The sequence below is a fragment of the Pseudophryne corroboree genome, chromosome 5 (assembly GCF_028390025.1).
Source record: "Pseudophryne corroboree isolate aPseCor3 chromosome 5, aPseCor3.hap2, whole genome shotgun sequence".
Classification (NCBI taxonomy): Eukaryota; Metazoa; Chordata; class Amphibia; order Anura; family Myobatrachidae; genus Pseudophryne; species Pseudophryne corroboree.
The window spans coordinates 171,508,881-171,580,969 of NC_086448.1; the positions used below are offsets into that span (position 1 = coordinate 171,508,881).

General features: G+C 44.7%; 2 pseudogenes; both read left to right on the forward strand.

Moving 5' to 3' along the window:
* Nucleotides 1-21,670: 21,670 nt before the first annotated feature.
* Nucleotides 21,671-21,789, forward strand: LOC134931479 (5S ribosomal RNA; annotated as a pseudogene).
* A 43,312-nt stretch (nt 21,790-65,101) lies between these two features.
* On the forward strand, nt 65,102-65,220 carry LOC134930629 (5S ribosomal RNA; annotated as a pseudogene).
* The last annotated feature ends 6,869 nt before the right edge of the window (nt 65,221-72,089 follow it).

A 72,089-nucleotide genomic window follows, 5' to 3' on the forward strand; every position in this document is an offset into this window, starting at 1 on the left:
AGTGCTGATAAAGGTGGAGCGGTAGTCCTACAGGACAGGACCGCATATTTAGAAGAAGCCTTTAATATTCTTAATGATACTACAATGTACAAAAAGTTAACATTTAATCCTACGTCTGTTTTTCAAGACGAATTACAGGCCTTACTTTACAATGCAAAACAAAAAGATGTTATCTGTGATAAAGAATCTGAATACCTGTTTATTAAGCACCCGACAACAGCCATTTTTTATCATCTCCCGAAAGTCCACAAAGATAGAAACCGACCTCCTGGGAGACCTATAATCTCAGGGGTTGATTCTTTAACGGCCAATCTTTCGCATTTTGTTGACTTAAAGCTACAACCTTATGTAAAAAGTAAATCCTCTTATCTAAGAGATTCCACTAGTTTATTACAAGACCTCAAAGAATACACTTGGTCACCAGGTGACAAATGGCTGACCATTGACGTACAGGCGCTGTATTCTTCAATCCCGCATGAAGTTGGCTTATCAGCAGTTCAAAAATTTCTTAATTGTGACAGTACCAAATCATGTGAAGAAATTTCCTTCATTTTAGATAGCATCAAATACATCTTACAGCACAATTTTTTCCTGTTTGAAGAGGTGTTTTACCTCCAACAACAAGGAACGGCAATGGGGACAAAATTTGCCCCATCATATGCCAACCTACTGATGGGGGAGTGGGAGGAGTCATTTGTTTACAGCTCTAAGTTCCATGCAAAACATATAAGATTCTATCGTTATATAGATGACCTCATTTTTGTATGGAATGGTGAGCTGGAGGATGTAGAACTCTTTTTAGAGGATATCCATAAGAACACCTTCAATTTAAAATTTGCTTATAAATTTCATGAGACCACAATTGACAACCTTGATTTGAAGTTAGAAAGTACCCAGTCAGCTAAAATCAAAACTTCCACCTTTTTTAAGGAAGTAGATACAAACAGCTTCATACCTTCCAAAAGTTGTCATCATCCAACTTGGTTAAACAGTGTCCCCTATGCACAGTTTCTGCATTTATGCAGAAACTGTAGCAACACTGATGATTTTCTTTCACAAGCAGTAATTTTAAAGGAGCGATTTATATCCAGAGGATATAGTACACCCAAGATTGATGCTGCAATTATGAAAGCCTCAGTTTAGGATAGAGAAGATCTTCTGATTCCAAATTCCAGACCTAAAAAGGAGTTTGGAAGTAGACCTTTCATTATACAGTTCAATAGGGAAAATGTGAAAATAAAAAGAATTAGTGAACGACATTGGAACATTTTACTCAAGGACCCAGTGTTAGGCCCTAGTTTACCTAAAAAAAACCCCCAGATAATCTTCAAAAAAGCTAGTAACCTTAAGCCGAGGGATGTAATCCTACGTTTTCACTACTTTGCTGTCAAAGACCAAGTTTACGCCAAAGCCCGGAGGTCTCCGATCATCTCTTTCGAAGGCTCAGATCTTTTAATCTTTCAGGACTTGTCGCCGGTTACGTTGAATAGAAGAAGAGAACTGAAGGATATAACCAAAACCCTGAGAGACAACAATGTCAGATATAGGTGGGGATTTCCCTTTGCCCTCCAAGTCAGGGCGGACGGCAAAATCCTATCTGCTAGATCCCCAGATGAAGCCCTTCAACTACTTCGCCATTTGAACATCTCCGGCCCTCCGACCACCACGCAGCGTCCTCCCCCAGTCAACACCTCCCCTTCCCTCACAGCCCCATCCTCGAATTGGATCACCGTTGGATCTGCTTCCCATACCTCTCCGGATACATGATTCTACATCTGTGGCGATCCCTGTACTAACTTCATATCCGCACAAGATCTCTCTGACATACGTCAAGATTCCCATACTATGCGGAACTCTCTGTTTAGCTAATGCTTACCGTTTACTGCCTTATTAAATCTGGGGTGGGTGGGCCTTTTCGGGCCTCCGGGGCCGGGGTTCTCCGTGGCTGGCCGCGTGGGCTCCGGCCCCGTGCGGCCCGATCGGGTCGCGCCTTTCTCCTCGTGTTTCTAACAAGTTATAGTGTTACTACTGCGGCTGGGTAGTCACCGCACCATGTTCCCCCTCAGTTCCTATAGATTTGTTCTCCTCCCTCCCCCCCTCTTCCCTCCCCCTATAGCTCCTTTTGCTTACTAACTACAATATGTACACTTGTTTCATTTTGTCCACACACGGGCCCCGGTCTCCTCTCCGAGCAGCTGGGTTCACCCATCCCCCACTCGACCTTCACGGTCGACGTCAGACGAACTGGACCCGCGGGTCTATTTCTTCCTTGGGTCCGACCAGTGAGAATGGATATTCTCTGTTTCCTATTTACTGGTACTGATATATGCCTGTTCTTCATCTATTCTCCTACCCTTTCTCCTCTTCTTTCTCTGGTCTTCTTTCCTTCTTTTTTCCCCTTCTCTTCTAGGGTCCCGCTGGTGCGCTTCCACATGAACAGTACTCCGCTTCTATACCATGGTTCTTAGAATAGTCTCCCTGAACACGAAAGGTTTGAACAGCCCACGCAAACGCTCTCTCTTATTTCAGTCCCTTAAACAACTTAGAGGCGATATCGTATTTCTACAAGAGACCCACTTCTCTGGTAAGTCACATCCTGAACTTAGGTCTAAAACCTTCCCACACACTTTCCATGCTTGCGATCCCACACACAAGAAGAAGGGGGTCTCTATACTCTTTGCTAACCACCTGGACTTCATCCCCTCCGATATACTGAGGGATCCTGAGGGTAGATACCTTCTGTTAGTGGGGTTGTTAAATGGGGCCCCCTATACATTCCTGAATATATATGCTCCTAATCAGCTACAGGCCCCTTTCTTCCGCTCCCTAAATAGCCTATTAGCCCTGCACAGACGCGGTAATGTGGTTTTGGGGGGGGGGGTTTAACGTGACCCTGGATAGTGCTCTAGACAGATCCAAACCTCTGCCCAGATCTATGCGCACCTCTCATGCGCGTAACGCATCTGCTTTGAATCTTCTGCTATCACGACACCTTCTCTTCGATGCATGGAGAGTGAAAGAGCCGAATGCTAAGGACTACACTTACTATTCCCCTATATATGATGTTTACACAAGATTGGATATGATCTTTTTGAGTGCAAAGCCTGCCCAATGTATCCTTGACACCTCCATTCACCCTAGCACATGTTCAGACCATGGCCCGGTCACGGTGGACGTCCCGGGTCCGCATCCTCCCGCTCGCCACCCTGTGTGGAGGTTGAATGACAGACTCCTTCTTAATCCCCAAACGAAAGCTCACATAGCCGCCGAAATATCCCATTATTTTGACACATTATGTTACTGTGGGACGCCCATAAGGCGGTAATACGCGGATGCCTGATTAGTGCCTCCTCTCATAATAAGAGGGCCAGAGCTAAACGTATCCGGGAGCTCTCGGACTTGGTCACCTCCCTTTCGCTGAAACATAAAGAGTCAGGGTCCGAAGTAGATCTCTCTTCCTTGTCCTCAGTCAGAGGAGAATTAAACATGCTCTTGACGGCTAGGGTAGAAACTAGCTTGAAATGGCTCAACCAGTCCTTTTACGAAAAAGGGGATAAGGCTGATCGACTACTAGCCTCTAGGCTTCGGACTAGATTGGCAAGAAATAACGTTTTATCTATCCAGTCTTCCCCTGGTAAGAAAACAGGTGACCCCAAGCGTATCACTGAGACTTTCTCCCGCTTCTACGAGAAGTTGTATAATGCTCATAGGCCCACTCAATCGAGTCCGGACTTTCATGCAGTCATTCACACCTTTTTGTCCCACTGCCATTTGCCCTGTTTGAGCCCATCGGTCTCTGCAGAACTGAATGCAAAGATCTCCGACGAAGAAGTTGCCACCGTCGTTAAAACCTTAAAACTTAACAAGGCTCCTGGCCCAGACGGCTTTTCGGCCGCCTATTACAAGACTTTTCTCCCCCAGCTTACGCCCCACCTTTCAGCCCTCTTCAATGCTGTTTTACAGGGAGCCTCTTTCTCCAAGTCTGCTCTGGAGGCTAGGATCATAGTCATCCCCAAGGATGGCAAGGATACATCCAATTGTGCTAACTATAGACCTATCTCACTACTTAATTCTGATATTAAGATCTACTCGAAAATCCTGGCCCTCCGACTGAACAGCGTCTTGCCCCACCTTATCCATAATGACCAGGTAGGTTTTATCCCCGGCCGCCAAGCCCGAGACAACACGAGGCGGGTTGTTAGCCTGGCTCACTATGTCAACCTTACACGTACCCCTGCTCTTTTGCTTTCTCTGGACGCGGAGAAAGCGTTTGACAGGATAGGCTGGCCCTTTATGTTTGAAACTCTTGCTCACTTTGGTTTTCGGGGGGAATTTCTCACGGGGATTCAGGCCTTGTACTCGAACCCCTCCGCCAGGGTCTCCGTGAACGGAGTGCAGTCAGACCCTCTGGATATCTCCAACGGCACCAGACAGGGCTGCCCACTCTCGCCCCTGATCTTTGCATTGGTAATTGAACCACTAGCAGCCCGTATCCGAGCCTCGACCTACATCGGAGGGCTGGAGGTGGGGGGCTCTGTTTACAAGATTTCCCTATTCGCAGATGATGTCCTCCTCTCGCTTTCCTCACCACACACCTCTCTGCCGAACCTTTTTAACCTCCTGTCTGAATACGGACACATCTCGGGTTACAAAGTTAATTGGTCTAAAACGGAAGCTCTCCCCTTCCACATTCCCCCTCCTCAGCTGTCCTGCATGCAAACCAATTTTAAATTCTCCTGGCGCGCTTCTAAAATCCGATACTTGGGGATCTTTATTACGCGCCGCTACGGGGACCTCTATAAGGAAAACTTCCCACCGTTGCTTAAAAACCTTAAGGCCGATCTTCATAAATGGCAGTCTTTAATTATTTCCTGGCTGGGTCGTATAGTAGCTCTGAAAATGAACATTATCCCTCGCCTACTTTATCTGTTTCAGACGCTACCAGTGAAAGTTCCGGACTCCGTCTTGGTGCAGATCCACTCTTGGTTGCTCCGCTTTGTGTGGAGAGATAGGGTCCCTAGGATAGGTTTCTCTACTTTACGCAGGCCAGTAGAGGATGGGGGCAGAGGTTCCCAGATATCCGCCTTTACTATTTGGCCACTCATCTTAGCCAGGCGGTGGCATGGTTCGCCCCTACGCAGTACATTCGTTGGCTCCAGTTGGAAACGGCGCTTGGCCACACTCCATCTTTGTCGTCCTTACTCTTATCCCCCTCTAGAGCTAGATCTCCTCATTTGCAACGGCACCCTGTGCTGGAATTCACTTGCCAGCTCTGGGACTACTGCACTCGTCATTTTCACCTGCTGTCATCCCCCTCTGCACTTACCCCCTTGTGGGATAACCCCTCTTTCGCCCCGGGTCATTCTCTGACCCGCTCTCGCCCATGGTTGGAAAGGAATATCCGCTTTGTTCTGGACGTGCTGTCCGAGGGAGCCTGTGCACCTTTACCGGAGATCATGTCAAAATATAACTTCCCGGAAGCGAATCCTTTTACCTATTTCCAATTAAGACATTTTGTCTCTTCTTTATCGAACTCGTCCCCGTTCCAACCTTTATCCACCCTGGAGTCCTATTGCTATCACAAACCGCTTGTCCGAGGAATCATCTCCCTACTGTACTCCCTTCTTCAGACATGGGGCCAGTCGACGACCCCGGCCTTTGTACTCCAGTGGGAGCGGGACCTGGGACCGCTGCCTGCTGACTATGACTGGTCGGATGTTTTCACTGCGGCCGCAAAATCCTCCATTTCAACCCTAGTAAAGGAAAACGCCTACAAAATATTATATAGGTGGTATTTTGTCCCCTCTAGACTCCACAAAATGTTTCCCTCCTCTTCGCCCATGTGCTGAAGAGGATGCGGCGGTCTTGGTTCTTTCCTCCACATCTGGTGGACGTGCCCTAAGATAATGCTATTTTGGGACTCAGTCGCACGCCTGATGAGTGCAGTGCTCCAGACCCAGATATACAAAGACCCTTGGTCTTTTCTACTAGGCCTCCCCATTGTTAATGTACCTCCAAACACAGGTAAATTACTGACACAGATCTTAAATGCGGCCAGGTGCTCAATTGCCCTCCAATGGAAACAGAGAGAGCCCCCCCTATTAAACAGGTCATCGATAAGGTATGGTACTTCGCAAGCATGGAAAAAATCACTGCATATCTTCATAATAGATCTTTTCAATTTCTTCAGATTTGGGAACTATGGTTCGACTCTCAGGCTCCTGCAAGTAGAATACGCTCCCCTGGGGGCTCGGTGGCTCTCCTACTATGACCTCTGTAGTCTCCTGACCTGTCGAGTAGATTTGGGATTGCCCCTAGTGTTCCCTCTTCGTGTTCCTCAAGGGTTACCTTACATTTTACACTAGCGCTCTAAACGAGGATGGTGGTGTTTGGAGGCGCATTGGCGGTTCCCCCTAACTCTGTCTTTCCTCCCCCTACTCTATACCTCCCCCCGTCTTACCCTTCTCTTCCTCTCTCTCTTCTTGCTTTGTCTTTAATCTTCTTCTCTCTACTGTTATAGTCACGAGTTTAATTTTTGGTTCCCATCCGATTGTACTACTTAGGTTTCTCCAGATGTATATTTTACCGCTGTTTCCTGTGGTTATATTTCTGCTCTTAATATTCTATTGTTTAATGTAAAGGCCCACCCCACGTGTGGTGGGGGGTCGTTGTAACCCTTTATAACCTGAAAAATTAAATAAACAATTTAAAAAAAAAAAAAAGCTAGTAACCTTAAAAGTATACTAGCCCCCAGCAAATTGAAGCAAAACTTGAAAATAAGTATAAGTATACCACCAAGGTGGAGACCTTTTTGCATCCTCGAACGGGTTGCCGCCCATGTAATAAATGCATTTGCTGTAAGCATTTAGAAAAAATTCCCTTTGTGTGTACTTTAGACAATGGTTATACTTATCGACTAAAGGATAATGTAAACTGCAATTTGAATTTTGTAGTTTACAGAATTACCTGTGGGTGTAAAACTCTCATATATTGGGAAAACAAAAAGGATCATTAAGTTGCGTATACAGAAACATCTACGAAATATTAAAAATAAGATCAAGACTCACAGTTTACCGAGACACTTTGTGGAGTGCCATAATTCAGAAATAAAATATCTTACACATTAAACCCAACTATAGGGGAGGGGACAGAGAATTAGCACTTTCGAGTAGAGAATCCTTTTGGATTTTTACCTTAGATACCTTGTCACCTAGAGGTTTGAATGAGAATATCGATATTGTTTCCTTTCTCTAACATTACAAAAATATAATAAACTTAATTTTCATTCTAACAATCTAAATTGTATTTCTGTTTATGTCAATGTGTATTCGCTCTTATTGCTTCTTCTTGTGAAACTATAGGTGAGATTGAATATTCCTGTAAAGGTCCCTATAAAGGTTCACCTTCTTCTTACAATCATTTTCAGTTTAGTGGATTAAGTTAATATTAGGGGTAGGTACTCTTAGGATGCATTGTTCATTCTGACAACTGGGGTACAAATACCCTATTGTTGTTTGGTACACATACTATGAGTCCTGGAGGTCTCCCCACATGTGTACACTATTAGTGAGATTGGGCACATTCTTATCACATAAACTTAGAGTGGACGCGTAAGCTCTATTGATAGCGCACATTCATATGATTAATATATATATATATATATATATATATATTCAAACACTTCACAGTAGTAAAAAGACTATGGTGAGATAAAGGCTTTGTTAATAAACCTTATTCATAGTTGTTTATTAACACCATATGATGTTTTAGTGCGTGTGCTTTATTAAAATTAGCACATATGCGCATTAAAATAATAAAATAGTATATTGTTTAAAATTAATCACACTATTAATGACAACACTTATTTTTATTTATTTATTTTTTTGTTTTAGATAAAAATCCCCGCACTGATATGCATTAGTTACTTAGCAACATAATATAGTCAGTTGCTTAGCAACTTAATATACTTACTCCCCTAGGGGAGCATGAGCGCCAACACGTACACGTTATAATTAACATTTTTTCAGAGATGGACTCTCCTCCACCCAATTGTTTGTTTATGTGCTGGTCCTAATAGGTGCCTAGCAACATAATATATTCATTTCTCCAACAATGTGCGATTGGATGAAGTGAAGAGGTGTGTGCATTCACTGCGCGCCCCTTAAGCCACACGTCCCGGAAGTCACACATGCGCTCCATTGAGGGAAGTGCGCACGCGCACATCATAACTGGAAACAAAGGGGGAATTACCCCTGTATGACGCGAGCGTTCCACTCATGGCAGCTGGAACGCAAACAGGAAGCACGGTTCCGTGCTTCAGGCGATCGAAGCAGCAATCGTCAAAAGCAGTTTCACTAAGCCAGCCACGTTAACACCTATACTAGGAGACAGTGTTAAGTTACCATTAGTTTTTTTTTTATTAAGATAACTACAATTATAGGCACATATTAAGGGAAGGGCATTATGGGTAATTAATTATACAATTATCTAATGTACACATCTCTCACTCACAAGCCTCACTGCTATGAGTCAATACGTAGTCCCCCTTGGTTAAGCACTGAACGGAGTTTAATATATACATTTACTTTTTTATAAAATGGAACATATTCACGCTAATGAGAACAGGAAGTGATGTAACGTCCTGGGATGAATATAAGGGGCAACCTGGGATCCCAGGCATTATCTCGCTTTCTGGATGCTGCAAACATACACCCAGTTGGTGTGCTGAACCAATACTATATCCAAGTAAGTTTTTTAATTGCATTAGGTCTAGTTCAATCTCACTTATGGTTACTTTTGTTATTATGTTTTTTTAGTCATATGGATAACTACTGATAAATAACTTAATCAGTTTTGTATTTATTTTTTAATACTAATTGAACGTGTAGCTCTATGAGCTGTGAATGAGCTATATATCGCCAGAAGGAACACTGTTACTATTTATTTTTGTTGTAATTAATATTATTATTATTATTATTATTATTATTATTATTATTATGTAGCTCCATGAGCTGTGAATGAATTATGATGGAATTATGAAATCACAGAAGGCATGTTGTCTGTATTTTTATATTATGTTTTGATATTTATTGTCAATAAGATGTAATTGATAAGTGTAATTTTTATTATTTAAGGTGTTAATCACTTGCTTGTTACTATATACCACTGGTCCTGTATGCAAATCAGTTGATCAAGCCGTGGTATGTACACATCTTGTTGTTGGATATGTATCAACTTTATAATATATTGATAAACCTTATGCAATTATCCCTTTGTTACAGTCAGGAAGAGGTTTCAGACTCTATTTTACGGTTTTAAATCTTTGATCCTGGTCGCTGTCAGCCACTATGGATCTTCTATTTCTTTAAACAGTATGGTTAAATCCAATTCCTCTTGTTTCTTCACATACATACGCTCTACAATTAAGAGGCATTTTTTCCTATTATAGGTGGCGAACTGTCATATTATTTCTCAGGGCTTCAGCCAGCCAATATCCATATTGTCTCAATGTGAATTACATCCATTTTTCGGGTTAGTATTAGTCATTCCCTAAGTTATAATTTTTTCATATTTTTCACCCAGACACATTTTACCTCTGAAGAAGTCCGAGTGGACGAAACGCGTTGGGTTTATTAATTATTGTACACTATCCCTTTGCTCCGATTATTCCTCTGAGAGCTCACACCGTTAAGGTGAGGATTATCTTTTAACAACTAAAGCATTTCGGTGTGTGTCCAAATAATTGTCATTTTATTATGTTTTATAGTATGTAAATTTTATGACTATGGATTAAAGATTATTTTATATAAAGAATTCCTGTGAATCTTTGTCGGGTGATTTCTTTGGTGAGAGGGTTTCTCTATAGGCCCTAATCAGGAATTCCCTAAGGGGAAAAAACTCAAGAGAAGTCCCGCCCTTGAATCTGGAATTGATCAATTTTCAACCAGTTGTAATATTAGCGCACTCTGTATTTACTTGTCGTGTATATATATATATATATATATATATATATATATATATATATATATATATATTTATTTCAAAAAAAGAGCTGGCTCCTTTTTTTGAAATATTAACATAATTATGTGCCAAGCACTCATTGAATCTGGAATACAAAATGTGTGCAGCAATTTCTTAGGCTATATATATATATATATATATATATATATATATATCCTATATAATAGCCTTGTGACTCTGTGCCTGGCCCTCTAGTCACAGATCTGGCCAATTATATAGGAGAGGGATAAGAAACACCCAGGCCAGGATTCACTGTCTCTGGTGTCCCAGAATGGCTGCAGCCACGGGACACTGAGGCACAGCGCTCTCCCTGTCCAGCGGCCTGCCCCGGGGCATAGCTCTCCAGGCGCAGCCCCACTCTGCACCATGCTGCAAGGGGGACTGCTCAGCTGTGTGACCCGGGGATCAGGGCCAGCGCCGGCGGTGGAGCATAGCATGCTACAGCAAGATGGGGGAAGTGACAGGCTCGGGGGATGCCGGGCCACTGTTTCTCCTGATGGCGATGCCGGGGAGCAGAGGAGGCGGCAGCGGCGCTGAACGTGCTGCTGCTGTGGGAGATATACTGCAGCTGTGTGACCCGGGGATCAGGGTTGGCGGTGGCAGTGGAGCAGAGCACGCTGTGGCAGGGTGGGGAAGTCATGGGCTCGGGGGATGCCGTGCCAGTTTCCCCTGACAGAGACGCCGGGGATCGGAGGAGGCAGCTGTGGCAGCGCTGAACATGCTGCTGCTGCTGTTGGAGAATTACTTCAGCTGTGTGGGGAAGTGCCAGGACATGGGAATCCCCTACAACTGTCCCTCCACCACCCGCGCCACCTCCTGACCCCCTCCCCCATCTGTCACACCACCGCACGTGACCCTCTCCCACCCGCACAACCCATTCTTCTCACCCCATGGCACCTCCCAACCCCCTAAGCCACCTGCAGCACCCCCCCTCCGCCACCCATGGTATCCACGCACCCCCACACCTGCCCCTCCACCACCCGCAGCACCTACGGCCCACCTCCCCCATCCACCGCACCCCCGCAACCAGCCCCTTCTCCACCCGCAATGCCTTCGGAACCCATCCACCATCCCCAACAGCCCTGCACCTGCCCCTCCCCCACCCTCTACACCCCCTCCCCTCCACTATTTGCACCACCTCCGGAACCCCTCCCCGATTCGTGCCCCCCCAGCACCTCCCGACCACCTCACCCATCCGCGCACCCCCTCCCCCATATCAACCCCCCTCCACCCCGTAGCATCTACAGACACCCTCCCCCACACCGCAGCAACCCCTGCACCCGTACCTTCCCCACCCACCCCTCCCCCCTTTCCCTACTGCCCTCGGACCCCATCCCCCACCCGAGGCAACCCCCGCAACTGCCCCTCCACCACCCGTGGCACCTCCTCACCCCCTCCCCCATCCCACACACCACTGCACCTGACCCACTCCCACCCACTGCACCCATGCTTATCCCCCACACACGCCACCTCCCAACCCCTACCCCACCTGCAGCACCCTCCCTCCCCCACCCGTGGCATGCACGCACCCCTGCACCTGCCCCTCCACCACCCGCAGCACCTCTGGGCCCCCTCCCCCATCCACCGCACCCCCGCAACCAGCTCCTTCTCCAACCACAGCACCTTCAAAACTCCTCCCCCTTCCCCAGCAGCCCTGCACCTGCCCCTCCCCCACCCACCACACCTCCTCCCCTCCACTGTTTGCACCGCCTCCAGATCCCCTCCCCCACTTTCTGCCCCCCAGCACCCTCCGACCCCCTCACCCATCCGCGCCCCCCCATATCAAACCCCCTCCACCCGTAGCATCTACAGACACCCTTCCTCACACCGCAGCAACCCCCGCACCCGTCCCTTCCCCACCCATGACACCCACCCCTCCCCCACCCTCGGCAACCCCACAACTACCCCTCTCCTACCACCCTCGGACCCCGTCCCTCACCCGCGGCAATCCCCGCAACCACCCCTCCACCACCCACGGCACCTCCGGACCCCATCTGCAACACCATTGCACCTGCCCCTCTCCCACCCGCGACACCCATTCTCCTCCCCCACATACGGTACCTCCCAACCCCCTTCCCTACCCGCTCTGCCACCACTCCCCCACCCATGGCATCCACGCACTCCACCCCTCCACCACCCACAGCACCTCCGGGCCCCCTCACCCATCCACCCAGCCCCCACAACCAGGCCCTTCCCTACCCGCAGTGCCATCAGAACCCCTATCCCCATCCCCAACATCCACGCTCCTGTCACTCCCACACCCACACCACCTCCGGACCCCATCCACTGCCCCCACGCCCCCTCCCACGGCCACAGCATCTCCTGACCCCCTCACCCATCCACGCCCCCCTCATCCACCCCCTCCACTGTTGCATCTACAGACACCCTCCCCATCCGCAGCAACCCCCGCAACTCCCCCATCTGCACCCCTCCCCATCTGCCCCCCCTCCACCCGCAGCATCTACACACACCCTCCCCCATCCAGGAGCCCCTGCACCCACTCCTCCCCCACCCGTGGCACCCCCACACTACCTCAGGAAACCACACCTGCCCTTCCCCCACCCATGCCACCCCGCCCTTCCCCTACCCATAGCAGCCCTGGACCCCACTCCCCTGCCCATCCACACCCGCAGCACGTCCCATCCCCCTCCCCCATCTGCCCCTCCATCTGCAGCATCTACAGCCACCCTCCCCCATCCACGATCCCCCCACCCACACCTGCTACATTCTCTACATCGTGCCCTGCAGCCACTATTCACGCCATCACAAGAGGCAACGCCCCCTTCACCATCGGCTGCCCTTACATTATGCAATATTTTACCACTACCAACAGTAGGAATGCAGGTAATACTCCATATAATACATATATTCAACCACACAAAGGCGTGAAGGGGTTAAGGGGGCATAGCCCCCTACGACGGTGTGAAAAGTGCCTGTAGGGCGCGATGAAGCACCTAGTATGTATATATATATACACATATATGAGAAAGACCACCACACTTTTCTTTGCATCAGTTTTAATTTGTAATAAGTATTGAACAATTTTCTATATTTCTTCCATCACAGGTTATAAGGAGATGGGCTAATAGAAATAATAGAGATAGGACACAATACACAAGGCTATTTACTGTTTGTCTTAAAATAAAAGTAGTTATACTTCCAGTGTAAACATGGCATATTTCTAGTTTGTTTTGGTGTTTTTTTAATACAAGATTAGGAAATATACTGTTTATTGAAATGATTTCACCAGTTGAGCCTTGCAAGAGTACTGAGTGTTGCATGTGCTCTAATTATAAAAAAAAAAAAAAAAAGCAGCAGTACTCCACCATCTAAATCTTCCTATTTGATGGAACAAGTTAATGACAGATACTGAAGTCCACTTCTAAAGTCTGAACACATGACAAGTCAAAATCACTTTAAAGTGTGTACCTGGAGACATACTGTACAGTTCTACTGACGGCAATTGAAATTCATTAATGCAGCAGTAAAGGCAATAGAAATCATGAAAAAGACTCTACAACTAAATCTAACAGTAAATTAAAACACTGTAAGAAAATATCTAAAGCCAATAATAAAAAAGGTCTACTGTTTGGGCAAGGCTTAAAAATATATATAATCTAAAAATAAATAATAAAAACATTACACAAAAAATCTAATATATTTAATACACAGTAGATCTATACTTTTACATAAAATAATATAGGTATCTAATCTTGGAATTGAACTGTAGATTCCCAGCTTGTAGATAATAGCCTTTCAACTGAGACAGAATACTGGCATAATTTAGATTAAGGGCTAGATTTACTTACCATCAGTTTGTCGAAGCCGTCGGTGATTGAATGGGGATCGACCTCACGCTGATTGCCTAATACAAGCAGGGAGTGGAGATTTCTGCATGCAAGAGATATTTACTACTGGCTCATTAAGATCAGATATCAATAACATGTAAGTACAGAACTAAAGGGGATCGGAGGAACAAGGAGAATCTTTTTCTGTTTTAGACAGTTTCTTAAGGACTAGTGATTGTAAATTTATCTGCACTAAGAGAGTAAAATGTCACAATGTACAGCTCATGGCAACTCTCCTTGGGATTATGTGGAGGCCCATTTGGTATTAATTCTCAGTGTTCTCTGTTATTTGACATGCCTATTTTGGAGGTGACAGGTCTATAATGAGAGCTAGAAAATGATGATGCTGATGCATGAGAAGTCACAGAAGATGTATGACCTTGGTGAAACGTACTTTGCACTTTGCATTTTAGCACAGCCAGTAACAGGACCAGTACCAGTAACTATCATCTGTACATTTTCTTACCACTGCAGGTGGTGTAAGCCAGCCTTTTTCCTCTTTCTTATCACAATTAATGTTTCGAACCCTTAACATTTGAAAGAGATGTTTATTTGGAATAGGTCATCAAGCATTTTTTGGGGGCCCTATCTGGGACATTCTTCTTACATGATCTTTACTAGTGGGGGTGTAGTATGATATGTCAACATTCAAAATGTTGACATTTGAATGTCAACATGCATTGCCCTTGTTCACATTCATCATGTAGACAACTCCCTCCAGTGCCTAACCTTAACCCCCTCCTAGCCAAACCCTAACCTCCCCCTAGTACCTAAACCTAACTCACATGCTCTGCAACAGTCAGACAATTACTGTAATGCATGAACTATTTGCTCCTGCATAGGAAGTCTTGTCATTTTAACTCTATAAGCTATAGTAGTTGTTGTTGAAAGCTCAAACCACTGCAGCTACAGAAAGCCGATCTATATATTTCAGTATGTGACTGAATTAATATAATATTTTCTACTTATCATATTTTTATAAGCAGGTAACAAATAACATTATAGTAGATAGATGAAAAGAAGGAGCACTAAAGAACCCCCCACCCCACCCACCCCCACTCCTCTTGCATTTAAAAGAGAGGAATGCCATATTTCATGTACGGATGTGCCTCTTTTTGTTTTTTTTATAAATATATATATTTTTTTCTTTTTTAATCTGGAAGGAGAGGGAGCTAATTTAGAGCTACAGTCTGCTTCCAACCAAACATGGCACTCTTGTTTGAAAGAGCATAAGAGGGAAGTATCAACTCTAAAACTAGTGTGTAATGAGAATATGGTAGCCAAACAAAGCCTACAGTACCATTCTATAAACTAGACACCCTACCGCATTGATATGTGGAGTGACATAAGGTAGAGGTCGCACATGTGACATCAGCACACTTCTGTTACTATAGAGATCCTACAGCACCAGCAGTAGGAATGAGGAGACATTGCAAAGTGCTCTCCTCAACCATTAAGGGGATCATTCAGACCCGGTCGCTGCTGTGCGTTTTTGCACAGCAGCGATCGGGTCTGACCTCCACATGCGCCGGCGCGAGACCCTGCCAGCGACAGGGAGCGCCGGACTGCGACGAGATGGACAATGAAAGCTATCGCAAGAAGATTGACAGGAGGAGGCCGTTTGTTGGAGTCAACTGACCGTTTCAAGGAAGTGTCCGTGAAAATGCAGGCGTGTCCAGGCGTTTGAAAGGAGGGTTCCTGGCGTCAGTGCTGGGCCGGATCATCGCAGTGGAAGAGTAAGTCCTGAGCTGTGCAGAGACTGCACAAACAAAGGTTTGTGCAGCTCTCTGCACAAGCTATCGCACCCCTGCACAGTGACTAAATCCCTCCCCCTGTAGGCGGCAACTAGCTGATCGCAGGGATGCAAAAAATGCACCCTAGTGATCAGGTCTAAATTAGGCTCTAAATGAGGGGCAACTGTTTTTTTTTTTTTTTTTTTTACACAGTATGGGGGATATATGGGCTTTAGATCCCCCACACCTGTAGAAAATGGCATATTTGTGTGTGTTTTTTTTGCTTATTATCTGGTGATTGCCAGACTATTACTTATAAGGGGACATATTAGTTAGATTTGGGTGTGGTGTGTTCAATCTGCAATCTAAATTGCAGTGTAAAAATAAAGCAGCCATTATTTACCCTGCACAGAAACAAAATAACCCACCCAAATCTAACTCTCTCTGCACATGTTATATCTGCCTCCCCTGCAGTGCACATGGTTTTGCCCAACTGCTAACAAAGTTCCTGCTGCGATCAACTCAGAATTACCCCCATTGTTTGGTGATCACAGCTGATAACAGCTACTAAGAGGGACACATAATTTGAAAGAGGTCTCAATGTCCACAGTCACTGCGTCTACAGTAACATGACAATGTTGACACTGGGATCCTAACATAGCTCTAGTGCTACTTAGAGCATTTTTACCATGCAAGAATTATTGGCCTGATACAGGTTTGTAAGAAAAGCAAAAAAGATAGCAACTGGGCAAAACCATGTTGCACTGCAGGTGGGGCAGATGTGTGTAGAGATTTAGATTTGGGTAGGCTATAATTTTTCTGTGCAGGGTAAATATTGGCTGCTTTTACATGTAGCCCATACATGTTAGACAGCTTTATTTTTACACTGCCACTTAGATTTCAGTTTGAACACACCCCAGCCAAATCTTAATCTCTTGGCACAATGTACATCTGCCCCACCTGCAGTGCAGCATAGTTTTGCCCAGCTGCTTTCTTTTTTGCTTTACTTACAAATATGAATCAGGCCCAATGTACAGTGAAAATAGCATTAGAATTAGAATTGTGTTGGGATCCCAGCACTCACATTGTCATTTGGACATAGTCACTATGGTCATGGCGACTGTTGACATAAAAATTACCCATCCCAGGTTCAGTATGGGGAAGAAAAATGCCATAGTAGTGAAGTGTTTTGAGCATTGTCAAAAACAACATCCCATAATTTTACTACAGTTATACTCTAAGAAATAATAAAATCCAAGACTGATATCAATAAAATAAATAAAAATATTGAATATAGAAGTGTCCAACACCTCTAAACATTACAAGGAGTACTGTGCTTGTACTGTAATATACTATTTTAAAACATTTTATATTTAAAACGTATCCTTGAACTGGGAGAAGACTATAGTTACTCAGTTTAATTTTTTCATTGGTTTCTGTTGAGTCATTTTGGGAAATACAAGTATTGTATCGTGCAAGTGTTACATCCTTCACACTGATTATATAAGTATGCAATGGATACAGAAATACTGTATAACCAAAATGCATAAGCCTAACATAATTATCCTGGAAAATATAGATTGCACACACAAACGAATGATGCAATTTAGAGCATACAGAAAAAGAAAAGAGAAAAAAGCCCTAGTGGAGATTCGTGCTTTGATATCTACTTTAATCGTGGTCTTATCCAGAGGAAATTCAGCTAGTGACAATGATGGTAAGGGTGGTATGGGAACTCGACTCCCCAGGCTATGCGGCGTCTAGCTGCAGCTCGTATCAGGAGAGCAAGGACCCGTTTGCTGCTACCATCAGCGCACCGCTATATGGTGCAATATAGTGCATTGATTTTGCTGGTTTCTCCAGAGAAAGCGCGATCAAATCGATTACCGGCTCATATACACTCAGTTCAATTGACATGGGGGGTCATTCCGAGTTGTTCGCTCATTATTTTTTTCTCGCAACGGAGCGATTAGTCGCTAATGCGCATGCGCAATGTCCGCAGTGCGACTGCACAAAGTAAATTTGCTATGCAGTTAGGTATTTTACTCACGGCATTACAAGGTTTTTTCTTCGTTCTGGTGATCGTAATGTGATTGACAGGAAGTGGGTGTTTCTGGGCGGAAACTGGCCGTTTTATGAGTGTGTGCGAAAAAACGCTACCGTTTCTGGGAAAAACGCGGGAGTGGCTGGAGAAACAGAGGAGTGTCTGGGCGAACGCTGGGTGTGTTTGTGACGTCAAACCTGGAACGAAACTGACTGAACTGATCGCAGATGCCGAGTAAGTCTGGAGCTACTCAGAAACTGCTAAGAAGTGTCTATTCGCAATTCTGCTAATCTTTCGTTCGCAATTTTGATAAGCTAAGATTCACTCCCAGTAGGCGGCGGCTTAGCGTTTGCAAAGCTGCTAAAAGCAGCTTGCGAGCGAACAACTCGGAATGACCCCCATGTTTCCCCCGCCTGCGACCAGTATCAGCGGTTTCCTCAGAATGAAATGAGTGATAGTAACGCAGGTGGATCCGTTTAAACTTATTGTGCTCCATTGCGCATGCGCACTTCATGTGCGTTCCATAACTCACTTTTACCATAAAAGACCATTTAATAGTGAGGGATTACATTGTAACAAATTAATATAACATTAAATCTAAGTGGCATAGTACACAACAATGTTGCAATATTATAGCAGTGCTATACAGTAGCTCAGCACTCATTCATGTTTTACAGAGAAAAAATGGCTATCTAACCATGATCAGAAAATATATTTAGTGTATCAGAAAAAATACAGCAAGTACATATATAGTCTATATCTCCAGAGCAGCATCATGGAGATATTGTAATAACAATATAGTACCCAATAATAGAAATTCTCTGGCTATCAAGAAAAACATATGCATAGCATGCACAAAAGTGTTCCCCGAGTTACCCCAGGAAAAAATACTTTCAAGAAAAGTTATTCATTCACTGCATACAATAATGCATACAATAATGAAACACAAGAGACTGCAAATTCAGGTAGAGTGTCTCAGTGCAGATAGAGCCCACCAGTGAATTACTACCCATAACACAACATAACATATATACATTTTCTAAATGTTATTAAGCTCAATTTTGCCATTCAGCCCATAAGGAACCGGAGATTCCAACCTATAAATCCAATAGGCCTCTCTCTTGCATAATTTATTAAATCTCCCCCACCCCCTTTTTGGTAGATTTTACATGTTCCATGGCTCTTACTGTGACTTTGCAAGAATGATCAGATGTTATACACTGGGCCACCACATGACTTGAAAGAGGATGTGCCTTAATTCTTTTGTTTATATTCCGCCAGTGTTCCATATAGCGGCTGTGGAGTGAACAGGTTGTCCTCCCAATGTATTGTTTTCCACATCCACATTGAATCATATAAATGATGAATGTGAACTTACAATTCATGAAATCTTTAATTTTAAACACTTCTCTATTAGTATTAGATGTAAATTCAACAGTTTTTTTAGGAGCGTGCATACAGGTGGCACATGTATATTTGCCGCACCTAACGGTCTCTTGGGAACCCAGGTTTTGTCAATTACTTTTTCTTGTTGGTAATGACTTTTAACCAACATAGATTGTAAATTATTGGATTTCCTGAAGATGACCGTAGTTCCTATATCTACATTTTCCCTTAAAACACCATCCAATTTCAGTAGTGATGAATTCTTCTTAATGATAGATTTAATTTTATATGCACAATTATTATATTGCGTAGTGAAGAATGCTGACCTATCTTTTTTGCCTGTCGTATTGTTAGTTACTTCAACAGTTTGTAAAGGGGTTCTTCTATCTATATGATTCACTTCCTCCAAAACATATCCTGATAAGAAAGGTATTTCAACAGATGATAATTGCAATCATAAAGTAAATAGGAAATACAAGTAGAGGGCATTTTGTCCCTCTTGGAATGGGTCATGTTGAGAGGTATGAGTTGTGTGATAAAATGAACTGGAATACACTAATGTAGCTACAATATTTTGCTGATACTACCACTACTCTGTGATCATTGTCTGGTTTGTACTTTATAGCTGCTCTTTTGATTTTACTTTTGTGCTGTTCTAATAGTATGTCTTTTTTTTCACTAAAGCATCAAGACAACAACATCAGAATTAACATCAAAATGACAAAAAGCAATTGCCACATCAAGAAATATCAGAAAAAATGCGAAGTACACGTTAGTATGTAACAGAATGCTTTACTGCCAGAGCATTTTGTTTATTGTTGTGTATTTTTGATTGTATAGGTGTTGTGGGTCCCAGTGTCTGACGTCATCTGTGGGCGTCTGATTAAGTTTCCTGGATACCGCTGGTTGCACATGGGGAGTGAGTTGATATAAGGTCAGAAGTTTGTATTATATTTTATACCCTGATGACAATGGAATAATTCAGCAAAACATTGGAATATTGCTCTGCCTATGTATTTACTTTATTACTGCCACCGGTGTATATAGGTGTGTGTGTGTGTGTGTGTGTGTGTGTGTGTGTGTGTGTGTGTGTGTGTGTGAATAAATATATATACTGTCAGAGGCGGATTGGCCCTAGGGTTTACAGGGAAGATTCCTGGTGGGTCGACGCACCCGTGGGGCCTGTTTTGTTTGAGGACATGTGGTAATTTTTATAGACATAATGAATAAGATGCAAAATAATTTGCATATATGAAAATGACTTTGCCACTTAGCCTGTGATTGCAGATAATCTAGTGTATGCTCTGTCTGCCTGCTTGGCTGACATATAAGATTGAGTGAATAGTGATTGGGATACGGTTGGTGTAATAAGCAAGAAAATATATCTTTCTAAAGGAGGAGCCACAAGAGAGCAGAAGTCACCAGCAGGAAGGAGGCCGAAATCAGGGGCTGCCAGTCGGTAGAGGACGTCCCTCAAGCCATTTGGTCAGCGGAGCAATGGTACCCAGCACAGCAGATGGAAGCACTCTGGAAAGGAGCTAAGAATCTAAGATGGCCATGGCTCGCAGGAGAATCATGCAGTGAGGTGGCACCACAGGCCATCAAGAGCAACTCTGGTACAGGAAATGGCACGAGCCACGACAATTGAGGGATATTTTGCTGCTGATTCCACACAGGTTATGTAATTTGGCAGTGCCTGTGCGGGCACTTTGAGCATTCTAACAAACGACAATTCATGATAATAATCTCTTAAGTTATCTATTGCTACCAGCATATTTCTGCTTACTGATAAATGGAATAAGATACTGTCGATTATACTGTGATATATATGCTTATCATTTCCTTGGGGTAAGTTGAATTACTTGCATGTATTTACTAGCTAGGGGGTCATTTTAACCAGCATCCTAGGCTATTATTGGCTTTTTCCTATAACCAAGGAATTTTGTGTAAACCCCTACCCTGAGTCAGATTTAGTCATTCCAGCGATCTGACACTTAGTCCTTACATCAGCGTGTATATATATATATACATAGATGTTTTAAAAAATTTTGGTTTCCACAATTTTTTTGGTTCAGAAATCATTCACAGTATCACCAATGTTTATATTCAGTATGAATTATGTTTGTGCATGTGCTTGATGTCAGTAAATGCTTGCTACCAGGACATATTGCACAGAATTGTTGACGATTTCTACCCTCATTTCTTTGTGTAAACCCCTACCCTGAGTCAGATTCAGCCATTCCAGCAATCTGACACTCAGTCCTCACATCAGCGTATATATATATATATATATAGATATATAGATATTTACATCTTTGGTTTCCACAATTTTTTGGCTCAGAAATTATTCACAGTATCACCAATGTTTATACTCAGCATGAATTATGTTTGTGCATGTGCTTGATGTCAGTAAATGCTTGCTACCAGGACATATTGCACAGAATTGTTGACGATTTCTACTCTCATTTCTGCTCTTATTTCTGTGGACTCTCATCTACGATCCAGGGTGCACAATACCACCAGTGTGGGACTTGTTGCATCCAGCCTAACGTAGAAAGCAGATCCACATCTTTTGTGACCAATTGTCACATTTCTTCTTTATATAGGTGCACTCTCATTGGCGTCCAACCTACCCATCTGTCTACTACCATACCACACTGCCAGTGCCCGATCTCGTCCGATCTTGGAAGCTAAACAGTGTTGGGCTGGGTCAGTACCTGAGGAGGAGACTCACAGGGAATACCCAGTGTAGTAGATTTCCATCTTTATGATGTGCGTTATCTGACGCCAACAGCAGTATCACCACTTGTTTTTATCCTTCTTACTATATTTTCATCCAATGATTGCATATTTTGACTAAATAATCGCTCTTGACCCTCTGAGTCGTTTATAATTACATTATACCTGTGCATTTGGTTGGTGACCGGTAGGAAGTGGTTAATGTCTCACCATTTACCGCCGGACCTGTCCAACACAATTGACAATTGACCACATGTTGGTCTTATCAATACAGATTCTCTGTACTGGTCGGGCTGAAACGGGTGTAGAACATTGAAGTGTCTACAGCCTTTCCTATCACACTCTGTGAGACAGGACCAGAACATTCCTTTATTTTTCAATTTAATACTTATTTTAACAACATTCATTTTTTGGATCCTATGGGTAATCACGAGAAATTCCTCTTAATGTATATCTAATAAAAGCTATATTTTATTACTTTTCATGAACAATTAATAACTAATGAAATTTATTTCAATTAATTAAGAGTGCGCTTACACAAGAGCCTTCTTTTCCTCTCCCACTTTCGACAGGAGCAGTCAGCTGATCAGAACCCCAATGCAGGAGCAGCCACAAGAGAGCAGAAGTCACCAGGAAGGAGGCCGATATCAGGGGCTGCCAGTCGGTAGAGGACGTCCCTCAAGCCATTTGGTCAGCGGAGCAATGGTACCCAGCACAGCAGATGGAAGCACTCTGGAAAGGAGCTAAGAATCTAAGATGGCCATGGCTTGCAGGAGAATCATGCAGTGAGGTGGCACCACAGGCCATCAAGAGCAACACTGGCACAGGAAATGGCAAGATCCAGGTGGAGACCGGTCACTATCAGGGGAGACCAAACTGCCACAGTGACCCTCGCGGTCAGGGGAGGAGCTAGTAAAGATATCGATAAGGCATCCGGAGCCAGATAGAGCCATATAGACCCCAGGACAGTACAGAGTGGCATCCATGAAAGTTTAACAAAAACCCAGAGACTATACCCACTACTCAGCCCCGCATCGGCACTACACCCGGATCGATATGTTACACGTTTCCTCCTCCATTGCTTCTAGAATTACTGACGCGGGAATAACCCCTTTCACTTGGACTGACCATTCCGGCGTATATGTTCTCTTGGATCTATACCACTCCGCCCACGTGGTTCGTAAATGGCGATTCGATGAATCCCTGCTGCTTAACCCGTCAGTCTCATCAGATATACAAATGGCAATAGAACAATATTTTACTGAAAATACCACACCTGATGTCTCTGCTAGTATAATTTGGGAGGCTCATAAGGCCACCTTGAGGGGTCTCCTCATGGCACGGACCTCTTCGCTCCGCAAGAAGGCGATGCAGGAGATACACGTGTTAGAATATCAAATAGCTACCTTAACCACCCAGCATAAACTAAATCCCTGCCCCACTTTACTTGCGCAAATCACTAATTTACAAGGCCAACTAAACGCACTTTTGTCCCGTCGTGCGGCTCTCATTTTGTGAAAGTTAAATCAGAAATTGTACGACAAGGCGGACAAATCAGATTCCCTGCTGGCGAATAAATTGCGAGATAAACGGGCGAATGGCGCAATCGATTAATGTATTCCCGGACTCTGGGTGAACTTACCTACGACCCTAAACTAATGGTTGAAGAATTTAGAGATTACTATAGCTCTCTTTATAACTTGCCGACCCCGACACATTCCCCTTCCCTCGATCCGGAGAGTTTACGTTCTTACCTGTCCTCGACCCCCTACCAAGCATCTCCGCGGCTCAATTAGACACACTGAATCAGGATATCTCAGTAGAGGAGACGTTAACAGCCATGAAATCCATGCGGTCCTCAGCCGCCCCCGGCCCAGACGGTTTCACGGCACACTATTATAAACACTTTGCCAAAGTACTAGCCCCTCACCTTACCGCCCTCTTTAACCAGATTTTGGGAGGCGCGTCCTTTGCTCCGGCAACTACTCAAGCTGATATTGTGGTGATCCCTAAGCCTGACAGAGACCCCACCCAGTGCGGCAATTACAGGCCCATCTCATTGCTCAATGTCGATTTGAAAATTTACGCTAAAATCTTAGCCTTGCGATTGGCCCCCCTCCTCTCTGTACTGGTCCATCCCGATCAGGTAGGATTTATCCCAGGCTGACAGGCCTCCGATAACACCAGAAGGGCCATTGATATTATCCATTCTATCCATCAACAAAAGTCCTCTTCCCTGTTACTAGCCCAGGACGCGGAGAAGGCGTTTGATCGCATTTTGTGGCCTTTCGCTTTCTCTGTTCTCCAACGCATGGGCTTTTCGGGTAAGTTTTATGATGGTGTCTCGGCATTGTATTGCAACTCCTCTGCGCGGGTCTCTGTCAATGGGGTTACATCTTCATGTTTTGAGATACTTAATGGTACCAGACAAGGGTGCCCGCTCTCGCCCTTGATTTTTTCTCTCGTCATGGAGCCTTTAGCGGCCAGGGTTCGTCTTAACTCAAATATTACAGGGATTCAAGTTGGCCACACGGAACATAAAATTGCACTTTATGCTGACAATGTATTAGTTTCTCTCTCAAACCCGACATCGTCACTCTCTCCTCTCCTCTCTGAAATTGACCTCTACACGCAGCACTCGGATATAAGATTAACGCCACTAAAACAGAAGTACTCGACTATTACATTACTCCCGCGTCTAGGTCACAACTTGAATCAATATTCCCATTTTCTTGGCATACCCGAAAACTCAAATACCTTGGTATTTACTTAACCCACAGACATCATCAACTCTTTCAAGCGAACTTTCCACGTCTTCTGGATCGGATTCGCTCGGACCTCCAAGCTTGGTCCTCCTATTTAATTTCATGTGAGAAAGCATCATTTGGCCCCTAACCCATCCCCCCTCATACCCCTGTTCCATAACCCTACCTTCCCTCCGGGAATGGTTAAATCTGCTTTCTCACTCTGGAAACAGGGAAATATTGCCTTTCTTAACGACATTGCCTCTAGTACACCCTTTCCTACGTTTAGCCAAATTCACAATACTCTCTCCCCCATAGTGAATTTTTTAGCTACCTCCAACTTAGACACTTTCATTCCGGGGTTCATACCACTCTCTCCTCTAGGCCTCTCACCACTCTTGAAAATATATGCATGCGACGCTCTTCTACGAAAGGTCTTATATCAGATCTCTATGCTTTGCTACTGCAGGGCTCTGCTACTCCCAGAGATCACAGAGAATTGGCCTGGGAGAGGGATTTGGGTGTCACTTTGGATGAGGAGGAGTGGAGTGAAATATGAAGTAATGCGTCCTCTAGCTCTATCTGTGTTAGGATTAAGGAAAATGTGTATAAACTGTTATATCGCTGGTACTACGTACCCTCTCGTTTGAAGGCGATGTACCCTGATGTTACAGACTGCTGTTGGAGGGGTTGCGCTTCTGAGGGGACGTACATGCATATTTGGTGGACTTGCCCGAAACTCGTACCTCTATGGAAGGAAGTAGTCCGACTTCTTTCGCTCCTATTCTCTACCCCAATCCCCTTGGACCCTAAATACTTTCTACTGCCTTTAGACCTCACGACTTTAACTAAACATCAGAATAAGTTATTACGTCATGTGGCTACTGCCACAACATGTCAAATTGCAAAGGCCTGGAGGTTGCCCTCCCCACCATCCCTACAATCCGTTGTTGCATATATTTGGTACGTCTACAAGATGGTGTTATTAGACAATCCCCCAGGGCGTTCGATAAGGTTTCGGCACCCTGGTTAATTTCTCAAAATGCCCCCTCCCCATTCTGTAGCTAATTATGCTACACACCATTATTCTTGTGTTGATTGCCCGGACCCCGCCACTCGCCCCCCCCATCTCTTCTATCTATTTCCCCTTTTGCCCTCAATTTTGTCTCTTCCTGTCTTTGTTCTCCCTGCTCTCTCACACCTCTAGGCTGGTTGGCCACACCGTAGACCTAGAGGACTCTTTCTTCTCTTGTTCTATTTCTCTCATCTCACTTAAAAACCAAAAAAAAAGATTTACTCATTTGATTATTATATTATTACTTTGTTGTGTTCCTTGTTGTATCATGCTGTTGTTGTTTTTTTCCGATGCTGTTGAAACACACTGACATTGTGAATTACTGTAAATCGACCAATAAAACTTTCCAAAAAAATAATAAAAATAAAGTCTAACAAAAACACCCGCAGGGCGACAGGGAAAGAGCCATTAACAAAGTAAAGAAGGAATAAGAGTCTTGGAGGCCACAGGATAGGTACACAGAATTATCGGGCAAGAGAGCAGACTTACGTCCTACTCAATTATATATATATATATATACATATATATATATATATATATATATATATATATATATAAAAAAAGATATCTTGCAATTACAATACAATGCAATACATGCACTTGAAGTCCAATTATATTTGTTAGATTTTCTCCCAAAAATTACTGAAGTACAATTCAAAACTATAGAAATGAACATCACTTCCTACTGCATTTAATAATAACTGCCATTTTAATTTGTGTACGTTAATTGTATGATTAATCGGAAGAAAATGCAGCTGGTAACCAAAGTATTAGAGTGCACCTCAAACTCTAAATGGAGAATATGCAAATATACAGTATATCAGAAATAATTATTTAGCAAAATCCCACGTAGTGCAGTAGCGTTGAGATTTCTCCCACACTTCAGACTTATGGGCCCTACACACCTGCTGATTTTCCGCCGAGGTGCCAGACGGCCGATATGGACGACCCGGCAGTGTGGGGGGGGGGGGGGTAGGTGATGGGGGAAGTGAAGGATCTTCACTCCCTGACGTCACCTGGCCCCATTGCTCTGCATGCTAATATGGACGATATTGTCCATATTGGCTTGCAGGCATAAAGGGCCCAGCACAAATGATGAACGACGTGGGGCCGCGCATCGTTCATCGTTGGTGCCTACACACTGAGCGATATGAACAATTTCTCATTCATTACTGAACAAGATTGTTCATATCTGCTGCACACATAGGCAAGTGTGTAGGGCCTATGACACTTACAATGTAATTGTTACTTGCGTGCACATCAAGGTACTGTATCTTTACTGGATAATCTGCCTCAATTCAAAACTACCCGTTTCCCTTACATCAGTATTCTTTCACGAATGCATATAAAGGTATCTTTACATCCACCTTCTTCACCACTCTGAATGGTGGCGTGAAACAGGGTCAGTGAAAACGGATTTCCACAAAATATTTTTTAATAAGAAAATTCCATAAACAATAGTCCATATATCATGCCCCTGGATAGGTATACAAACATTGCACCAGGAATCAAATACCGGAGGTTAGATGAACAATAACAGTTATGCAAAAAAACATATCTTTGCTGCAGACTAGGAGCATCCAGCGCTCGCTTGTGCACTTAATCCACAGGCGGCAGCTTCAACGCGTTTCAAGGAGTCCTCTCCCCTGTGTCAAGAAGTGCTTCTCATAGCTCTGGTCAGGACTTTTATTCCTGAGCACCTGGGTCACATGACCTACTCCAAAGTTCTAATTACATGCAAGTAAGAACACCTTCAAGTGAACATTACACATATAACTCAATGCTGCATAATACATACCATAAAATTCAAATGGGTGCCAAGATTATTGCTTTAATGTTTGTGTCATAAAACTTTAGTTGAAAAAAAAAATAATTGGATTAATTAATCCATATGTGCAGGATAATCGCTTATATTACAAGCAAAAATCACCCCGCCCCCCCCCCCCCCCCCCCATAAAATATATGTTAGTTTAAATCGCATGACCCATTTGGAATCCGTCTACATCCATGAAACACTTACTGCAAATTACATTGCTATGATACATATTAAAGAGGTGCATAAAAAATCTTTAAACATCTGAGACAAAAAAAATTATCTAGTCTAAAGTTTATAGGAGACACAAAAACTCGTGGAGGCTAAAACTCTGATCTCTTCCATACAGTATATGGATCAGTGCTCCGATTTATATATTATGTAGTATAAGGTCTGTGTGGTGTTGTTTTGTAATTGAATAAATGGGGAAGGATATGTACTCCCACTATCACTTTACCAAATCCCTATCAACATATTTTTTTGCTGTTACCATATGTTTATAGATTTTCACTACACTATACTGTACTTATGAAAAAGCTTGTGGGTAGTTGCCAAATTGATCATATATTTCATACCCAATGTAAGTAATACTGTATATGTCGTAATTACCTGGGAACCAGACATTGTCTGTCTGAGAAATTTAATTTATTGCTATGCCTGGGTCTGTCTGAATGTTATACAGATGGGTCCACATTTATCTTGACCTTTAATAGGATTAACTGAGACTGTCCAGTCGGACTTAGGGGGACATTTACTAAGCAGTGATAAGAGCGGAGAAGTGAGCCAGTGGAGAAGTTGCCCCATCAACCAATCAGGAGCTCTGTCTAATTTTATAGTATGCAAATTATAGATGTTACTTCAGTGCTGATTGGTTGCCATGGGCACTTCTCCACTGGCTCACTTCTCCGATCTTATCACTGCTTAGTAAATGCACCCCTTAATCCCCTGCTGTAATGACTTAATCCCCTGCTGTATTGTTCTCTCTATTGTATTGCAGCTGAGAACAATAGATGAAGGGTTTATGTCATGTTGTGACTAGGCGCAGAAAACTAGTCAAGATAACCGTGGACCCATCTGTATGTTGGATTTGTCCTTTTATTGACATTAGTAGAGGATTTTGTAATGATTTAAGTTGTGCCCACACCCAAAAGTTTCTTTCCTCATCCTTTTCGCTAATTTGTTATTAAACTCTAGAGGAGCACCGCCAGAAAGTACGGTATATTCTCCCAAGAAGCCACATTTTTAGATCACAGGGGTTTTACAATTATTCTTACAGAAAAGTCTATTTCTTCTTCAGGGTCTATAGGTATCCACAGACCAGGTGGAGACCAGGTCAGACACCAAACAGTTAAGCTTTTCAGAGCTCCCAAGATGCACTGGTCCTTCTGCCTCATACCCTGCCCATTTCCCAGGCTCCTCAGTTTTGTTTGGTGCCTGCAGACGATGCACCTATGTGAACAGTGGGGCTGCTTTTAAGCAGCCCAGGCTTATTTTCTTTTTTATGTGTATTATTTAATTTTTTACAAAAAACATTATTATTAGGTACTGAGCAGGCAGTGCTAGAGGAAAGGTCAAGAGCATGGCAATTACAGTTTAATGCCAAAAAATTCTAAATCATGCGCTTGGGTCTCAAAAATCCCAAAACTAAATATAGTGTAATGGCACTATACTGGAAACTACTGAGGAGGAAAGGGATCTAGGAGTCACTATTTCAGCTCTGCAGTCTCTGGGAACGCTGGGTCCAGCCTCCCTGTATACCTTTCCCTGAGTTAAGGTATAGACAGCGCTGTCTCCTACCAACCATATTTGGCTGAGTAGTTAAGTTAGTGTCAATTGCAGCTAAATTGTCATTTCTTGATGGTACAGTATGTGGCTTATGCTAGTGCTGCTGTTTGTGTTTTCTCTCTCTATGGGGTAAATTTACTAAGGTGGGAGATTTTTAGAACTGGTGATGTTGCCCATGGCAACCAATCAGATTCTATCTATTATCTGCTAGAAGCAGCTAGATAAATGGTAACTAGAATCTGATTGGTTGCCATGGGCAACATCACCAGTTCTAAAAATCTCCCACCTTAGTAAATTTACCCCTATGTCTGTAAGTGAATATAGCTTTCCCTTTTTCTCCTAAAGAAGTAACCCTAAGATACCTGGTGTGTAAAGGGTTCTCCGTGACCCACAGTTCAGGGTAATTTGTGGAGACATTTTGTCACATACTGTCAGGTGTTGCACACTGCATGTTGCCATATTCTTTGTAACAGATGTCCTGCTCAGATAACACTGCATGTTGACATTTAGGGCCTAATTCAGACCCGGTCGCATGCTGCTGTTTTTGCATCCGTGTGATTGGGTCTCACCTGCGCATGCATGGCGGCCGCATTGCGCAGGTGCATCGCTGCTAGGCGACGGCCGTCTCCAGGCAGCGACGGAAAGTACGAAGAATGCGATCGCACCTGCGATCGCAAGAACATTGACAGAAAGAAGGTGGACCTGGGTGGATACTCACTGTTTCCTAGGAGTGTCCGTCCGAACACAGGCGTGTCCAGCAGTTTTCAGGGAGGGATCTTGACGTCAGCTCCATGCCGGATTGTCGCAAGGGGTAAGTCCTGAGCTGTGCAGAGACTGCACAAACTTTTGGTTTGTGCAGTCTCTGCAAAAGTGTCCACAGCCCTGCACATCCCTAACCCCCTCCCCCTGTAGGCTGCGATTACCTGGTCGCAGCGGTGCAAAAAGTGGCCTGCGTGCGACCAGGGCCAAAATTTACTAAAAAATCGAGTTTGTACGATTTGTGTTTTTTTTTCTAAGTCCCAACACGGGAATTCACTAAGCACAAATCTCGGCAGTGTTTGGACTATTCGTAATGGTTTGAAAGACAAAGTTCAGAAATACGAATGAATAGACCATCGATCAAACGCGGCTGTTATTTCCTACAACACGGGTATTCACTATTCATTCGTATTTGGGTGTTAGTCTCTGAGTGCTCAAGTGCGGGTGTATTTTTTTGCGATTCGTTAAAAAAAGCAGCAAAAAAATAGACCTGCTTTTTCCAGGCGAGTTTGGATAATCATGCACGGATCAGTGAGATCTGTGCATGGTTATCTGTGGGAAAGGGTCTGTTTACTGTAAAAACTTGAAAAGAAAATTGCGTGGGGTCCCCCCTCCAAAGCAAAACCAGCCTCGGGCTCTTTGAGCCGGTACTGGTTGCAAAAATATGGGGGAAAAATTGACAGGGGTTCCCCCATATTTGAACAACCAGCACCGGGCTCTGCGCCTGGTCCTGGTGCCAAAAATACGGGGGACAAAAAGCGTAGGGGTCCCCCATATTTTTAACACCAGCACCGGGCTCCACTAGTCAGAGAGATAATGCCACAGCCGGGGGACACTTTTATATAGGTCCCTGCGGTCCTGGCATTAAATCACTAACTAGTCACCTCTGGCCGGGGTACCCTGGAGGAGTGGGGACCCCTTAAATCAAGGGGTCCCCCCTCCAGCCACTTAAGGGCCAGGGGTGAAGCCCGAGGCTGTCCCCCCCATCCAAGGGCCGCGGATGGGGGACTGATAGCCATGTGTAAAAAAAATAAAAAAATTTCTTGTAGCAGTACTACAAGTCCCAGTAAGCCTCCCCCGCAAGCTGGTACTTGGAGAACCACAAGTACCAGCATGCGGGGGGAAACGGGCCCGCTGGTACCTGTAGTACTACTACAAAAAAAATACCCAAATAAAAACAGAACTCACACACCTTGAAAGTCAAACTTTATTACATACATGCACACCTACATTCACACATACTTACCTATGTTCACACGAGGGTCGGTCCACTTCTCCAAGTAGAATCCATGGGGTACCTGTGAATAAAATTATACTCACAAAAATCTAGTGTAGATCGGTCCTCTTCTGAGCTTGTAATCCACGTACTTGGCAAAAAAACAAACCGAAAAACCCGAACCACGCACTGAAAGGGGTCCCATGTTTACACATGGGACCCCTTTCCCCGACTGCCGAGACCCCCCGTGACTCCTGTCACAGAGGGTCCCTTCAGCCAATCAGGGAGTGCCACATCGTGGCACTCTCCTGATTGCCTGTGCGCTCCTGAGCTGTCAGCGGTTGACCGCGAGTAACCTCACCGCTGACCGCAAAGTTCCCACCATTGGATACAATGTAGCGCCCATGCGCTACATTGTATCTCTGCCGTGCGCAGCCTGACTGACAGCTCAGGAGCGCACAGGCAATCAGGAGAGTGCCACGACGTGGCACTCCCTGATTGGCTGAAGGGACCCTCTGTGACAGGAGTCACGGGGGGTCTCGGCAGTCGGGGAAAGGGGTCCCATGTGTAAACATGGGACCCCTTTCAGTGCGTGGTTCAGGTTTTTCGGTTTGTTTTTTTGCCAAGTACGTGGATTACAAGCTCAGAAGAGGACGGATCTACACTGGATTTTTGTGAGTATAATTTTATTCACAGGTACCCCATGGATTCTACTTGGAGAAGTGGACCGACCCTCGTGTGAACATAGGTAAGTATGTATGAATGTAGGTGTGCATGTATGTAATAAAGTTTGACTTTCAAGGTGTGTGAGTTCTGTTTTTATTTGGGTATTTTTTTTGTAGTAGTACTACAGGTACCAGCGGGCCCGTTTCCCCCCGCATGCTGGTACTTGTGGTTCTCCAAGTACCAGCTTGCGGGGGAGGCTTTCTGGGACTTGTAGTACTGCTACAAGAAAAAATATTTATTTTTTTTACACATGGCTATCAGCCTCCCATCCGCAGCCCTTGGATGGGGGGGACAGCCTCGGGATTCACCCCTGGCCCTTGGGTGGCTGGAGGGGGGGACCCCTTGATTTAAGGGGTCCCCACTCCTCCAGGGTACCCCGGCCAGGGGTGACTAGTTAGTGATTTAATGCCAGGGCCGCAGGGACCTATATAAAAGTGTCCCCCGGCTGTGGCATTATCTCTCTGACTAGTGGAGCCCGGTGCTGGTGTTAAAAATACGGGGGACCCCTACGCTTTTTGTCCCCCGTATTTTTGGCACCAGGACCAGGCGCAGAGCCCGGTGCTGGTTGTTCAAATATGGGGGAACCCCTGTCAATTTTCCCCCCATATTTTTGCAACCAGTACCGGTTCAAAGAGCCCGAGGCTGGTTTTGCTTTGGAGGGGGGACCCCACGCAATTATTTTTTTGAATTTTAACACTTAATTTTTTTTTTTTAAGGTGCACAATGAAGCCCTGCACGGATCTCACAGATCCGGCCGGGATTCCTTGTGTTTTGTCAGGCAGTGTTTTACTCATCACTCCCGTAAAACACTGCCTGACATTACGAATCACATCGACATCGGAAAAGACGAATGTTGCAAACTCGGCAGATTAGTAAATGACCATATCAGGATTCAAAAAGTTGCAGTAAAATGCACCCGATACCATTCGAGTTCAAACACCCTTAAAAACGGCAAAAACACGAATATTAGTAAATATACCCCCAGGTCTGAATTAGGCCCTTAGTGTGTTCACCTCTCTTTGCAGCTATGTCTAGCAAAGCAAAAAAGGCTCTGGCTCCTACAATTGTGTCCTGCACTTCCTGCTCAGCAGAGTTGCCCCACAGCATGTGGTGCAAGATGGTCTCTGTGCCGCTAGCTATGCATCACCCGCCCAGTCGTCGCCCCCACCTCCAGTAGAGGAGCCCCCCAGGACGTCCTTTTCCCAAATGCTGGCAAAAATTGCAGACCACATTGCGACCTTGGCACCAGCTCCCTCTAGAGGAGTGCCACATCAATTACCACAACAGGTATAGCCTGTCATGCCAGTCACGTCACCTTTATGGTTGGACATGTTTTCTGCTTCTATGCAGAGTATCGCTGCCTTCCACCACATGATGCAGGGCCAGGGTCCCCTGCCTACTACGGCAACTAAGCCTACTGTGCCATCATCACTGTCTATGCCACTGTCTGATTCTGAGGAATCTTTGGGTGAGGCAGATAATGCAGGTCTCTCTGATGATGATTCCCCTGCCTAGGAGGGGGACCCTCAATCTAAAGTCAATGTGGCTGCTTTAGTGAGGGCAGTGAAATGTACTCTCCAATTGGAAGATGAGGATCCTGCACCCAACGTAAAGGATCCTCTACACAAATGTCAGAAAATAGTGGTGGCTGAATTTCCTCACTCTGAACATTTCACTGAGGCTAAAGCCGAGGCATGGAAGGCTCCTAGCAAAAAATTCTACCTACTGTACCTGTGACTATGGCCCGGGACGGAGGAAGTGTGTTCTTCTCCCAGCCAGCACTGTTACCATGGGCACTGCTGCTCCTGAGGAGCTGCACTCTCCAGTGCCACCTATAGTAGAGTCAGCCCACTGTCGGCGGCTCTATGAATATTGTCATTGACCAGCTCCTCTGTCTCATTAAAATAAAATAAAAAAATCATCGATCAGCTGGGGCGATGGAGTGGAGAGCATGGGGGTTTCTAGGTACTCAGAAACACACCTTCACCCCTCTGCAAGCGCTAGTGAGACTACCCAATATATAAGGAGACCAATGTGTGCATATATGTCCAGGGCCAGAGCCGGGTTCTTCTGTTGCTCCCCAGACCTCCCAGACTTGCTCCAGTGCTCTGCAGAGCAGGAGACCAGGGGGTATATTTATAGAAGCGGAGATGTTGCCCATAGCAATCAATCAGATTTTAGCTATTATCTTCAAAATGGTGCTAGATAAGTGATGAGTAGAATCTGATTGGTTTCTATGGTCAGCATCTCCACTTCCATAAACTCGCACTTTAGTAAATATACCCCTTGGATTGTGGAATATAATGCAGACTGTAGCTTGTTACATGCTAAATATGCCCTCTCTATGTGCTGGCCACATTTGTTTTAAATCAAGCATTTGGAAACCCATTCTAGGAATCCTTAATTTGCCCCTATATTTTCTGTGAATTATCTCTTTGATACAATATTTATTCTATTTAATGTGGTAAAAGGACTGGAATAGGCTAGGAATATATTTTATAAGGAAAACTGTGTGCGAAGTGGGAGTAGGTAAGCAGGAGGTAAGTAACATGTGCATAGTGCAATAGGGCTGTGCCATTTTCCGGTGTTTTCTGTCTGTACCGGCAGCCGCTGCTGGACTCCGGAGGGGTAAGTATAATTATATGGGTGTGGGGTGTGCGGTGTTGGCCTCCTGGACCCACGGGCCTAGGTGCACTGCACTCCCTGCACCCATTATAATTACGCCAATACCTATGGATACAAATATACCAAGATCAATCCACTTAAGAGACAGTTTTCCCATGAGAAAAGAAACTATAAAAGCATAGAAGCAAGCCACTAATTTGCTCCTAATCTGAAGTAATACATCAAGAGAACATTAATAAATTATACTCAGTCTAAGATACACTGCTCCTTTTCACACCTGTGGGTAAATACACTTTGTAATCAGTGTAATAGCAATTTGCATGGATTTTTTCTGTCTGCTATTATATGATTAAAGGATTGTACAAAAAAGTCTGACGACACAATATCAGGCTGTAACACAAATCAATACAACTTGTTCTCTAATGGGAACAAAAAACATCAACTATTTGCAATGGATCCATTCATACTAGAAAATGATTTCAGCCTAATACAGAGTGTGCATTATTTCAGTTTGTGTAACAAATTGCATATAAAATTGTTCTGAGCATGTCCAGAAAGAGGACGCATGCATATGTGCCTATGCAGACTGTATGATACTGGCACGGGTGTGGTTCATCAAATCGACAGTGTCTAGGTCGACAATGTTTAGGTCGACCACTATAGGTCGACAGTCACTAGGTCGACATGGATGGAAGGTCGACAGGGTTTCTAGGTCGACATGTGCTAGGTCGACAGGTCTAAAGGTCGACATGAGGATTTATTTATTTTGGTGTCGTTTTCTTTGTAGAGTGACCGCGATCCCAAATTAGTGCACCGCGTCCCCTCGCATGGCTCGCATCGCTCGCCATGCTTCGGGCATGGTGCCTTCGCTCCGCTACCGCTTCGCTCGGCACACTTTACCATTCCAATCGTAGTCCACGTGGATCGTTAAGTATGAAAAAATTCAAAAAAAGAAAAAAATTTGAAAAACTCATGTCGGCCTTTAGACCTGTCGACCTAGCACATGTCGACCTAGAAACCCTGTCGACCTTCCATCCATGTCGACCTAGTGACTGTTGACCTAGAGTGGTCGACCTAAACATTGTCGACCTAGACACTGTCGATCTTCAGACCGGATCCCACTTGCACACATGTCAGCCTGCACCTGAAGAGGAGGGGAAAGATTGCACTTATGTAGGCAGAATACACTAAAGGGCATATTTATCACAATCTGCATCCGAGATGCAGATGGGTTGTGATAAATTCGACCAAACTCTCATTGTAATGATATCACATGCAGGAAAAGCACATGCGAGAAAGCTCTGTCCCTGCAAATCTACTTTCCGCAATTCTCAGGGTATTTTCGTGAAAAAAACCCAGAGATTGTACCATGATTGCGCAGCTCTCACACCTCCATTTTATTTGAACCAATAATGTTTTTTTATTAATTCTACACACATTTATTTGCTATTTTTAATAGTCCATTAATAAAGGATTCCCGTTGGGATAGGGACTATTTTATATTTATCCTATTTTCACAAATCTGTCCTGGTTCAGCATCTGGTCAGCACAGGATTTTTAGTATGAAGGGCAGTGAATGTCTTGTTCCATAGCAATTACGGAGCACAGAAGAGTGTTATGCTTTAACCGTCCACTGATTGCTGCTGATCACTAGGACACTTCAGCCCAGCAGACTACTCTAGGGACAAATGGCTATTACTGCTACTTAGTAAAGAACAAATATATCCTACTGTAGCTCCTGCATGTATTCATTGCAAACACCCCATACTGTCAGGCACATGTAGACTTGTAAGAGTGAGTGCCTGATATCTGTGTAGTGCTAGGCTGTTGGTACTATGCTATCACTAAAGCCATCATGCCATATTGCTATGCAGAGACACAGACCAGTATGTGGAAGGAAAACAAAACACAGGAAGCAGAAGGGGATTAAAACAATATGAAGAAAGAGGGGTGAAAACATAAAATAGTAGGAACCACAGGCAGGACATGTGGCTAACAGTGGAAGAAATGGGGTATAGATAAGAAAGGCAGGAATTGACATAACAAGACACAGGAGAAAAGTGGGAGAAAAGTGACACAAAACAGCAGGGATATGTGGATATAGAGGACTAGAGATACACATACTGTAGATAAGCCAAAGGCAGAGGAGCAGACACAAAAGAAAGAGAAAAGACACACAGAAGTGGAAGGGAAATAGATAAGACAAAGGAGGGCAGGAAATCATAGAACATAATCATAAAACGAGTGTTACCACTGCAGAGACATCATTGCCTTCAAGTAGACGGTCTGCAGAATTGATAATAAGAATTTACTCACCGGTAATTCTATTTCTCGTAGTCCGTAGTGGATGCTGGGAACTCCGTAAGGACCGTGGGGAATAGACGGGCTCCGCAGGAGACTGGGCACTCTTAAAAGAAAGATTAGGTACTATATCTGGTGTGCACTGGCTCCTCCCTCTATGCCCCTCCTCCAGACCTCAGTTAGGGAAACTGTGCCCGGAAGAGCAGACATTACTAGGAAAGGATTTGGAATCCAGGGTAAAACTCATACCAGCCACACCAAGCACACTGTGCAACTTGTGATAACCATACCCAGTTAACAGTATGAACAACAACTGAGCCTCACTAAATGGATGGCTCATAACAATAACCCTTAGTTAAGCAATAACTATACACATGTATTGCAGAGAGTCCGCACTTGGGACGGGCGCCCAGCATCCACTACGGACTACGAGAAATAGAATTACCGGTGAGTAAATTCTTATTTTCTCGGACATCCTAGTGGATGCTGGGAACTCCGTAAGGACCATGGGGATTATACCAAAGCTCCCAAACGGGCGGGAGAGTGCGGATGACTCTGCAGCACCGAATGAGCAAAGGCAAGGTCCTCCTCAGCCAGGGTATCAAACTTGTAGAACTTAGCAAATGTGTATGAACCCGACCAAGTAGCAGCTCGGCAAAGCTGTAAAGCCGAGACCCCTCGGGCAGCCGCCCAAGAAGAGCCCACCTTCCTTGTGGAATGGGCTTTTACCGATTTAGGATGCGGCAATCCAGCCGCAGAATGAGCTTGCTGAATCGTGTTACAGATCCAGTGCGCAATAGTTTGCTTTGAAGCAGGAGCACCCAGCTTGTTGGGCGCATGTAGGATAAACAGCGAGTCAGTTTTCCTGACTCCAGCCGTCCTGGCTACATAGATTTTCAAAGCCCTGACTACGTCTAGTAACTTGGAGTCCTCCAAGTCCCTAGTAGCCTCAGGCACCACAATAGGTTGGTTCAAATGAAACGCTGATACCACCTTAGGGAGAAATTGGGGACGAGTCTTCAATTCTGCCCTGTCCATATGGAAGATCAGATAAGGGCTTTTACACGACAAAGCCGCCAATTCTGACACACGCCTAGCCGAAGCTAAGGCCAATAGCATGACCACTTTCCACGTGAGATATTTTAGCTCCACGGTCTTAAGTGGCTCAAACCAGTGGGATTTCAGGAAATCCAACACAACGTTAAGATCCCAAGGTGCCACTGGAGGCACAAAAGGGGGCTGAATATGCAGCACTCCCTTAACAAACGTCTGAACTTCAGGCAGTGAAGCCAGTTCTTTTTGAAAGAAAATAGACAGGGCCGAAATATGGACCTTTATGGATCCTAATTTTAGGCCCATAGTCACTCCTGACTGTAGGAAGTGCAGGAATCGACCCAGGTGGAATTCCTCTGTAGGGGCCATCCTGGCCTCACACCAAGCAACATATTTTCGCCATATACGGTGATAATGTTGTGCTGTCACGTCTATCCTAGCCTTTATCAGCGTAGGAATCACTTCATCCGGAATGCCCTTTTCCGATAGGATCCGGCGTTCAACCGCCATGCCGTCAAACGCAGTCGCAGTAAGTCTTGGAACAGACAGGGCCCCTGCTGTAACAGGTCCTGTCTGAGAGGCAGAGGCCATGGGTCCTCTGAGATCATTTCTTGTAGTTCTGGGTACCAAGTTCTTCTTGGCCAATCCGGAACGATGAGTATAGTTCTTACTCCTCTCTTTCTTACTATCCTCAGTACCTTGGGTATGAGAGGAAGAGGAGGGAACACATAAACCGACTGGTACACCCACGGTGTCACTAGTGCGTCCACAGCTATCGCCTGAGGGTCCCTTGACCTGGCGCAATATTTTTTTTAGCTTTTTGTTGAACACTGCTGACAGTGCTAGCACGTGATTTTCCGCCCATCGGAGAATCCTTGTGGCTTCTGCCATCGCCATCCTGCTTCTTGTGCCGCCCTGGCAGTTTACATGGGCGACCGCCGTGATGTTGTCTGATTGAATCAGCACTGGTTGGTTTTGAAGCAGGGGCTCTGCTTGACTCAGGGCGTTGTAAATGGCCCTTAGTTCCAGTATATTTATGTGTAGTGAAGTCTCCTGACTTGACCACTGTCCTTGGAAGTTCCTTCCCTGAGTGACTGCCCCCCATCCTCGGAGGCTTGCGTCCGTGGTCACCAGGACCCAGTCCTGTATGCCGAATCTGCGCCCCTCGAGAAGATGAGTACTCTGCAGCCACCACAGCAGAGACACCCTGGCCCTTGGGGACAGGGTGATCAACCGATGCATCTGAAGATGCGATCCGGACCATTTGTCTAACAGATCCCACGGAAAGATCCTTACATGGAACCTGCCGAAGGGAATTGCTTCGTAAGAAGCCACCATCTTTCCCAGGACTCGCGTGCAGTGATGTACCGACACCTGTTTTGGTTTCAGGAGGTCCCTGACCAGAGATGACAATTCCTGGGCCTTCTCCACCGGGAGAAACACCTTCTTCTGTTCTGTGTCCAGAATCATGCCCAGGAAGAGCAGACGCGTCGCAGGAATCAGCTGCGACTTTGGGATATTCAGAATCCAGCCGTGCTGTTACAACATTTCCCGAGAAAGTGCTACGCTGACTAACAACTGCTCTCTGGACCTCGCCTTTATAAGGAGATCGTCCAAGTACGGGATAATTATAACTCCCTTCTTCCGAAGGAGTATCATCATTTCGGCCATTACCTTGGTAAATACCCTCGGTGCCGTGGACAGACCAAACGGCAACATCTGGAATTGGTAATGACAGTCCTGTACCACAAACCTGATGTACTCCTGGTGAGGTGGGTAAAATGGGGACATGCAGATAAGCGTCCTTGATGTCCAGCGACACCATAAAATCCCCCTCTTCCAGGCTTGCAATAACCGCCCTGAGCGATTCCATTTTGAACTTGAACTTCCATACATAAGTGTTCAAGGATTTTAAATTTAGAATGGGTCTCACCGAACCATCTGGTTTCGGTACCACAAACATTGTGGAATAGTAACCCCGTTCCTGTTGAAGGAGGGGAACCTTGATTATCACCTGCTGAAGGTACAGCTTGTGAATAGCCGCCAGCACTACCTCCCTATCCCTGGGAGCCGCTGGCAAGGCTGATTTGAGGTAACGGCGAGAGGGAGTCGCCTCGAACTCCAGCATATATCCCTGAGATACCACTTGTAGAACCCAGAGATCCCCTGTGAGCAAACCCACTGGTCGCTGAAGTTCCGGAGACGCGCCCCCACCGCACCTGGCTCCACCTGTGGAGCCCCAGCGTCATGCGGTGGACTTAGTGGAAGCAGGGGAGGATTTTTGTTCCTGGGAACTGGCTGTCTGGTGCAGCTTTTTTCCTCTACCCCTGCCTCTGGGCAGAAAGGATGCGCCTCTGACCCGCTTGCCTTTCTGAGGCCGAAAGGACTGTACTTGATAAACGGTGCTTTCTTAGGCTGTGAGGGAACCTGAGGTAAAAAAGTCGACTTCCCAGCTGTTGCTGTGGATACGAGGTCCGAGAGACCGTCCCCAAACAATTCCTCACCCTTATAAGGCAAAACCTCCATGTACCTTTTAGAATCAGCATCACCTGTTCACTGCCGAGTCCAAAATACTCTCCTGGCAGAAATGGACATTGCATTAATTCTAGATGCCAGCCGGCAAATGTCCCTCTGTACATCCCTCATATACAAGACGACGTCCTTTATATGCTCTATGGTTAGCAAAATAGCATCCCTGTCGAGGGTATCAATGTTGTCTGACAGGGTATCAGACCATGCTGCTGCAGCACTACACATCCATGCTGAAGCAATAGCAGGTCTCAGTATAGTACCTGAGTGTGTATATACAGACTTCAGGATAGCCTCCTGCTTTCTATCTGCAGGCTCCTATATGGGCGGCCGTATCCTGACACGGCAGTGCCACCCTTTTAGATAATCGTGTGAGCGCCTTGTCCACCCTAGGGGATGTCTCCCAGCGTAACCTATCCGTTGGCGGGAAAGGGTACGCCATCAGTAACCTCTTAGAAATCACTAGTTTCTTATCAGGGGAACACCACGCTTCTTCACGCAAATCATTTAATTCATCAGATTGGGAAAAAGTCACTGGCTGCTTTTTCTCCCCAAACATAATACCCTTTTTTGTGGTAACCGGGTTAATGTCAGAAATGTGCAACACATTTTTCATTGCCGTAATCATGCATCGGGTGGCCCTTGTGGACTATACATTTGTCTCATCCTCGTCTACACTGGAGTCAGACTCCGTGTCGACATCTGTGTCTGCCATCTGAGCTAGCGGGCGTTTTTGAGCCCCTGATGGCCTCTGAGACGCCTGGGCTGGCGCGGGCTGAGATGCCGGCTGTCCCAAGGCTGTTACGTCATCAAACTTTTATGTAAGGAGTTGACACTGTCGGTTAATACCTTCCACATATCCATCCACTACGGTGTCGGCCCCATAGGGGGCGATATCACACTTTTCGGCTCCTGCTCCGCCTCCACGTAGCCCTCCTCATCAAACATGTCGACACATCCTTACCGACACACCGCACACACACAGGGAATGCTCTGACTGAGGACAGGACCCCACAAAGTCCTTTGGGGAGACAGAGAGAGAGTATGCCAGCACATACCACAGCGCTATATAACACAGGGATTTTCACTATACTGAGTGATTTTTCCCAATAGCTGCTTATTAACACAAATTGCGCCTAAATTTATGTGCCCCCCCTCTCTTTTTTACCCTTGTCGTACTGGATACTGCAGGGGAGAGCCTGGCGAGCGTCCTTCCAGCGGAGCTGTGAAGGAAAATGGCGCTGGCTGTGCTGGGGAAGATGGCCCCGCCCCCTCAGCGGCGGGCTTCTCCCGCTTTTTATAATGTTAATGGCGGAGTTTTTTGCACATATACAGTGTTATACACTGTATTATGTGCTATTTGTGCCATAAAGGTAAACTAATTGCTGCCCAGGGCGCCCCCCCCCCCCAGCGCCCTGCACCCAACAGTGACCGGAGTGTGTGCTATGCTATGGGAGCAATGGCGCACAGCTGCAGTGCTGTGCGCTACCTTAATGAAGCTGCCGTTTTTCATCCTTATCTTCCGTCTTCTGGCTCTGCAAGGGGGACGGCGGCGCGGCTCCGGGAACGGACGATCGAGGTCGGGCCCTGTGTTCGATCCCTCTGGAGCTAATGGTGTCCAGTAGCCTTAGAAGCACAAGCTAGCTGCAAGCAGGTAGGTTTGCTTCTCTCCCCTCAGTCCCTCGTAGCAGTGAGTCTGTTGCCAGCAGATCTCACTGAAAATAAAAAAACCTAACAAATACTTTCTTTTCTAGTGAGCTCAGGAGAGCCCACTAGGTGCATCCAGCTCTGGCCGGGCACAGATTCTAACTGGGGTCTGGAGGAGGGGCATAGAGGGAGGAGCCAGTGCACACCAGATATAGTACCTAATCTTTCTTTTAAGAGTGCCCAGTCTCCTGCGGAGCCCGTCTATTCCCCATGGTCCTTACGGAGTTCCCAGCATCCACTAGGACGTCAGAGAAAAATGGGTTAGTTGTAAGTTGTTTTGCTTATTGCCACTTGTGTTAACTTACTTCAGATGTAGACATGTCATAAGCGTTAGTAATGGGAGCACACACTACATACAGCTAGTGATGAGCGGGTTCGGTTTCTCGGAAACCGAACCCCCCCGAACTTCACCCATTTTACACGGGTCCGAGGCAGGTTCGAACCTTCCCGCCTTGCTCGGCTAACCCGAGCGCGCCCGAACGTCATCATCCCGCTGTCGGATTCTCGCGAGATTCGGATTCTATATAAGCAGCCGTGCATCGCCGCCATTTTCACTCGTGCATTGGAGATGATAGGGAGAGGACGTGGCTGGCGTCCTCTCCGTTTATTGTTGAACTTGATTGCTTTATTGCTTAATTGTGGGGAGGACTGGGGAGCAGCTGTTAGGAGGAGTACAGTGCAGAGTTTTGCTGATAAGTGACCACCAGTTTTATCCGTTCTCTGCCTGAAAAAAACGCTCCATACCATATCTGTGCTCAGTGTGCTGCATAATATATCTGTGCTCACACTGCTTAATTGTGGGGACTGGGGAGCAGCTGTATTATATAGCAGGAGTGCAGTGCAGAGTTTTGCTGACAGTGACCACCAGTATACGTTGTCTGCCTGAAAAACACTCCATATCTGTGCTCAGTGTGCTGCTTTATTGTGGGGACTGGGGACCACCAGTATAATTAATATTATATAGGAGGAGTACAGTGCAGAGTTTTGCTGACACAGTGACCACCAGTATACTATATATAGCAGTACGGTAGGCCACTGCTGTACCTATCTCTGTATCGTCATTCATTAAGTATACTATCCATCTACATTCTATACCTGTGGTGCATTTTAGTTTTGCAGTTTGCTGACACAGTGACCACCAGTATACTATATATAGCAGTACGGTAGGCCACTGCTGTACCTACCTCTTTGTCGTCATTCATTAAGTATACTATCCATCTACATTCTATACCTGTGGTGCATTTTAGTTTTGCAGTTTGCTGACACAGTGACCACCAGTATTCTATATATAGCAGTACGGTAGGCCACTGCTGTACCTACCTCTGTGTCGTCATTCATTAAGTATACTATCCATCTACATTCTATACCTGTGGTGCATTTTAGTTTTGCAGTTTGCTGACACAGTGACCACCAGTATACTATATATAGCAGTACGGTAGGTCACTGCTGTACCTACCTCTGTGTCGTCATTCATTAAGTATACTATCCATCTACATTCTATACCTGTGGTGCATTTTAGTTTTGCAGTTTGCTGACACAGTGACCACCAGTATACTATATATAGCAGCACGGTAGGCCACTGCTGTACCTACCTCTGTGTCGTCATTCATTAAGTATACTATCCATCTACATTCTATACCTGTGGTGCATTTTAGTTTTGCAGTTTGCTGACACAGTGACCACCAGTATACTATATATAGCAGTACGGTAGGCCACTGCTGTACCTACCTCTGTGTCATCATTCATTAAGTATACTATCCATCTACATTCTATACCTGTGGTGCATTTAAGTTTTGCAGTTTGCTGACACAGTGACCACCAGTATACTATATATAGCAGTACGGTAGGCCACTGCTGTACCTACCTCTGTGTCGTCATTCATTAAGTATACTATCCTTCTACATTCTATACCTGTGGTGCATTTTAGTTTTGCAGTTTGCTGACACAGTGACCACCAGTATACTATATATAGCAGTACGGTAGGCCACTGCTGTACCTACCTCTGTGTCGTCATTCATTAAGTATACTATCCATCTACATTCTATACCTGTGGTGCATTTTAGTTTTGCAATTTGCTGATACAGTGACCACCAGTATACTATATATAGCAGTACGGTAGGCCACTGCTGTACCTACCTCTGTGTCGTCATTCATTAAGTATACTATCCATCTACATTCTATACCTGTGGTGCATTTTAGTTTTGCAGTTTGCTGACACAGTGACCCCCAGTATACTATATATAGCAGTACGGTAGGCCACTGCTGTACCTACCTCTGTGTCGTCATTCATTAAGTATACTATCCATCTACATTCTATACCTGTGGTGCATTTTAGTTTTGCAGTTTGCTGACACAGTGATCACCAGTATACTATATATAGCAGTACGGTAGGCCACTGCTGTACCTACCTCTGTGTCGTCATTCATTAAGTATACTATCCATCTACATTCTATACCTGTGGTGCATTTTAGTTTTGCAGTTTGCTGACACAGTGACCACCAGTATACTATATATAGCAGTACGGTACGGAAGGCCACTGCTGTACCTACCTCTGTGTCGTCATCAAGTATACTATCCATCTACATTCTATACCTGTGGTGCGCCTCTTTTTTTCTTTGCATCATGTGCTGTTTGGGGACAATTTTTTTGAAGTGCCATCCTGTCTTGACACTGCTGTGCCACTCCTAGATGGGCCAGGTGTTTGTGTCGGCCACTTGTGTCGCTTAGCTTAGTCACACAGCGACCTTGGTGCGCCTCTTTTTTTCTTTGCATCATGTGCTGTTTGGGGACAATTTTTTTGAAGTGCCATCCTGTCTTGACACTGCAGTGCCATTCCTAGATGGGCCAGGTGTTTGTGTCGGCCACTTGTGTCGCTTAGCTTAGCCATCCAGCGACCTCGGTGCAAATTGTAGGACTAAAAATAATATTGTGAGGTGTGAGGTGTTCAGAATAGACTGGAAATGAGTGGAAATTATGGTAATTGAGGTTAATAATACTATGGGATCAAAATGACCCCCAAATTCTATGATTTAAGCTGTTTTTTAGGTTTTTTTTTTAAAAAACACCCGAATCCAAAACACACCCGAATCTGACAAAAAAATTTCGGTGAGGTTTTGCCAAAACGCGTCCGAATCCAAAACACGGCCGCGGAACCGAATCCACAACCAAAACACAAAACCCGAAAAATGTCCGGTGCACATCACTACATACAGCACAGTACAGGGAGGGAGCACACACTACATACAGCACAGTACAGGGAGGGAGCACACACTACATACAGCACAGTACAGGGAGGGAGCACACACTACATACAGCACAGTACAGGGAGGGAGCACACATTACATACAGCACAGTACAGGGAAGGAGCACACACTACATACAGCACAGTACAGGGAGGGAGCACACACTACATACAGCTCAGTACAAGGAGGGAGCACACACTACATACAGCACAGTACAGGGAGGGAGCACACACTACATACAGCACAGTACAGGGAAGGAGCACACACTACATACAGCACAGTACAGGGAGGGAGCACACACTACATACAGAACAGTACAGGGGGGGGGGCAGACACTACATACAGCACAGTACAGGGAGGGAGCACACACTACATACAGCACAGTACAGGGAGGGAGCACACACTACATACAGCACAGTACAGGGAGGGAGCACACACTACATACAGCACAGTACAGGGAGGGAGCACACACTACATACAGCACAGTACAGGGAGGGAGCACACACTACATACAGCACAGTACAGGGAGGGAGCACACACTACATACAGCAAAGTACAGGGAGGGAGCACACACTACATACAGCACAGTACAGGGAGGGAGCACACACTACATACAGCAAAGTACAGGGAGGGAGCACACAATACATAAAGCACAGTATAGGGAGGGGGAGCACACACTACATACAGCACAGTACAGGGAGGGAGCACACACTACATACAGAACAGTACAGGGGTGGGCAGACACTACATACAGCACAGTACAGGGGGGGTAGCACACACTACATACAGCACAGTACAGGGAGCGAGCACACACTACATACAGCACAGTACAGGGAGGGAGCACACACTACATACAGCAGAGTACAGGGAGGGAGCACACACTACATACAGCACAGTACAGGGAGGGAGCACACAATACATAGAGCACAGTATAGGGATGGAGCACACACTACATACAGCAAAGTATAGGGAGGGGGAGCACACACTACATACAGCACAGTACAGGGAGGGAGCATACACTACATACAGCGCAGTATAGGGAGGGGGAGCATACACTACATACAGCACAGTACAGGGAGGGAGCACACACTACATACAGCACAGTACAGGGAGGGAGCACACACTACATACAGCAAAGTACAGGGAGGGAGCACACAATACATAAAGCACAGTATAGGGAGGGAGCACACACTACATACAGCACAGTACAGGGAGGTAGCACACACTACATACAGCACAGTATAGGGAGGGGGAGCACACACTACATACAGCACAGTACAGGGAGGGAGCACACACTACATACAGAACAGTACAGGGGGGGCAGACACTACATACAGCACAGTACGGGGGGGGGGGGGGTAGCAGGCACTACATACAGCACAGTACAGGGAGGGAGTACACTAGTGATGAGCGGGTTCGGTTCCTCGGAATCCGAACCCGCCCGAACTTCACCTTTTTTCACACGGGTCCGAGCGACTCGGATCCTCCCGCCTTGCTCGGTTAACCCGAGCGCGCCCGAACGTCATCATCCCGCTGTCGGATTCTCGCGAGGCTCGGATTCTATCGCGAGACTCGGATTCTATATAAGGAGCCGCGCGTCGCCGCCATTTTCACACGTGCATTGAGATTGATAGGGAGAGGACGTGGCTGGCGTCCTCTCCGTTTAGAATAGATAGAGAGTGAGACACTTGATTTACTGGAGCATTAGGAGGAGTACTCAGAGAGTGCAGAGTTTTGCTGATAGTTATACTAGTGACTGACCACCAGTGCAGTTTTATTTATTTTTATTATTTAATATAATCCGTTCTCTGCCTGAAAAAAAACGATACACAGTCACATACCATATCTGTGCTCAGCCTCAGTGTGCTGCATCATCTATGTATATCTGACTGTGCTGAGTGCTCACTGCTCACACAGCTTAATTGTGGGGGAGACTGGGGAGCAGTTATAGCAGGAGTACATATTTAACAGTGCACACTTTTGCTGCCAGAGTGCCACTGCCAGTGTGACTGACCAGTGACCACTGACCACCAGTATATTGTGATTGTCTGCCTGAAAAAGTTAAACACTCGTCGTGTGGTGTTTTTATTCTATAAACGCATTCTGCTGACAGTGTCCAGCAGGTCCGTCATTATATAATATATACCTGTCCTGCAGTAGTGATATATATATATTTTTTATATCATTATCATCCAGTCTATACTAGCAGCAGACGCAGTACGGTAGTCCACGGCTGTAGCTACCTCTGTGTCGGCAGTCGCTCGTCCATCCATAATTGTATACCTACCTGCGGTGTTTTTTTTTTTTTCTATCTTCTTCATACTAGTAGTTTACTTTAGGAGTCTGCAGTGCTGACAGTGTCCAGCAGGTCCGTCATTATATAATATATACCTGTCCTGCAGTAGTGATATATATATATTTTTTATATCATTATCATCCAGTCTATACTAGCAGCAGACGCAGTACGGTAGTCCACGGCTGTAGCTACCTCTGTGTCGGCAGTCACTCGTCCATCCATAATTGTATACCTGCCTGTGGTGTTTTTTTTTCTTTTTCTATCTTCTTCATACTAGTAGTTTACTTTAGGAGTCTGCAGTGCTGACAGTGTCCAGCAGGTCCGTCATTATATAATATATACCTGTCCTGCAGTAGTGATATATATATATTTTTTATATCATTATCATCCAGTCTATACTAGCAGCAGACGCAGTACGGTAGTCCACGGCTGTAGCTACCTCTGTGTCGGCAGTCGCTCGTCATCCATAAGTATACTAGTATCCATCCATCTCCATTGTTTACCTGAGGTGCCTTTTAGTTGTGCCTATTAAAATATGGAGAACAAAAATGTTGAGGTTCCAAAAATAGGGAAAGATCAAGATCCACTTCCACCTCGTGCTGAAGCTGCTGCCACTAGTCATGGCCGAGAAGATGAAATGCCATCAACGTCGTCTGCCAAGGCCGATGCCCAATGTCATAGTACAGAGCATGTAAAATCCAAAACACCAAATATCAGTAAAAAAAGGACTCAAAAATCTAAAATAAAATTGTCGGAGGAGAAGCGTAAACTTGCCAATATGCCATTTACCACACGGAGTGGCAAGGAACGGCTGAGGCCCAGGCCTATGTTCATGGCTAGTGGTTCAGCTTCACATGAGGATGGAAGCACTCAGCCTCTCGCTAGAAAAATGAAAAGACTCAAGCTGGCAAAAGCACAGCAAAGAACTGTGCGTTCTTCGAAATCACAAATCCACAAGGAGAGTCCAATTGTGTCGTTTGCGATACCTGACCTTCCCAACACTGGACGTGAAGAGCATGCGCCTTCCACCATTTGCACGCCCCCTGCAAGTGCTGGAAGGAGCACCCGCAGTCCAGTTCCTGATAGTCAGATTGAAGATGTCAGTGTTGAAGTACACCAGGATGAGGAGGATATGGGTGTTGCTGGCGCTGGGGAGGAAATTGACCAGGAGGATTCTGATGGTGAGGTGGTTTGTTTAAGTCAGGCACCCGGGGAGACACCTGTTGTCCGTGGGAGGAATATGGCCATTGACATGCCTGGTGAAAATACAAAAAAAATCAGCTCTTCGGTGTGGAAGTATTTCAACAGAAATGCGGACAACATTTGTCAAGCCGTGTGTTGCCTTTGTCAAGCTGTAATAAGTAGGGGTAAGGACGTTAACCACCTCGGAACATCCTCCCTTATACGTCACCTGCCACGCATTCATCATAAGTCAGTGACAAGTTCAAAAACTTTGGGCGACAGCGGAAGCAGTCCACTGACCAGTAAATCCCTTCCTCTTGTAACCAAGCTCACGCAAACCACCCCACCAACTCCCTCAGTGTCAATTTCCTCCTTCCCCAGGAATGCCAATAGTCCTGCAGGCCATGTCACTGGCAATTCTGACGAGTCCTCTCCTGCCTGGGATTCCTCCGATGCATCCTTGCGTGTAACGCCTACTGCTGCTGGCACTGCTGTTGTTGCTGCTGGGAGTCGATGGTCACCCCAGAGGGAAAGTCGTAAGACCACTTTTACTACTTCCACCAAGCAATTGACTGTCCAACAGTCCTTTGCGAGGAAGATGAAATATCACAGCAGTCATCCTGCTGTAAAGCGGATAACTGAGGCCTTGGCATCCTGGGCGGTGAGAAACGTGGTTCCGGTATCCATCATTACTGCAGAGCCAACTAGAGACTTGTTGGAGGTACTGTGTCCCCGGTACCAAATACCATCTAGGTTCCATTTCTCTAGGCAGGCGATACCGAAAATGTACACAGACCTCAGAAAAAGACTCACCAGTGTCCTAAAAAATGCAGTTGTACCCAATGTCCACTTAACCACGGACATGTGGACAAGTGGAGCAGGGCAGACTCAGGACTATATGACTGTGACAGCCCACTGGGTAGATGTATGGACTCCCGCCGCAAGAACAGCAGCGGCGGCACCAGTAGCAGCATCTCGCAAACGCCAACTCTTTCCTAGGCAGGCTACGCTTTGTATCACCGGTTTCCAGAATACGCACACAGCAGAAAACCACTTACGGCAACTGAGGAAGATCATCGCGGAATGGCTTACCCCAATTGGACTCTCCTGTGGATTTGTGGCATCGGACAACGCCAGCAATATTGTGTGTGCATTAAATCTGGGCAAATTCCAGCACATCCCATGTTTTGCACATACCTTGAATTTGGTGGTGCAGAATTATTTAAAAAACGACAGGGGCGTGCAAGAGATGCTGTCGGTGGCCAGAAGAATTGCGGGACACTTTCGGCATACAGGCACCACGTACAGAAGACTGGAGCACCACCAAAAACGCCTGAACCTGCCCTGCCATCATCTGAAGCAAGAAGTGGTAACGAGGTGGAATTCAACCCTCTATATGCTTCAGAGGTTGGAGGAGCAGCAAAAGGCCATTCAAGCCTATACAAATGAGCACGATATAGGAGGTGGAATGCACCTGTCTCAAGCGCAGTGGAGAATGATTTCAACGTTGTGCAAGGTTCTGCAACCTTTTGAACTTGCCACACGTGAAGTCAGTTCAGACAATGCCAGCCTGAGTCAGGTCATTCCCCTCATCAGGCTTTTGCAGAAGAAGCTGGAGACATTGAAGGAGGAGCTAACACAGAGCGATTCCGCTAGGCATGTAGGACTTGTGGATGGAGCCCTTAATTCGCTTAACAAGGATTCACGGGTGGTCAATCTGTTGAAATCAGAGCACTACATTTTGGCCACCGTGCTCGATCCTAGATTTAAAACCTACCTTGGATCTCTCTTTCCGGCAGACACAAGTCTGCTGGGGTTCAAAGAACTGCTGGTGAGAAAATTGTCAAGTCAAGCGGAACGCGACCTGTCAACATCTCCTCCTTCACATTCTCCCGCAACTGGGGGTGCGAGGAAAAGGCTCAGAATTCCGAGCCCACCCGCTGGCGGTGATGCAGGGCAGTCTGGAGCGACTGCTGATGCTGACATCTGGTCCGGACTGAAGGACCTGACAACGATTACGGACATGCCGTCTACTGTCACTGCATATGATTCTCTCCCCATTGAAAGAATGCTGGAGGATTATATGAGTGACCGCATCCAAGTAGGCACGTCAGACAGTCCGTACTTATACTGGCAGGAAAAAGAGGCAATTTGGAGGCCCTTGCACAAACTGGCTTTATTCTACCTAAGTTGCCCTCCCACAAGTGTGTACTCCGAAAGAGTGTTTAGTGCCGCCGCTCACCTTGTCAGCAATCGGCGTACGAGGTTACATCCAGAAAATGTGGAGAAGATGATGTTCATTAAAATGAATTATAATCAATTCCTCCGTGGAGACATTCACCAGCAGCAATTGCCTCCACAAAGTACACAGGGAGCTGAGATGGTGGATTCCAGTGGGGACGAATTGATAATCTGTGAGGAGGGGGATGTACACGGTGATATATCGGAGGATGATGATGAGGTGGACATCTTGCCTCTGTAGAGCCAGTTTGTGCAAGGAGAGATTAATTGCTTCTTTTTTGGTGGGGGTCCAAACCAACCCGTCATTTCAGTCACAGTCGTGTGGCAGACCCTGTCACTGAAATGATGGGTTGGTTAAAGTGTGCATGTCCTGTTTATACAACATAAGGGTGGGTGGGAGGGACCAAGGACAATTCCATCTTGCACCTCTTTTTTCTTTCATTTTTCTTTGCGTCATGTGCTGTTTGGGGAGTAGTTTTTGGAAGGGCCATCCTGCGTGACACTGCAGTGCCACTCCTAGATGGGCCAGGTGTTTGTGTCGGCCACTTGGGTCGCTTATCTTAGTCACACAGCTACCTCATTGCGCCTCTTTTTTTCTTTGCGTCATGTGCTGTTTGGGGGGTGTTTTTTGGAAGGGCCATCCTGCGTGACACTGCAGTGCCACTCCTAGATGGGCCAGGTGTTTGTGTCGGCCACTTGGGTCGCTTATCTTAGTCACACAGCTACCTCATTGCGCCTCTTTTTTTCTTTGCGTCATGTGCTGTTTGGGGGGTGTTTTTTGGAAGGGCCATCCTGCGTGACACTGCAGTGCCACTCCTAGATGGGCCTGGTGTTTGTGTCGGCCACTAGGGTCGCTTAGCTTACTCACACAGCTACCTCATTGCGCCTCTTTTTTTTCTTCTTTGCGTCATGTGCTGTTTGGGGAGTAGTTTTTTGAAGGGCCATCCTGCGTGACACTGCAGTGCCACTCCTAGATGGGCCAGGTGTTTGTGTCGGCCACTTGGGTCGCTGAGCTTAGTCATCCAGTGACCTCGGTGCAAATTTTAGGACTAAAAATAATATTGTGAGGTGTGAGGTGTTCAGAATAGACTGAAAATGAGTGGAAATTATGGTTATTGAGGTTAATAATACTTTGGGATCAAAATGACCCCCAAATTCTATGATTTAAGCTGTTTTTTAGGGTTTTTTGAAAAAAACACCCGAATCCAAAACACACCCGAATCCGACAAAAAAAATTCGGTGAGGTTTTGCCAAAATGCGTTCGAACCCAAAACACGGCCGCAGAACCGAACACAAAACCAAAACACAAAACCCGAAAAATTTCCGGTGCTCATCACTAGAGTACACACTACATGCAGCACAGTACAGGGAGGGAGCACACACTACATACAGCACAGTGCAGGGAGGGAGTACACACTACATACAGCACAGTACAGGGAGGGGGAGTACGCTTTACATACAGCACATGTACAGGGAGGGAGCACACAATACATAAAGCACAGTATAGGGATGGCGCACACACTACATACAGCACAGTACAGGGAGGGAGCACACACTACATACAGCACAGTACAGGGAGGGGGAGCACACACTACATACAGCACAGTACAGGGAGGGAGCATACACTACATGCAGCCCAGTACAGGGAGTGAGCACACACTACATACAGCACAGTAAAGGGAGGGGGAGTATACACTGCAAACAGCACAGTACAGAGAGGGAGCACACACTACATACAGCACAGTACAGGGAGGGGGAGCACACTACATACAGCCAGGGCAGCCATCAGGGGGGAACTGTGGGGACTGGTGTCCCGGGCCCTTACAGAGAAAGGGGCACACCTCTGGCTCCTATCACCAATACTTGTAGAGCTGCACCAGTCTGTGAATCAACAGCATGCTGATGCGCAGGGAGGACTTCTTAAAATAAGCCTAATCCGCGCATTAGCTCTCTGTAAACCGTTCCAGTAGGCCTGCAACACTCCACTTATATGTAGAGCAGTGCAACAAAATCTTTTTTGGGGGATGTAGGGGCCCTGGCTATTTTGTCAGTCCTGGGCTCCATATTTTCTGATGGCAGCCCTGCATATAGCACAGTACAGGGAGGTGGAGCACACACTACATACATCACAGTAGAGCAGGGATGGGGAACCTTCGGCCCTCCAGCTGCTGTTGAACTATATATCCCAGCATGCCTTGCAACAGTGTTAACATGGCCAAATAGCAAAACTGTAGCAAGGCATGCTGGTATGTGTAGTTCAACAACAGCTGGAGGGCCGGAGGTTCCCCATCCCTGCAGTAGAGGGAGGGAGCACATACAAGTAGTGAAACACAGACACAGGGGACCAGCGCAACAGAATCTGTCCCAGTGGCCAATCCACTGGAACATACATAGCCACCACATTAATACATGTATAGCACCACATTACAAGTATAGCCCACATTACATGTATAGAACTGCACTACATGTATAGCATTGCATTGCATTGCACAAATATCACCACATAATATGAATAGCACCACATTAGTTATAGCACCGCACTACACGTATAGCACCGCATTATACAAATAGCACCACATTACACGTATAGCACTTCATTACACAAATAGCACCACATTACATACATAGCCACCACATTACATACATAGCCACCGCGTTACATACGTAGCCACCGCATTACATAAATAGGCCCATCATCATGGACAGATATTGGGCAGCTATAGGGCTGAAGTATTTAGCATTGTATTATATACCTTGTAAATATTTTATGTTTTTTTTATATTACACAGTAGATACTACCTATGCTTCCTTCGTAAAAGCTTCAAAAGTAATTAAATATCTAATACAGGATGGTATCCCGCGTTTTAACAAATTGGGCCAAGATTATTAAGTAGGATGAATAATTCTCTTAATACAGACTGTAACAAGTCAAAGAGAATTAATTGTAGCATAACAGGGTCACTGTATATGCACATGACTGCATATAAAATGATACTGGATGGAATTAGATATAGTCAAAGCCATTCCTAAATGATATTTAATATCTGTTTGAAGCAATATTGTATTCATTTATTGTATTGATAGGATGTTACTATATACACATCAAAAGCATTTTAAATAGTTACACCTCTGCAATAACCCACAGACATCTCCATGCTATATTTTCAAATGTATGTTGATTTCTGCTTGCTGATAAGTACACCTCTGCAATAACCCACAGACATCTCCATGCTATATTTTCAAATGTATGTTGATTTCTGCTTGCTGATAAGTACACCTCTGCAATAACCCACAGACATCTCCATGCTATATTTTCAACTGTATGTTGATTTCTGCTTGCTGATAAGTACACCTCTGCAATAACCCACAGACATCTCCATGCTATATTTTCAAATGTATGTTGATTTCTGCTTGCTGATAAGTACACCTCTGCAATAACCCACAGACATCTCCATGCTATATTTTCAACTGTATGTTGATTTCTGCTTGCTGATAAGTACACCTCTGCAATAACCCACAGACATCTCCATGCTATATTTTCAAATGTATGTTGATTTCTGCTTGCTGATAAGTACACCTCTGCAATAACCCACAGACATCTCCATGCTATATTTTCAAATGTATGTTGATTTCTGCTTGCTGATAAGTACACCTCTGCAATAACCCACAGACATCTCCATGCTATATTTTCAAATGTATGTTGATTTCTGCTTGCTGATAAGTACACCTCTGCAATAACCCACAGACATCTCCATGCTATATTTTCAAATGTATGTTGATTTCTGCTTGCTGATAAGTACACCTCTGCAATAACCCACAGACATCTCCATGCTATATTTTCAAATGTATGTTGATTTCTGCTTGCTGATAAGTACACCTCTGCAATAACCCACAGACATCTGCATGCTATATTTTCAAATGTATGTTGATTTCTGCTTGCTGATAAGTACACCTCTGCAATAACCCACAGACATCTCCATGCTATATTTTCAAATGTATGTTGATTTCTGCTTGCTGATAAGTACACCTCTGCAATAACCCACAGACATCTCCATGCTATATTTTCAAATGTATGTTGATTTCTGCTTGCTGATAAGTACACCTCTGCAATAACCCACAGACATCTCCATGCTATATTTTCAAATGTATGTTGATTTCTGCTTGCTGATCCCTGCAAACTATAACTTTGATCTCTATTCACACCAATGTATATTTTAGCAGTGTATGTAATTGTATTTGTAGAATATTAGTACTTGCTTATAGCTGATATTATCTCTTGTATAGATGTGGGTCAGTGGAGTGGAGTTTATTAGCATACATGGCCTGGTGTTTACTTAACACAGGGTAATATAATTCCTTTGATTAGATGTCCAATTAGCTTCAGCTGAAGCCTTTGTAAATTAGAACTAGTATATGTTAGCATTCAGTTATGGGGCAGTTGTCTGCGGGGCAGTTGTCAGAAGTTTAGAAATATATGAAGTTTGGAAATTACAAAGTTAGGAAATTTTAAAAAGAACAGTTAAACCAACAGTTGAACAAACATTGAAAAACATTGGAAAGCAGGTAAATCTACCAATTAATTAACAATTTCCATAAGCATTTTCCTATCTATACTTTACTCTTTATAAACACCATGCTCCACAAACTGTTTTTCCTCATAGCACTTCATGGTATCCTCTATAAAATGACATCGTCCTTCACTACTCCTGTTATTTATCGCTCTGTACACATTGCAGCCTCATTAATCCACTCCCCTCTTATTAACACTTATGAGCTTTTAACCTATCTATGTACACTAACTGTCGCATCCTCTACCTGTCACCATAAGAAACTATCACACACCTCCCCCAACTATACCTATCTCTCTCTTCTTCTGCTTCTACTAGCTGGTGACATATCCCCAAATCCAGGTCCCATCCACATACCACGCTCACATTCAGCTGATTCACAACAGAATATAAAATCAACAAACCTTATCAACATCACTTGTCTCCCATCTACCTCCAAGTCACTAAAATGTGCTTTATGGAATGCACGCTCTGTTTGCAACAAATTAACAGCTATTCATGACCTTTTCATAGCAAAAAAATTCAATATGCTGGCTATAACAGAAACCTGGCTCACACAATCAGACACTGCCTCCCCTGCAGCACTGTCACATGGTGGCCTCCACTTCACACACACCCCCAGGCCTGGTAACATCAAAGGAGGGGGTGTTGGAATATTACTATCCAAATGTTACACGCACATTGTTTTACCACCTGTTCCCTCACTCACATTTAAATCCTTTGAAGTACACTCTATTAGGATTTTCACCCCTTTCTCTCTGCGTGTTGCAGCTATCTATCGCCCACCTGGGCAACCCAAAAAGTTTCTGGAAGATTTTTCTGCATGGCTCCCTCACTTTCTATCCTCTGACATCTCCACTATCATTATGGGTGATTTCAATCTCTCTATTGACAGTCCACAATCTCCCCATGCCTCTAAACTACTCTCTCTAACCTCCTCTCTTGGCCTCTCCCAATGGACTGACTCCCCTACTCATCAGGAGGGCCACTGCCTTGATCTTGTATTCACCAGACTATGCTCTGTTTCTGAACTCACTAACACTCCTTTCCCTCTCTCAGATCACAACCTTATCACATGCATGCTCTCCTCCATTACTTCAAACTCCATGTCCCTAAAGTCTACAAGGACACCTCTTACCCGCAGAAATATTAACGCTATTAATTTTCAACAACTATCTACCTCTCTGCAACCACTGCTTTCACCAATTTCTACATTCACCTCTCCAGAGACTGCTGTGTCACACCTTAACCAAACTCTAGTAACAGCACTTGATGAAGTGGCTCCAGCTACCAATCACACTCCACGTAGACTTAGATGTCAACCGTGGCACTCTAAATACACTAGACACTTACAAAAACTCTCACGAAAAGTTGAACGCCAGTGGCGTAAATCTCGTGGTTCAAGTGACTTTCTCACATATAAGACCACCTACCACTCTTATCGTACTGCTCTGGACACTGCCAAACAAACATATTTTCAATCTCTCATCTCTGCTCAAGCCTCTAACCCCAAGCGACTTTTTAATACATTTAAATCACTTCTTGTCCCTCCCTCACCTAACCCACCAGCCACTGTCAGTGCGCAAGATCTTGCTTCCTATTTCAAGGACAAGATTGACAAGATCCGAAATGAAATGGTATGCTCTTCCACAGCAAGTGACCTGCTCAATTCCCTGCCTGAACCCTCTAACACCTTCTCTTCTTTTGATCCTACAAATGAAGATGAAGTATCTGCACTCTTTTCATCTGCCTACTCTAATACCTCTCCCCTTGACTCTATACCCTCACAAATTAGTAAAGCTCTGTCTACTGTGCTCATCCCAACCTTAACGAAAATCTGTAATCTCTCCCTGTCTACTGGTATCTTTCCTTCTCTATACAAGCATGCAGTGATTACTCCCATTCTGAAAAAACAAAACTCTGACCCGAACTCTCTCTCTAACTACCGTCCCATCTCTCAGCTCCCATGCCCCTCCAAGCTACTGGAGAGACTTGCCTACACTCGCCTCACACACTTTCTTAACTCACACAGCCTACTGGACCCACTTCAGTCAGGATTTCGTGCCCAACACTCCACAGAGAGAGCACTGACTAAGGTAGTGAATGATTTGGTCACTGCCAAATCTAAAGGACATTTCTCTCTCCTTATTCTCCTTGATCTCTCTGCTGCTTTTGACACTGTTGACCACTCTCTTCTCATACAAACACTACAATCCCTAGGTATTCAGGACACAGCCCTTTCTTGGTTCTCATCCTACCTATCTAATCGCTCCTTCAGTGTTCATTTCTCTGATTCCACCTCTCCTTCGCTACCTCTCTCAGTTGGAGTACCGCAAGGCTCAGTCCTAGGTCCTCTGCTTTTCTCTATCTATACCACATCTCTTGGCAAACTAATCAACTCTTTCGGATTTCAGTACCATCTGTATGCGGATGATACTCAAATCTACCTATCCTCCCCTGATTTGTCACCATCTGTATTGGGCCGTGTCACTGAATGCCTTTCTGCCATTTCATCTTGGATGACATCTCGCCACCTCAAACTTAATATTTCCAAAACAGAATTAATTATATTTCCACCGGCCAATAGTAGTTTCCAACCTGATATCTCTATCACTGTTGAGAACTCTGCAATCACCCCTACCCCACAAGCTCGCTGCCTAGGTGTCATTCTTGACTCTGAACTGTCCTTTGTTACCCACATTCAATCTGTCTCAAGATCATGTTACATACATCTAAGAAACATATCCAAAATACGCCCTTATCTTACACAAGACACAGCAAAAACTCTAATCAATACTCTCATTATCTCCCGCATTGATTATTGTAATAGTCTCCTGACCGGTCTTCCCAAACATAGGCTCTCACCACTACAATCCATTTTGAATGCAGCTGCGAGGCTAATCTTCCTTGCCAGACGTTCATCATCTGCAGATCCGCTCTGTCAGTCCCTCCATTGGTTACCGGTATTCTACCGTATTAAATATAAAATACTTTTACTCACATACAAGGCTATTAACCAAACTGCACCAACATACATCTCTTCACTCATCTCAAAATATCTCCCTACCCGACCTCTCCGCTCTGCACAAGATCTACGTCTCTCATCCACACGCATTACTTGTTCACACTCAAAATTACAGGACTTTATCCGGGCGTCACCCACTCTGTGGAATGCCCTCCCACGCACAGTAAGACTCGCCTCTAGTCTCCAAACCTTTAAATGTTCCCTGAAAACTCACCTCTTCAGACAAGCCTATCAAATTCCAGACCCACCCACATAACCTTCAGTGCTTCCCTATCTAATTACATCCTCTGTAGAGTATTCATAACATCACATATCTTGTCTTTCTTTAGTCTCACACCCTCCTGACACTAGGATAACTTTGTGGGGTATCATCATACAACCCATTAAGAACCTAGCAATCTGGTGGACCATTATGCAATAGTTAGCATCAATCCTTGTGTATCTATGCCTATTTCCCTATAGATTGTAAGCTTGCGAGCAGGGCCTTCCTACCTCTGTCTGTCTGTTTTTACCCAGTTTTGTTCTATTACTGTTGTTCTAATTGTAAAGCGCAACGGAATATGCTGCGCTATATAAGAAACTGTTAATAAATAAATAAATAATAAATATTGTCCCAGGGCTGGCTGTGAGTGCTGTCTGATCAGCTGGCATCCTGAGAACAAGATACATCCTGCTCCTGTCCAGTCCCCAAACCATACACTGTGACGGGGGACGCCCTAACCCTTACAGCATCATGATAATGAAAATAATGTAATTAAAAATAACCTCTCTGCCGGGTCCCCTTCAGTGCTCAGTCGCCGCTCTGGCCAGTTTAGTGAGAGTGTGGGAGCTGGGGTGGTGGTGGGTGTAGTGAACACGGCTCCGACCATCGCTATGCTGCTGCTCCCAAGCTGGGCTCATTGAAGAAAGAGGATGCTGCTGGCCTGGTTAACTTCCTCAAGGTCCCCCGTTGGTAGAACAGCTTAACCACTTTTCACGGTTAGCGGCACCTGGAAGTGCCTGCTAGCCTAACTTCCGGATTGCATTCCAATGAACCACAAGTACTGGATGCAGTGTGAGCCAGCACAACCTGAGTGTGAATCGGCCTGGCTGAGGGGAATATGAGACCGGTCATCAGAATCTGTCATGGTGTCCTGGTGGGCCAATCCTCCCCTGCTTACATGTTTGCTACACTATTTATATGTACATAGTAGAGATGTGTGGTGGGCACTTTTCGTGTTTTGTGTTTTGTGTTTTGGTTTTGGTTTTGGTTCTAATTTCACGTTCGTGTTTTGGTTTTGGCTTGGTTTTGCCAAAACCACCCTTTCGTGTTTTGATTTTGGTTTTGGATCTGGATGATTTTTGAAAAAACCATAAAAACAGCTAAAATCGCAGAATTTGGGGGTGATTTTGCCCCTACGGTATTATTAACCTCAATAACATTCATTTCCACTCATTTCCAGTCTATTCTGAACACCTCACAATATTGTTTTTAGGCCTAAAAGTTGCACCGAGGTGGCTGTATGACTAAGCTAAGCGACATAAGTGTGCGGCACAAACACCTGGCCCATCTAGGAGTGGCACTGCAGTTGCAGACAAGATGGCACTATTCAAAAACTAGTCCCCAAACAGCACATGATGCAAAGAAGAAAAAGAGGTGAAATTAGGTAGCTGGATGGCCAAGCTAAACAACACAAATGTGCGGCACAAACACCTGGCCCATCTAGGAATGGCACTGCAGTTACAGACAGGGTGGCACTTTAAAAAACTAGTCCCCTAACAGCCCATGATGCAAAGAAGAAAAAGAGGTGCAATGAGGTCGCTGGATGGCCAAGCTAAGCAACACAAGTGTGCGGAACAAACACCTGGCCCATCTAGGAGTGGCACTGCAGTTACAGACAGGATGGCACAAAATAAACTAGTCCCCAAACAGTACATGATGCAAAGAAGAAAAAGAGGTGCAAGACAGGGCCGTCTTTTCGTATGGGCTCAATGGGCTCTTGCCCAAGGGCCCCAAGAGTAGAAGGGCCTTAGTCTGATAGCTGAGGGTCCCCTCTTTCCAGGGGTACCAGAATTTTGAAAATCGGCCCTGTGGAACCTGAGATATCCAACTTGAAAGCAGTGGTCCCCATCCAAGCCTTTTTTTTGCACCTCCCAGCCAGATATCTCGGGTTCTGTCTGATTTAGAGTTTTTATGAGGATAAAATCCAAACGCTGTGACTCTCCCCTTTCAGTGGACACTGGCAGCTTGTCTATACTATGCTCAGAACCAGAGATATTAGCCTTCAAGCTGCTGGTCCCTGCTCCAGCTCCACATGCCTAATATGCAGTTTTAGATTTTCATTGGTGAATTGCTCTGGCTCCTGAACTCTGACCCCCAAGTCCAGAGAAACCTCTGAAAGGTGGGACTCTCTAGTTTTTGTATCCATTTCAAAGCTAAGAAATATATTTTCAGGAACTTGAGATATCTGCAAGCAAGCTGCCCTCCCACTAGAAAATGATAATTATTAAGCCCACTCCACTATCCACCCCTCCCCTACGTATTAAACACCCCCTACCACCCTGGAAGTCATGTACCGGGGCCCCTTCATCCAGTCCAATGCCCCCTTCTACAGTTTAGTCCCATCTGTGCAGTAAAGGAGCAATTAGCAGAAATGACTGCTCCAGGTCCTACATGCTGAGTGGAAGATAGAACACCCCCTACCGCCTGCGGGACATTAAAGCTGATGCTGATACCACCCCCCACCCCTACCGCTGGAGGATGGGTAGGGGGCCCAATGCATTGCTGTGCCCAGGGGCCTACACTGTTGTTAAGACGGCCCTGGTGCAAGATGGAATTGTCCTTGGGCCCTCCCACCCACCCTTATGTTGTATAAACAGGACATGCACACTTTAACAAACCAATCATTTCAGCGACAGGGTCTGTCACACGACTGTGGCTGAAATTACTGGTTTGTTTGGGCCCCCACCAAAAAAGAAGCAATCAATCTCTCCTTGCACAAACTGGCTCTACAGAGGCAAGATGTCCACATCATCCTCATCATCACTGGAATGACTGATGAGACAGGACACTACCACTGGTCTGTTGCAGGACAACACAACAACACTGTAAGGGACTTGTGGTTGTTGTTGTTGTTATAATTATTATACGGCAGCAGTGGACATATAGCAGCAGCGTATATCGTCACTGGAATGACTGATGAACAGGACACTACCACTGGTCTGATGCAGCACAACAAAACAACACTGTAAGGGACTTGTGGTTGTTGTTGTTATTATTATTATTATACGGCAGCAGTGGACATATAGCAGCAGCGTATATCGTCACTGGAATGACTGATGAGACAGGACACTATCACTGGTCTGATGCAGCACAACACAACAACACTGTAAGGGACTTGTGGTTGTGGTTGTTTTTATTATTATACGGCAGCAGTGGACATATAGCAGCAGCGTATACCACTGTGACTGCCTCATCACTGGAATGACTGATGAGACAGGACACTACCACTGGTCTGATGTAGCACAACACAACACCACATTATACAGCTACACTGGATATATGGCAACAGAGGACACCAACACTGTGACTGGCTGGACTGATGCAGCACAATGCACTGACTACACTGGACTGGACAGCACAACACAGCACCACTTTATACAGCTACACTGGATAAATGGCAGCATAGGACACCAACACTGTGACTGATGCAGCACAATACACTGACTACACTGGACTGGACAACACAACACAGCACCACTTATACAGCTACACTGGATATATGGCAGCAGAGGACACCAACTCTGAGACTGGCTGGACTGATGCAGCACAATACACTGACTACACTGGACTGGACAGCACAACACAGCACCACTTTATACAGCTACACTGGATATATGGCAGCAGAGCACACCAACACTGTGACTACACTGGACTGGACTGAGCAGCACAACACAGCACAAGACTCGCCACTCCACTTTCCCGCCCCCACACAGACACTGAACACTGAGGACACGTCCTCTCAATAGACTCTCCGAGACTGGAGTGAAAATGGGCGCGATGCGCGGCTCCTTATATGGATTCCAAATCCTGCGAGAATCCAACAGCGGGATGATGACGTTTTGCCGTGTTCTGGTTTCCGAGTCAGGCGGGAAAACCCGAGCCGGGCTCGGAACCGAACTCGGAAGGCAAAGTCCGGTAGGGTTCGGTTCCCTGAGAACTGAACCCACTCATCTCTAATTGCGAGGGGTTCAAATAAATATATATATATAGGAAGTTGGATAAGGTATTTTTAAGCGACCAATGGTGTCACATGGAATTTTGGAGACTAGACAAAAAAGGATTTTTTGTAAAAAAATGTTTTTTGACAATTTATTACTACATACACCAGAAAAAGACAGTAAAATTTGTTTAAAAAACCACAGCAAAAATTGATCCAAATATTTAGAGCAGGCTAAAAACAGAGAATTCATCTCTAAAAAGGTGTTATATATAATATAAGGAATAATGTTTGCATAAAAAAATGGTAGAACAAGATAAAAAACAAGATAAAAAACAAGATAAAAAACAAGATAAAAAAGAGCCATAAATTTGCTTAACTTGAGAGGATGGGTCAAGTCTTTTAACACCCAACGCGTTTCGTCCTATCTGGACTTCATCAAGGGGTGATCTGTGAGTGGGACAGCTCGGGTATATATACCTGTGCTAATGAGGAAGTGATTGTTACCTCACTTCCTGTCAATTAGTGACTCAGAAATGTGAGGTATAATCTACATATTAAAAACAAGTACAGATGTTTCATCTGAGCTGTTAGTACAGTGCTATAGGTGGGCGCCAGGTTAAAAAGCTAAAATGAGTTGTATAACAGGGTGTTTTTACACTTAAAATCGTCTTTTTCCGGACTTCCGGTCCGGGCTGCCGATGACGTCACGTCCGTCTCACTTCCGGCGTCGGACGTCTCCTTCTGCGCATGCGCCGGCTTCGGATGACAGGGCTCGGATCCCTGTGCGCTAGTGCGCATGCGCCCGCTGAATACAGGCCGTTCAGGTGGTGTTTGACGTCGCTGCTTATCAGTTTATCATACGGCGGCCATTTTCTTGTAGTGTGTCCAGCAGACACGTCTTTAATACAGGATACAGTCCCGGCGGCCATCTTTGAAGGGAATATCCCAGTACTTCTTAGTAATACTCGCAAGATATGGATAGGAATTGAGGTAAAAAAAGCAGGAGAAAGGGGAGAGCAGTATCAGTTCTTCATTTGAAATTGTACATACATTAAAGTTACTTTGTCCATATCTTCTAGATGCTAGATATGGGTAAATCTTATTGTTGTATATTATACAGGTCCTATTTCTTTCCCAAATATACTGATGGTATAGAGGAGTGCTTCCAACGTGTAAATGGACATTATCTGTATTTTGAAAAAATACTAGGACCATAAGTTAACCCCGTTTTTTTTGGGGGGTATATGTATGTATTACGCATCTATATGCATATACGTGTGTGCACGTGCACATAAATCCCCATACATGTTGCAGTATGAAGTCTAAACATTGTCAAATTCGGATAACAGAGTCATACAGGATCACCTGCATATTTGTGTATTATATATCTATATGCATATGCGTGTGTGCATGTGCACATAAAACCCCATGCATGTTGTAGTATGAAATCTAAGCATTGTCAGATTCGGATAACAGAGTCATATAGTGTCCTCTGCATATTTGGCTAATTCAGGATATCACAGGGACTGCACCAGAGCTCCCCATAGGATGGTTTAGATCAGACAAGAGGGTCGATTTAGGATAAAAGTATAAACCTCCTTATAGTCCTCCCTCAAAAAGATCTTGTGGCACCGAGCATGCTGAGAAATCCAGAAGCACCATCCAGGATGCCAAAATGTGTGGGATGCTACAAGTGTGGACGCTGCAATGTATGTCGGTACCTGCATCCTAATAGGAAAATTTTTAAAAATACCAACAACTCCAAGGACTATAAAATTAAACAGTTTATCAACTGCAACACCGTCTCGGTCATCTATATGTTGGAGTGTCCTTGCAGAATGAAGTACATCGGCAAAACTAAGAGACCTTTGAAACTCCGAATCCAGGAACATGTGAGAAACATTAAAAACAAGGTCCTGACACATGCGGTGTCGAAACATTTCCACCTATGCCACAAATCTGATCCCGATGAACTAACGTTTAAGGGCATTGAGCTGGTCGCCCTGGGAGAGAGAGGGGGAGATCTCTCCAACCTTTTATCTAGAAGAGAGATGTACTGGATCTTTGAAGTAAACACCCTCCATCCAGATGGCTTCAACGAGGGCTATGAAATAGCCCCATTCCTATGACGTAAGCCATACTCTTATGCATCTTCTCCGGACGACCAGAGCAACCTTCTTTATTTCTCTATCTCTTCTTCTTCATTTCATATACCTTTATTTCCACCTCGGTTTTACATCAATTTTACAGCCATACCACACTGGAGATGCCCAATTCCGCCCGATCTTGGAAGCCAAGCAGTGTTGGGCCCAGCCAGTACATAGACGGGAGACCGTCATGGAAGAATGGGTGCTGTATTTTTGAGGGAGGACTATAAGGAGGTTTATACCTTTATCCTAAATCGACCCTCTTGTCTGATCTAAACCATCCTATGGGGAGCTCTGGTGCAGTCCCTGTGATATCCTGAATTAGCCAAATATGCAGAGGACACTATATGACTCTGTTATCCGAATCTGACAATGCTTAGACTTCATACTACAACATGCATGGGGTTTTATGTGCACATGCACACACGCATATGCATATAGATATATAATACACAAATATGCAGGTGATCCTGTATGACTCTGTTATCCGAATTTGACAATGTTTAGACTTCATACTGCAACATGTATGGGGATTTATGTGCACGTGCACACACGTATATGCATATAGATGCGTAATACATACATATACCCCCCAAAAAAAACGGGGTTAACTTATGGTCCTAGTATTTTTTCAAAATACAGATAATGTCCATTTACACGTTGGAAGCACTCCTCTATACCATCAGTATATTTGGGAAAGAAATAGGACCTGTATAATATACAACAATAAGATTTACCCATATCTAGCATCTAGAAGATATGGACAAAGTAACTTTAATGTATGTACAATTTCAAATGAAGAACTGATACTGCTCTCCCCTTTCTCCTGCTTTTTTTACCTCAATTCCTATCCATATCTTGCGAGTATTACTAAGAAGTACTGGGATATTCCCTTCAAAGATGGCCGCCGGGACTGTATCCTGTATTAAAGACGTGTCTGCTGGACACACTACAAGAAAATGGCCGCCGTATGATAAACTGATAAGCAGCGACGTCAAACACCACCTGAACGGCCTGTATTCAGCGGGCGCATGCGCACTAGCGCACAGGGATCCGAGCCCTGTCATCCGAAGCCGGCGCATGCGCAGAAGGAGACGTCCGACGCCGGAAGTGAGGCGGACGTGACGTCATCGGCAGCCCGGACTGGAAGTCCGGAAAAAGACGATTTTAAGTGTAAAAACACCCTGTTATACAACTCATTTTAGCTTTTTAACCTGGCGCCCACCTATAGCACTGTACTAACAGCTCAGATGAAACATCTGTACTTGTTTTTAATATGTAGATTATACCTCATATTTCTGAGTCACTAATTGACAGGAAGTGAGGTAACAATCACTTCCTCATTAGCACAGGTATATATACCCGAGCTGTCCCACTCACAGATCACCCCTTGATGAAGTCCAGATAGGACGAAACGCGTTGGGTGTTAAAAGACTTGACCCATCCTCTCAAGTTAAGCAAATTTATGGTTCTTTTTTATCTTGTTTTTTATCTTGTTTTTTATCTTGTTCTACCATTTTTTTATGCAAACATTATTCCTTATATTATATATAACACCTTTTTAGAGATGAATTCTCTGTGTTTTTAGCCTGCTCTAAATATTTGGATCAATTTTTGCTGTGGTTTTTTAAACAAATTTTACTGTCTTTTTCTGGTGTATGTAGTAATAAATTGTCAAAAAACATTTTTTTACAAAAAATCCTTTTTTGTCTAGTCTCCAAAATTCCATGTGACACCATTGGTCGCTTAAAAATACCTTATCCAACTTCCTATTTACACTACCCATAAAGCACTTTACCAATGCTTAATTCTTAAGGTATAGCAGACGCCCTATCATACCAAAGGGAGTGTCCTCTAAGGGAGACTTAATAGGTGTATATATATATATATTTATTTATTGATTAGTTTTCACCTATTATTGTTTTTTGGTCTGACTACTAGTGGTGATCGGTAATCGCATACTGGCGCGGTTTGTTCTCTCTCTTGACAAATATATATATATATTTATTTATTTTTTCATTCAGGGATTGCTTTTGCATGTAGCCCACAAATGCTGCACACTTTTATTATTACACTGCTGTTTAGATTGGAGTTTGGACACCCCCCTCCCACATCTAATAATGTACAGAAACAAAAGAAACAATACAAAGGGTCCACATACTGTACAGTTGTGACAACCATCATCTTTGCTGCTAGCCACAGTAATTGGAGTCCATTGCCATGATTGTCGTGCCGGTGAGCACTATGCATGCATCCATGATCCATAGGATATTATGGTGCATACACTCCCATGAACGGATTGCAGGGAATTGTGTGAATAATCACAGTTGCGATGCATTCGCACACTTGACGTGTTTGCGGCAAAGATGAGGCTGGGCACATCTGAAATATCTGTAAACAATACAGAAAGGAGAAAAAAACCCGGTGCCCCAAGTAACTAGCCTAGCACCTATCGGGCATTCACTATAGACCTGTAACAATAAGCCCAAATTGAGGTGTAAGGATAAACAATGGGGGTGATTCAGACCTGATCGCTGGGCTGCTAAATTTGCTGTCCTGCGTTTTAATAGTCAGTGCCCCCAGGAGGATTGTAAATTCGCCGTGCAAGCGTGCGATTCCATTTGTATGCAGAGCTGCAAAAATCCACTTTGTGCAGTCTCTGCACAGCCCAGGAATTACTCTTCCAGTGCGATGAGCACAGGCTGATTGGGGCCAGAGATGACGTCAGACAACCTCCCTGAAAATGCTTGGACACTCCCAGTAAATGGTCAGTTACCACCCACAAATGGCTTCCTCCTTTCAATCACCCTGCGAACGCCCGTGCGATCAAATTTTTCGCACCATCCCATCGCTGACCGTCGATGTCCTTTGTTGCTGTCTGACGTACGTGCGCATTGCGGTGCATACGCATGCGCAGTGACTACCTTATCGCCCACTGTGCAAAAACGTACAGCAGTGATCAGGTCTGAATCACCCCCAATATTGATGAATAACAAGGAGAAATAAAAAAATGGTAAGGGGGGCAGTAACATAAGGAAAAAAGAGCAAGGTAAATATGGAGGTAGAGAACAAACACACTTTTAAATGAAAAAGGGATAGACTAAGAGGAGGAGAAAACGAAAATGCAAAAAAGGGGACATTTGGGAAGTTAGCAGAGACCAGGGAGAGGTTAGGATTGAAAAATATACCATGGGGTCCAGACCTTGTGAAAAGGGAGTTGTTTTACAAGCCAAAACAAGCTAATTGAAGGGCAAGATAACCAAGTGTAGAAAAACGTACCCAACTCTTCACATTGTCTCCAGCAGGTACTTCATGTTGCAAGGAAGTCAACCCAACGTTGATGCAGGAATCCCGACACCACTCAGGAGACCAGATCCACAACACCGGCAGCTGACATCCCCAAGGTAAGTATCTGGGCTTGGGTTAAGGCCCGGTGGGGGAAAGGTGGTTAGGGTTAGGCACTAGGGGGGGTGGTTAGCCCTAGCTGCCATACTGAGAGGTTTTGGATAAGGGTAGGGGAGGGAAAAATACTTACCCCCTTTGATGTCAGGATCTTCAGTGTCGGGATGCTGCTGTCAGTCATGCGACTGCCAGCATCCTGACCACCGGGTTGTCATACCAAGAACCCCTTGTAGGATGTTTCCCAAATAGCTATGCTGATGGAGGTCTTAACTTTCCTGGAGCTAATGGTTGACCATCCATTGTCCTCTCTGCACATTTTAAATCTCCCCCTACCTGCAGTGCTACACGGTTTTGAAAAGGTGCAAAGTTATTTGCTGTTTTGTGCTGCTCCCACCTCAGTATCATCCTAATTGTCAGTAAAATACAGCTTCAACTGACATTGAAATGTTAAAGGTTTTGCAATTTTTACAGAGAATTTGGAATTAAATTATGCATAACAAAGGAAGTGACATTAAAAAATGTACTTCTAGAATGAAATCTGATAACTTCACAGCCTAATAAATAAATCTGCTGTAAAATCGTTAGGCTAGAGAAGCACTAAAGAACATAGGCTTCATAAGAAAATAAATCTATCTTATTCATTGCAAGCTTATTTAATTTAAACTCTACACAACACATGACAACTTTTCTATATATAATCAAAAACAAAATTATTCATTCACCAATTTGAAACAATGTTTATACTAATCATCATCAGCAACAGAATAATAAAAAGTATATTTTTCACTAGAGCTTTCCATTGTTATTGACAAGCAATCTCATGTGGGGCTAATTAGCATTTATTTGCTGGTTGCTATGGTTGCAGTACATAGTGACAGGACAGATCTGCTGACAGTATCGAAGGCAAAAAAAAAAAAGAAAACTGAGTACCTGAAAGATTATTATGGCGATCGAGTGTTATATTCTGTTTCTATTTAAAAACTGCATTATATCTAAAATAATATTTTCTATATACATATAACTCTTGTCATAGATGGTATGAGGTGCATATGAAAACAGCTGACCTCCTCGCTGATGCATTCCTCCGCCCAGGGTAGCTTATGGGTTTGGCCAGTTACTATAAGTGTCTATGGGGCCATGCAGGTTTTATAACAAAGATTTTTTTGGTGTGTACCCAGGTGATGTTACAAGTAGTTTTGCAAGTTGGGCACCTAACCAAAATATGTTCTCTTTACTTAACGACTCTTACAGCAGATTACTTGGTTGCAAAACAATAAGTGGTAAAGGAAAAATATCTCTTTCTCCCCTCCTGCATGGTACTTGTGTTAAGACAATTGAAAATGTAAATAAATACAGTACATTCCATTTCATCCAGGTCTCACTGGCCCTCACCGTTACCGGAACTATGCACACACTAGGGGATAGAGGAGCGTGATGCATTTCTAACCTCCAGTCTACCCCACTCTGCTACTCTAAAAAAGTGGAGGTCCTAGCGCATATTTAACAGATCTTCAATGTGCAAACATAGTAACATAGTTTATGAGTTTGAAAAAAGACAATTTGTCCATCGAGTATGTACCATTTCCAGCATATTGACAGTTAGGGGCTGGTCTTGCAGATAAATGGACATCACCAGACCCCCCTCAAATGTGGGTCCCATATATGCTGTACCCCCTGCAACTGCTTTACTTATGCCTCCATTTAAAAGTTAGTACAGTGCATGTACAGTATGCATAAGTGAAACTGGACTCTATTATTTCCAAAGTCACCATATACGCTTGTGTTCATACTTAGATTGCATAGCATTGCGTGTGATTTGGCGCATGGATTTTCTGATGTAGTCTGCTTCACTGGGTACATTTTATGAAAATTAAATGTACTGAGGTCATTGAAGGCTCCTCCATTGACCTGCCCAAATGCTAGTATAAACCACAGCATGCCAAATGTGTTCCAGTCCATGCCCCACAGAACATTGATAAACAGAATGGAATTTTATGGAAAGCCTTGTTTAAATAGCAATACATATCCGCACTCATGTGACCGAAAGAAAAATGTCACAGAAGTATACAGTCCCACCAAAGGCGCAGAAAGGGGGTGGGGGTACTAATTACCCAGGCTTGGCCTTGTTGGAGGGGCACCCTTTTCACATTATTCGTGTATAACTTGAATGTCTTAATGTGCTTTTGGGGCAGTCTTTGTGAAAAACTGCTCCAAACCTACACACTTACAGTATAATGGGAAATGTGATAATCATCTGACCAAATTTACTAAAAAGAAAATATGTAAAAAAAATACCGTAGCTTCAGCTGGTGTTATAACAGGGCTCAATGCGGATTCTGTACTCCTGCACAGCTTTCTCTGCTTTCTTTGTCCCTAGGCTTTATCTGCCTCTAGTTACAGATTTATACCCCTTTTCCACTAGTGTAGCAAGGGTCGCAGCCGTGTCACCTGACACGGCTGCGACCCGTGCTACAGCCCCCTGCAGACAGCGGTGACGCGCTAGTGACGCGACAGGGGTGTCGCTGGGAGATCACATGATCTGCCAGCGCCGCCCTCCCTATACACTGTGAACGGGAGCCATGTCGCCTCGACACAGCACCCGTTCACACTATACAGCTAGCCGTGTTGAACACGTGTATCGGGCTAGCTACCCGGGTAGGATTCCCAGATCACTTGATCCGGGAATTTGCCGGGGAACCCTTTCCCACTAGGGAAAAACACGGGTAAATGCGCGCCCCCGCACATTTACCCATGTTTAAAAAAGCTAGTGGAAAAAGGGTATTAATCTATAGGCAAGAGAAAAAAATGAGAAGAAATTAATTTCCCATTGACCTGTTACACACACCCCTTTAATACTGGCTGTAGGTAACAATTTCAGCCAGCTCGTTGCAGCTCCTAATGTTGGCAATTGTGAGAAACTTATTATATCTAAAAAGCGTATAAATGAATATAAATGATGTACTATTGCACTTTCCATAACATACTGTATGTTAACAAACTTTTCTCTGGGCTAAGTATAATTATCTCAGCGTACAGTATGTAGGCCTGACACATATGCCACTAGTATGGACATATGCATCATGCTATACATACACATCAGCATATGGGTGTAAATGCACTATTTTTTAATTATTTTTTTTAGCACAAATCACATCCAATATGCATCCAACTGAGCATCATGCTCCAAATGTGCAGTAAACAAGAGAATATGGATATATGTATCATTATGTTTCTATCTATCATTTATTGTAGACTTAGGTGTGCTTTTTTGTTATTTTATTCTGGGTAAGGAGGCAGAATGAAGACAAAGGGCCTCAGAGAATGTAAATGAATGTACAGCAATTATCATGAACGGCCGATGTAACATGCTGTCAGAAATGGTGCATAACTATCTACCAACAGCATGTCTATAATACTGTATTCAGCTTAGTACAATACAAATGTTATTTTGCCCCCCCCTTACTGTGATGATTGCTAGGGGTAGTAGAATGGTAGAATTAATTATCACAATAGGAGTCATGATTGAAGCATTTAGTGTACGATTTACTTAAAGGAGATATTATAGTTATTGTTTTCCCATTACACGTCTGTTTTCTAAAGGCCTAAAAATCAAATGAAAAATATAGTCTTTTCACTAAACAGTATAAAATAAAATGGTTCTTTAAGTTTACAGAATGCAAA